Source organism: Pinus tabuliformis, chromosome 6 (genome assembly GCF_031772625.1).
Source record: "Pinus tabuliformis cultivar Carrire ecotype Pingquan chromosome 6, CPIR1, whole genome shotgun sequence".
Taxonomy (NCBI): Eukaryota; Viridiplantae; Streptophyta; class Pinopsida; order Pinales; family Pinaceae; genus Pinus; species Pinus tabuliformis.
In genome coordinates this window covers 1,322,072,390-1,322,144,478 of record NC_142292.1, presented here as the reverse complement: position 1 = coordinate 1,322,144,478, position 72,089 = coordinate 1,322,072,390, and the positions used below count along the sequence as shown (strand labels likewise).

Genomic DNA, 72,089 nt, shown 5'->3' with positions numbered 1-72,089 from the left:
GTGCATTATGTTACAAAGTGTTGTTAGGTTCATTCAGTTTATTTTAGGTTGATATTTTTAAAGTTTGCCTTTCAAGGTTCACCACGAGATGTATGATACAAATTCCTAAATGCAGTCTAAGATGATAAGCAAGCTTTATTATCTTTCAACTTTGAAAATCCTAGCTACTAAGGGAAAAGAATAACATTATCTTTTCTCAAAGAGCAATCAGCACACTCTAATGCACTTTCCCTAAATCCAACATGCAAACTTATCAAATGCAAAATGCACAATGCAAGTGTTTGTTTTCCACTTTCTTAGTATAAATGCCTACAAAGAAAGCTTTTTGCACAAATTTGAATTTGCTTTTAAAATGATCAATACAAACAAGTCGAAATCAACAAGGGTAGAAGAGATTACAATTACTTTGCGATTTTCGAAATAAAGACTTCTTTTGGCACTTAAAAGACACAGATTCAAAACCAACAAGAAAAAGTAAATCTATAATCAATCTGCAATCAGCCAATGAACTCTCTTCTAGGATCACAATCATATCTGAATCAAAGGCTACAGGATGATTACTTTACTCATGCAAAGGAAGACTGTAAATGACGCCACAAACACATAAAAACATTCACAATCTTTTTGTACAAAAATGAGGCGGAATCAAGCAAAGAAAAGCTTATCAGACTGGTACCTATGCTGGTCAAAGGCTGCAAAAACAGGGATCAAAACAGGGCAACAAAGGACAAAGAACCCCAGCTGCACAAGGCCACACTGGTTCAGTGCAGGTCTAACACTGTCAGTTTGAAATTCAGCACAGGTAACCCCTTCGGGACCTGCGTTGAAATGCAAACTGCCTTCACAGTGTCTGCGCTGAAAGGGAAAACTCTCGTTTCCCTTGGTTTCTGGGTCACAAAATGCTCAAAAATCATCTGTTTCAGGCCAAATCAGAAACACAAGCAAAGTATAAACAGAGGGATGCTTTGATAGGGTACTAAAGACTATCACAAGGATCATCAAATCATTTGTGGATCTAGTTTAGATCATAGACAAGTCCAACCACTGGATCAAAGCAGCAACTTTTTACTTTGCAGTTCAAAGTTGCTGTCAAGTCTATGAAGTAAACAAATGACAGAAACACAAATGAAATGAATAAACAAGTTCCTCCCTAGTGGAGTCGCCAATTTGTTGTGGGGAAAAATGCCTATTTAGGATGATCCTATCCACCTAAGGTGTGATAGCGCCTTAGCAACAAACGAATACAGCTATTATGATTTCTTCCTTTATGAAATATGAAAGAGGGGAGATTGGCAGACTTACCGTTGTCTTCCAGTTGTCCCTCGATCTAGATCCTCTTCCCCTTTGTGTGTCTACAGATACTCGCCTCCTCACTTGCTCAAGAGAACAGCTACTTGAATCCCACGAGGTCACAAGAGAACAGCTACCTGTGACAAGAGAACAGCTACTTGCGACAAGAGAAGAACACAATACAAAGGCACATATACATATTCATAAATGATTCAGGATTAGAAGTAAATCAAATACACTAATGCAATCATACAAAGTACACCAGCATATAGGAAAGAATCAAGATAGCTTTATTGAAAGTAACAGGGTTCAGGAAGAGATACAACCCATGGGGCTCCAATCCAGCATCTCCTTCCCAGCAGAATGGAATTCCCTCTTCAGCTCCCTTCAAAGCATAAAAACCCAATGTATCTAGCCACAAACCAACAACAATTCTTTACATTCACAAAATTCCAGCCCCCCTGACCTCTTGTAGGAGAGATCTATATATAGGGATATTGGAGAGAGGATGAGTCAGCTTGAGACTGGTATGAAACTGACTAGTGTCCTCTCCCTCTCATAGTTCTTGAGTCCACTTGGAGGTTCTTGCTTCCACTTGGAGATTTGGAACCTCTTACTCATCACCAGTCGAATTCCCTGATCCAAGTGTCACTTTGGAAGCTTCCTAGGCATTGACACCTTGAGAAATGACTCTGCCACTTGTCCAAACTCGCTCAACACAGGTAGCCTTTGTTGCAGTTGACATTCAATGCAGGTAGACAGTGGAGCAGTTGACATTCAGCGCAGATGCTCAGTGGAGCAGTTGACATGATCCAGAATTGGCTTGTTTTTGAGTGTTTTCAGGTGGAGAACTTCAGTGAATTGCTGTGGTTAGTTGGCCTTGTTCCTCTAGGGGTAGGAACAACATGTTTAGGGACTTTGGATCCCTTAGATTATGGACATTTCATGCTCAATGCTGTAAGGCACAAAAATGTCTATAACACCAATAGGTCCTCTCTTCAATAGCTCCCAGCTCCCTGCTCCCTTACCGGCCCAGCTTCACCGAATTCCTGCAAGATCACAAGAGAGAGAAACTACACGAAGATATAGATATACATTCATAAAAAGCTCAGGATCAGATTAAGCTAAACATGCAAATATAACAAAACATCATTGATACACAACATGTAGGAGAAACTCAAATAGTTTATTGATAGAATAAGAAAGTCCAAGAGGAGATACAGCCAAGTGAGTCCCGATCCAGCATCTACCTCCCAGCAAAGGAATCCCTTCCTCTCCTCCAACAAAGCATAAGTCACCCAATGTACTAATCTCAATCTCAAACCAACAACAATTCTCTGCAAAGTACAAAATTCGAGCCTCTGGATCTCTGGGATGAGGGATCCATATATAGATGTAAGCAAAGAGGATGAGTCAGCTTAGGTTTTGACTTGTGGCTTCTCTCTGTTAGTTCTTGCTTCCACTTGGAGACTGAGAGCCTCTTACTCATCACTTGGTCAAATTCAGTGAGGCAAGTGTCATTGGAGAAGATTCTGGAAGCTTCCATGGTTTTTCCACCTCGTTGAATGACTCTGCCACTTGTCATTTCCCGCTCAACGCACCTGGGTAGTTCATTCAAGTGCGTTGCAATGCACCTAGCCAGTGTATTTGGGTGCTTTGCAACGCATGCAGCTAGTGGAGCTTCTGAATTGATCCTGATTTGACTAGTTTTGAGCAGTTTCTGGTGGAGAACTTCTGGGAGAAGCTGTCATTGGTTGACCTTGTTCCTTTAGGAGCTGTAACAACATCTTTAGGGACTTTGGATCCCTTAGATTATGGACATTTCATGCTCAAAGCTGTAAGGCACAAAAATGTCTATAACAGTTGCCCCCTAAAGTATGAGGCCGTTTATCAGGTGAAATGATTTATTAGGAGGATCCGAAGTTCATTCAATGCTGGGAGGAGACCTATAATAAGATACAATACAATACATTATTCTTCATACTGTTTTCATGGTCTAGCTAAGGCGGGCATTCCCATGCTCAGCTTTATAAATTCATTTTTATGTACATAGGACAGACAATCGTCTGATGGTAGACTGATGATCCTACTGAAATCATCATCCTTTTGGTAGGATGATTATCTGTTCTGCAATGTTGTACATGTCAATGCCTTTATTTTTCCTGAATATATATCGCAACCCAGATGGATGAAACTAGATCCGGGGTCTTCAATCTCGTCCAATCTTCACTCTAAGTACAAGTCGATCCATGTGAGAAATGTTTTGAAGTCGAACATGGAAAGACATCGCTTGATTACCAGTCAATGATGTAAACTGTTAACAAGCGCGAGAGGAATCACCGATAATGATAATGACCCTCAAGGTACTGCAGTAAAATTCACATGGTGTGAATACAGTACTTGGCGTCGAACACCATGCAAAATCTTTCGGTCGAAGGTCATTGATGTATACCTGTCGCCGGAAGTGAGAAACTTTCCATTGAGGCATGCAAGCTTCAAAGTACTGAAGGGGGTGTTCCTAGATCAACTTCTTGGATAATGAGCTGATGTCGACAAGAAGCGATCCGTCAAAGGAGGGCCTTGATGTATCCCACATCAGTGACACGGAACGGAGCAAATGATTTTGATGGAGGTGAAAACGATCTGATGATATATGGTTCAGGGTGGCGGTCATGAAAGAATGAAGTATAATGTATGGTAGTGGATGGGACATGGTTGACTTCTCTGGATGACTTCTCTTGAACATATCGGCGACACTTATGTGATGGATCGGTAGCATTTACCCCAAAGGTGGGTGGTATGGCGAGACCATGGTGATGTGACCGGTGAATGAAACAACCCAACCCGACTCAGGCACGGAGTGGAAGTGTCATGTTCAAGAGCGACTTGCTACCAATAAAGGTTCTTTGAGTTTCTTCCCAATTTTTCCCCAGTCATTGCTGACCAGTACCTCTTTATGTTTGTCAAGATTGAGGAGGATAGCATATGCTTGTTCTATAATTTTCCCTTCGGGCAAACCCATCGCTATGTTTTAACGAGCCTAGCGATAGTGAAACTCGTTCTCGTCTAAAGACAAGTTTGTCGCTATTAATCTTTTTAACGAGTCTAACGACAAAGATAACTCGGTCCTTTTAATTTTTAGAGAGTTTGAAAAGGTACGTAAAGTTAACTCTGAAATTCCTTTTTCGTCATCTAATCCCTTTAGTCCGAAAAAGTATAAAACAATACAGAAGGGATGAATTTTCGATAGTTTTAACGAGCCGAACAAAACAAGCGCTCGATCATTTTGTGCAATAATCCCTCAGGTTCAAAAATATTAAAATCTAGAGGAGGGATAGCTCTTCCTGTCGCTTTAACGAGCTGGAAGGCCAAAACTCGGCAATCTTTTCATATTTTACGAGTCAGATGAAAAGAGCTTAAAGAAGACCTGTCTTTTGAGGAACGAGTGATAAAAATGGGTAGCAGCTGATTCCAGGTAAGGGTTGGAATTTTCCAAGCACGGCAGTGTCACAAGGATGGCTAGTGAAATCACTCTTCGCGGCTGTTCCTCAAAATGGGTAAACAATCAAATGGAGGTGAATGATCGGCCAATGGAAAAGTGGAGGTGACGGTGCAAACACGACCAAGGCTTTAATGGCTGATAATGTTACATTCACGATGGCTATTTACCGGAGGATAGTTCATTTTTTAACGAGCTTAAACGCGGGTTGAAACACTTGCTCGATCTTATGTTTATTTTTTAACGAGCATGAACTATGTGCTAAAACTGCTCGATTATATGGTCTTGTCTTGATTTTTACCATAAATAGCTTTGCTTTTCAAAGATAGTACTGTATCTCCAATTGCTACATCAAACTAGTTAGAAATGGACAACATTTGCTTGAAAATGAGATTAAAACGCTAATATTTTACTTTGAACTACGTAAAAAGCAATTAAAAGGTGTTTTTACCTCTCATTTTACCATTTCATTTGAACTTGGTTTGTTGGAGCTTTGGAGGTGCCTCTTCCCCCTTGATTTTCATCAGCTGATTTCGGGAGATTCTGTGGACGATTCTCGGCGCCGTCTGGACCAGGTAGGAGCTAAACTTGAGCTCTTTCATTTCATGGTTTCTTTTCTGCTTTCTGTGCTTCATTCCTGCTTTTCTGAGCCCCTGGGGTTTGATGGGTGCGTTCTGCCATCAACGCACCCTAGGCCTATCGAAACCTGCGCTGATTGTGGGTCATCATGAAGGTGACTTGACATTCAATGCACCCATAACACATGTGTAGGTGCGTTGGGCGCAGAAAGGAAAGATGTAACACAATTTTTAATGAAATTTTTCCCTGTTTCTCATCAAAATTAGGATTTAATCTCCTCTCTTGTTTGTTTTTGCAGAGATATTGTAGCAAAATGACCCTTACATGGCGAGAACGAGAACATGAAGAAGAGGACATGATTTCCCTACATGATCCTGTTACAGTGAACGCACTGCGGAACTATGGTTTGCTGAAGTTCTTCCACATCTCTAGCATGAGACAGCAGATCAACCTATTGCAGTATTTGCTCGATGCTTGGGATCCTATCAATCAAGTTTTCCAGATTAGGGGCAAATCTATCCCTTTGACTGCAGTAGACATTTACTTCTTGACTGGCTTGTCGCGGCGGGGTGCCCCCATTTCTTTGTCAGGTTCAGCCCGAGGGAGTGACTTTGTGAGAGATTATGTCCGCCAGTATTGTAGGGAAGGATCTCAGCCGAGTAAAGATGGAAAGATCATCATCCGAGACGTCACTGACAGGTCCCTCAGGTCTATCCTGTTTACTTTTGGTAGGATGGCTGGGAGTGCGTCTCTTCATGTAGCCAACAGATCCTATATGCAGCATGCCTTGGAATGCCTCCAATCGAAAATATTCAACTGGTGTGATGCAGTACTTCTTGTGATGAAAAGTCAGTTGACCAAGGTAAAGGACGGGAGGTTGAAGAACTTTGGGTTCGGTTCTATTTTGACCGCCTTTGCCTTGGAGAAGATACCACTGATGTAGCCGTAGTACATTGCACTCGACATACCTCCTCCTACTGAACCATGTATGCAGAGATGGGTTGACCATATGTCTAGGCCTGTTGGTCAGTCTCAGATTTCGTTTTCCGATACCTTCTTCAGGTGGTTTGATCGGCAGGAGATGGCTTATGCCGAGTATCCATATGCTGGCATGGACTTCCGGGGTGATCTGGATTTAGTACTGCCGGATGGCGAGCAGTGGGGTGCTATTGGTAAAATCTTTGACCATATCACTGTTTACTGTTTTTATTTATAATGTCCTTGTGCTTTATTCTATCAAGACTTTTATTCAAACTCATGTGTACATGCAGATGTTGGTCCTGTTCATCCAGTAGTCCATTTGAGAGCGCCAGCCGCTGCCCCAGCAGGAGAGGCTGCCGGGAGGGTTATTCTTCGTGACCTTGATGTGGCCGAGACTCTCACAGTTGTGCAGGAGCAGGTTGAGAGCCTTACTCTCGGTATTCTCGATGTGAGGATCGACGAGCTACCTTTGCAGTTACAACGACATACTACTGGTGTGCCTAGACGATGGACTCGTCTCTTACGCATGATCGCACAGGCTGTGACTTGCTATCATGAGCATCATTAGACTAGGGTGCCCCCTAGCATTTTGAGTTTTCGGCTCATGTGACCGATTTTGTCTTGGTTACAGAACATTATATGTAAACCATAAACAGCTATATATATTTTTTGATTTTCGGGTTTTATTCTGGTTGAGCTATACGATCCACATGTAAAACATTGATGATGTGTTTCTTTTTATAAATGTTGCAAATGTCTATCTAACACATAATTTGCTAATGAGTCGGTTAATGTGTTTAAGTTTCTGGAAATATGTTGGTATTGAGTAAAATCAAATTGTCTTTCCAAAATCTTAACCCTTAGGAACATGCGATAAATAGCTGGGTTTCGGACGGAATATATACCATTGAGTTGTAGAATTACGAGTTGTGAGTCTACCCTGATGATTAGTCGGCGTATACCATGGGTGACGGCATCAGAGAGAAGTTCTATCAACGCGCTATACTCAGCGATGTTATTCGTTGATTGACCGATACATACACCTCTGAAACTTACTAACTCGCCGCTTGGATCAAAAATGGCCCAGGCTGCGGAGAACAGGTTCCGCGAACTACGACTCGCTCCGTCGGCATATCCAACACATGTCTCCAAAAGGTTTGACATCTGCAATAAATGTAAAAAGGTGGATTACTCGACCAAAACGAACACTTTAGCGAAAGAAAAATACAACAAAAGCCTATTGGTTACTATTTAAGCATATTAACGCTTGAGGTACAACCCATTACGAGGTTGCGCCAGTGGAATTCCGTCATAATCCATTAACTCGTAGGCTCCTTTTGCTAACACTCGTTTAACAATATAGGGGCCCATCCATAAAGAATTAAATTTACCTGCTCCCAATTTATCAGATTCTTGGTCGTAAAGCAAGACCAAGTCACCTTCTGAGAAGACACGGGGTTTGACATTTTTGTCGAACTGCGCCTTGACTCGTTTCTTATGGGCTTCGTTAGCCAAAGTGGCATCACGACAGGTCTCATCCAATTGGATTAATTCCAAGAAACGGGCCTCTTCTTCTGAAGTTCCGGGGAGGAGATCGATTGCGAGTTTAGGAGACGAGATTTCGCACTGGACTGGTAGGACTGCTTCCAGGCCATATACCAGTTGGAAGGGTGTGAACTCGGTCGCATTCCTTACCGATGTTCGGTAAGCCCACAAAGCTGAGTACAGGATTAGGTGCCACCTTCTTTTGTGAACTCCGATCATCCTTTGCAACATGCGCTTCAGGACCTTGTTGATTGCTTCAACTTGTCCGTTGGCTTGCGGATAATACGGAGTAGAGCTGTCGTGAGACAATCCTAGTTTGGCAGCTAATTTGAGCATCATGTGATTGCGAAAATGTGATCCATCATCTGTGACTATAGCCTGTGGTACGCCGAATCTAGCGATTACATGATTGAAAAAGAAAAGGGCAGCTGTTTCACCAGTGTTATCTAATGTAGGCATCGCCTCGACCCATTTGGTAAAATAGTCAACTCCGACTATGATATACCCATGCCCCCCGGTCGAGGTGGGGTTACATGTCATGAAATCGATGCCCCATTTGGCGAACGACCCAACAACAACTATTGGCTGCAGAGGTGCGGGTGGTCTTCTGGTTTTGCTATCAAAAATTTGACAAGCATGGCAACTTCTGACTGCGGTTATGCAATCTTTGAACATTGTTGGCCAGAAGTATCCTGCTCGTAAGATTTTTGTGCTGTAGCATATCCAGATTGATGCCCCCCACAAGCTCCTAAATGACACTCATTCAGGGCTTTCTCGGCCTCCTCATGGGTGAGGCACCTTCTCAGAACTGTATCGATACCACGACGGTAAAGTGTATCACCGACGATCATGTAGTCTTTTGCTTGGTATCGTATACGTTTCTGTTCAGAGTGAGAGGTGTTAGGCCTAAACTTTTGGGTTTGGAGATAAATTATTATATCTCCATACCACTCATTGCTTGTGGATATCAGAAACAAATTCTCATCCACGATTGATTCTTCGGATGTTTCATCGTTGGACGACGATGGGAAATCGCATAATAATTCTGCAAAAACTAGAGCTTTCTTTGATTTGGATTTTACAAATTCCAGATCAAACTCTTGTAGGATTGCTATCCATTTTGAATATTTGCCCCCCAGCAACTGTCGCGACAATATATAAGTCATGGGGTTGCAATCTGACAGAATGGTAGTTTTCCGAAAGAGGACATAGTGTCGAAATCTTTGTATCGCTTGAACAGCTGCAAGCGCTAGTTTTTCAACATAAGAATATTTACTTTCTGTATCATTTAAGTTTTTACTTAAATAATATATAGGGTGTTCAATTCCATCGACTTCTTGAACTAATACCATTGCGATGGTTGTATTTGCTGCAGCCAGATACAGGTTAAAATCTCTTTGATAATCGGGGGCGTACATTAATGATGCTTTCATTAAGGAATCTTTTAAAGCATCAAAGGAAGCTTGCACAACCTGATCCCAGACGAAGGGTACCTCCTTTTTCAAAAGACGTGTATAACCTTTAGCAAGTTCGGCGTAATTTGGAATGAACCTCCTCAGAAAGTTTGCTTTCCCTTGGAGTTTCTGAATTTGAAGCAAATTTGAAGGTGGAGGCAAATTTATGATTGCCTGTACCTTGCACGGGTCGAGACGAATCCCATCCTTGGAGACTACAAAGCCAAGTAAACGACCAGAACTGACGCAAAATACACATTTGTGTGGATTGAGTCGTATATTGTAGTGTCAACAACGTAGAAATATCGCTCTTAAATGCTGCGGATGATCAGTCTGCTTTCGCAAATGAGGCGGAAGGTCGTCAAGGTATGGTTGAATGATGTTCTTGATGTCATGGAAGGCATAATTCATTGCCCTCTGAAAGGTCGCCCCTGCGTTCTTTAAACCAAAGGGTAATTTTCGATATGTGAATGTGCCCCATGGACAAATGAATGCAGTCTTTGACTAGTCCTGTGGGCGGATATTTATTTGATTATACCCGGAAAATCCATCCATGAATGAAAAGATTTCGCATTCGGCGCATTCATCAATTATCTAGTCGATGAAGGGTGTAGGGTAGTTGTCTTTTGGACAAGGTTGATTTACATCCCTATAATCGACACACACTCTAATTGTCCCTTGTTTCTTCATAACAGGGACAATATTCGATACCTAATCGGTTAGAGGTACCGGGTAGATGAAACCAGCATGGAGAAGTTTTTCAACTTCTGCCTTAATGGCAGTGGCTTTCTTGGGGTGCACCTGCCTGAGCCGTTGTCGTACCGGTTTGACATCTGGATACATCTTAATTTCGTGTTCAACGATACTCGAGTCGATGCCTGGAATTTGACTATATGACCAAGAAAAGACATCTCTGAATTCGCGAAAAAGAGCGTTATATATTTCCAGTTCTGAAGGAGAACAACATTTGCCAACATAAATATTCTCTACAACATCTGTTTTAGTCGAGATATTTATGGCTATAGTCTCTTCAATGTTGGATAAGTTTCGCTCGGAATCCACCGTATTTACAGTATTTGAAAGGAATTCAAAAACTGAAGGATGATAAAGGTCATCTTGAGTATCTTCTTCATAATCCGGAAGAAGGGAACGATGGTGGCAATCATTCCATGGTGCCCCTTCAATCAACATTGATTGAACAATTCCTTCGTCGGTTCCATGCACTCGCGACCAAGGATCTGAAGGGGTACCATATTCTCTAGACCTATCTACCCAAACGCTTGATGAGCGTTGATTCGGGTTTGCCTCCCATGCTAGAAACATTGACTGCTATAATATTTCTATTGGGCTTGGGGGCAAAACCATTGCATGATCCATGTTGATATCGTTTTCTGAAATCTTTGTGGAAGATATCATATTGCAGGTTCCTATCGACACTACTTCCGCCAGATTGATTGGAGGTGGAAGAGCAAAAGTTCCCATTAGTATAGGATCTTTTAGTAGGCCTACTCCGATATTCTGAAGCAAATGGGGGCTTCCATGGATCATGGGAATGCTTCCTGTAACTTGAGAACTATTGGGGAGGAAGTTTTGTTGATCGACGATTGTAATCCCTCCTTGAAAGGGAAATGCAATCTTTCTAAAATAGGTTGACACAACAGCTGCCATGGCATATATCCATGGTCTTCCTAGTAGGATGTTGTAATCAAGATTTCCATCGATGACTTCAACATCTATTTCTACTGTTTTTCCCCCTAGTTCAACCTTCAAGTTATTTAGGATACCATATGGGGTATATGACCTTCCGTCGAATGCTTTTAATGTCATCGAAGATCGCGACAAGGTTGGAGATCCTAAAGTTTTCTAGCAACTCATCGACATAATACATGTAGATGCCCCCTCATCAATAATTATTCGATGAACAGTTTTGTTGAGGGCTTTCACCTGAATAAGGAAAGCTAGTTGGGCTGGTAACTAAGGATCGTATCCTTTGTGGTTGAAGGATACAAGATTGGAATCCTTAGGATCAACCCCACCAATGGCTGATAACAAAGCCTGCCTTTGGGATGGGCAATTTTGTAGTACTTCAAGAGTCGACATAGCGGATGGCGATTGGGCCAAATCTTCCACTATGTTATAATGCTGCGCCGCTCTAGCACGGGGATTAAATGTCGACTTGTGTACTACTCCCTTTGGCGGTTTTATTGTTAATTCAGGAATGATGGGTGGTACAACTTCTGTCGAAGTTGTTGTCGAACTACTTGGTTGATCTTTATCCTTGTCGTTCGACATCTGTGGATTCCCGTAATCTTTGTTCCTTGTCGAAATCAAAGCATCATTTTGTTGCTTCGAAATTGACAACATTAGCACTTGAGACGTGGAAGCATTTCCACTATCAACTAGATTTGTTCCTGGATCTGGAAACGGATCAGTTAACACGGCTGAGGTTTTCGAACTCTTAAAGAATCTTTTAAGCTCAGCTCTGTATGGACTTTCCGCTGTCTGATGATCCTCATCACATATTTGACATGGATATTTCAGTTTCCTATTTCTAGGAGGGTTTGAAGAAGTTTTTTCAGGAGATGACTCACCCTATTTCTTCTTCTTCCCTTTGTTTTGTTTCTTCTTGCTTCCTGGTTGTTTGGTTTCTTTGCCCTTATCTGTCGATACGGCATTTACTTCCGAAGCAAGAATTTCGTCTTTTGCATTTTGATTCGAAATCTTACTGGCTTTCTTGGACGTAGCCTTTGTCGATTTCGCGCCAATCACGCCATCGCCGACGTGAGAGTCATTGTTTGATTTAGGAGGAGGAGGAATTGAGAATTCCGGTCTAGGGGCGTCAGGTATTTTATCGTAGAGCGTGCCAGACTGAGTATAGACCAAGTCTAGATATTACACACGAGCGATAACTTGCTCTTCTGTTACGACTCCCCCCTTTGCCACATCTTCCGTTATGGCAGGAAGTAACGACTTGATAAACCATTCAGCTAATAGCTGATCGGGAACGTACGTTTTTACCATCCTACGACGACGTCGCCACTCATGTATATGATCAGATATGTGAGTGGTCGTTGTCTGCTTGAAGTTGGTTAGGATTTCCGTTCCCATTTCATACCTTATCGGTAATTGAAAATGGGTTAAGAAAGTCGTGGCTAAGGTACTGAAGTTGTCGAACGAAGCTCTAGGCAATTCAATATACCATTTTGCTGCTGGACCCGTTAACGTCCTCTGAAAAAGGCGAAGCCTTATCGAATCATCGTTTAGGGTGTTTGACGAACACCATAGATGAAATGTCATCACGTGATTCGATGGATCTTCACCTGGATTTCCATTAAATTTAGGAATATCTGATGGAAGTTTATGAGGTATCGCTGGCCACTAAGGGGCGTAAGCAATTGGATCGTTTGTTAACCGGTGTAAATCAGGTAACTCTAAAGTTGCCACGAATGGTAACTGTTGATTCAGGTTAGGTGAAGCATACCCAAGATATGATGGAATTGCCTGAGCAGTCGGCCTTTGAATACCAGCATAATGTAGTTGATGCTGTTATGACTGATACAGTTGGTGGGCATGACCATTGTAAAATGGTTGATTTTGACCGTTTTGAATGTACGGTTGTCCACTGTTCGCAAAGATCTGCTGCTCAGAACCTTGGTATACTTGCTGGAATTGTGGTTGTTGGTATTGCACCAGCCACGGTTGTGAAGCCATGTTCTGTTGCGCTATACTAACCGTTGGACCAAGGTGTGGGGTAATTGTACCCATTTGGAACTGTGTCGCCCCACCAGTCGGCGATTGTGGTTGAGTCACAGGGTCAAGGGGCCGTTGCATTACAACCTGAGAAATCTGAGGTTGACATACAACAGGCAGCGTTTGAACTTGTGACACTGTCACAATAGCTGGTGTAGTCGGGATGTTCGACATAGGTACACATTGTTGCATAGAATACACAACTCTTGGTTGTTGGGGAAGTATAGGTACCCAACCACTTTATGTAACTCCAGTATAACCTGAATACTGTTGTGAACTCCCGTATGGGTATCCTCCCGGAGGGGGTAATGAAAGGGCATACTGCCCCCCATACGGTGGCAATCCGGAACTCAAGGGAATTATCTGCCCTTGGGGACTGGATTGCCCAAATTGACCTCCAAATGGATCAATTTGGCGAGTCTCAACATAAGAGTTGCCGGATATTATTCCGAAGGAATAAACAGGAACGGACCATACTGTCGAAATAGCCCCTGGATGGACTCCTTCTAGCAGTTGTGAGCTAGTCGGGACAGATGGTACGCCGGCAAACATTGTCGGAGTGACGGCAGGGAGTTCAGACATTTTGAGTCTATCCAAAAGATTACCTAGCGATTCTACAGGAACTTCCACTGGTGGTAGACTAACTTCTGATGTCGAAGGAAATAGAGTGACCCCGACTCCAAAATGTGTTGGAGTACTTGCTTGCGGATCTTCTACAATTTCCTCTATCACAATCAAATCAGGTGGAAGGGGAAGACCGTCAGGTCCGTAAAATATTTCTGGTGCCAAAGAAGGGGTTGAATCGACAGCGACAGATGTTTGAAGAGCAAGACTCTCCGAACCGGTTGCAGATGGAACTGGTTCAGTAACACAAGTGTTTACTCTCAGACTAGGATCAGAATCACAGTCCCTCTGTGGCTGTTGAACTTCTTCTGTGGAGGCAGGGTTTCCAGAAATGTTTGGAGTAACCGGAACCTCGGATGTTGTTGGAAAACTTGTTCTGACTTTAATAGGAGATTTCGAACCGGTTAAACGAGTTCGCTTCGTCCGTACTGTTTTCGATTCCGGAGACAAAGACGGTTGACTCGTAAGCCTCCGCGAACGACGGGGTTTCAATTGACTTTCTTCCACGATTGCGGATTACTTGATCAACGAAATTACAAAAGGGGAAATATCTTTCCGAATTAAATGAATTTTAGACGCTTTAGACACAACTTGCTTTTTCAATTTTAAAGAGTCGAGAAAAAGCAAAAGATGACTCTAGTCTCCTTTGATTTTTAATGAGCCTGAAGTGACAAGTGCTCAGATGGACCTTTTCCGTTAAGGAGTCTGAAAAGGAACGAAAGGGACTGCTCTGGAGTTCTAGGTAGAGGGTGTGCCAAACCTTTCACAAAACCGCAGAATACTTTTTAGGGTACGGGCGGTCAATCTTCCCGAATGCTGTGTTCATTGCATTGCGATCAGTAGGGCGGCCGACACGGCTTCCTATGGATAAAGGTTTTATTCCTATAGGGGTCTCCCAATATATACTCGACGGTACGTGGGAGCACAATCCGTACTGGCACTTATCGTCTCTCAGGAGGAATCACCCAACCATCAGTGAGGCCGACAGTAACCAGGTTTTACGACGCCGGAACACGTCTCTAGCCTAGACCTCTATGTTGTGCGTTAAGTTACAAAGCGTTGTTAAGTTCATTCAATTTATTTTAGGTTGATCTTTCTTAGAAGTTTGACTTTTTGGATCACCACGAGATGTAGTTACAATTCCTAAATGCAGTCTAAAGATGATAAGCAAGCTTTTATCTCTTTTCAACAATGAAAATCCTAGCTACAAGGGGAAAAGAAAGACACAATCTTTTCTCAAAGAGCATAGAGCACACCGTAAATGCACTTTTCCTAAATCAAACCATACAAACGATCAATATGCAAATGCACAAATGCATGTATTTGTTTTCACTTTCTTAATATTGATGCCTAAAAAGAAAGCTATTGTACAAATTTGAATTCAATTTCAAGTGAAAACATAAACAAGTTTCTTTTTGAAATAAAAAAGACAATTACGAAACTTTATGATTTTGAAGTAAACACTTGTTTCGACACTAGAAATTCATAAATTCAAACCAAAAGACAAAAGTAAAAGCGCAATCAACTGTCAACAGCAACAAACTTTCTCCTAAGATCAAAAGGACACTTACGACAGGTCTAGATCTAAGGGCGACAGTATGTCTAGTTTACTTTTGTAATGGGAAACTGCAAATGATGTAAAAAATACACAAAAACAAATATAGTTTCTTTTATACAACTGAGGCGGAATTAAGGCAGAGAAAAGGGGTTTTCAGATAGGTACACACACTGATAATAGGCTGCAAAAACAGAGATAAAACTGAACACAAGGATGCAAAGAACCACAGCTGCACAGGGCAAAGGCTGATCAACGCACTTGTTGCATAGAGAAACTGAATTGCAGCGCAGGTAGCCCTCTCGGGACCTACGTTGAAATGCAGAGTCTCTTCACAGAGCCTGCGCTGAAGCAGAAACGAGAATTGTCTCCAGGTTCTGGGTCACGGTTTGCAGTTTAATCTATGGATTTTGGCCAGATAAAAGCTATCAATAAGGTACAATTAGAAGGATGATTTAAAGGAGGACTAAGAGCTATCACAAAGGGCAGTTAGAGCATTTGTGGATCAGCTGTTCAGATCATAAACAGGCCCAGTGAATGGACTAGAGTAGCAGATCTCTACTTTGCATTTGTAAATGGCAAATGCAGTTCGATTCAACACTCCTAAGTTTATGAGAAGAACAACAATAGAAACACAAATAAACTAACTAGATACTTCCCCAGCGGAGTCGCCAATTTGTTGTTGGGAAAAGTATCTATTCAGAATGCCCCTATCCCACTCTAAGGTGTGATAGTGCCTTAGCAACAAACAAGGAAAACTACTTGAGTATTCTTCTTTATGAAATGTAAATGAAGAGGAAGGATGTAACTAACCTGTGTCTTTCGCTAGTTTTTTGATCCAATAGGTCCTCTCTTCAATAGCTCCCAGCTCCCTGCTCCCTTACCGGCCCAACTTCACCGAATTCCTGCAAGATCACAAGAGAGAGAAACTACACGAAGATATAGATATACATTCATAAAAAACTCAGGATCAGATTAAGCTAAACATGCAAATATAACAAAACATCATTGATACACAGCATGTAGGAGAAACTCAAATAGTTTATTGATAGAATAAGAAAGTCCAAGAGGAGATACAACCAAGTGAGTCCCGATCCAGCATCTACCTCCCAGCAAAGGAATCCCTTCCTCTCCTCCAACAAAGCATAAATCACCCAAAGTACTAATCTCAATCTCAAACCAACAGCAATTCTCTGCAAAGTACAAAATTCCAGCCTCTGGATCTCTGGGATGAGGGATCCATATATAGATGTAAGCAGAGAGGATGAGTCAGCTTATGTTTTGACTTGTGGCTTCTCTCTGTCAGTTCTTGCTTCCACTTGGAGACTGAGAGCCTCTTACTCATCACTTGGTCGAATTCAGTGAGGCAAGTGTCATTGGAGAAGATTCTGGAAGCTTCCATGGTCTTTCCACCTCGTTGAATGACTCTACCACTTGTCATTTCCCGCTCAACGCACCTGGGTAGTGCATTCAAGTGCGTTGCAACACACCTAGCCAGTGTATTTGGGTGCTTTGCAACGCAGGCAGCTAGTGGAGCTTCTGAATTGATCCTGATTTGACTAGTTTTGAGCAGTTTTTGGTGGAGAACTTCTAGGAGAAGCTGTCATTGGTTGACCTTGTTCCTTTAGGAGCTGTAACAACATCTTTAGGGACTTTGGATCCCTTGGATTATGGAAATTTCATGCTCAAAGCTGTAAGGCACAAAAATGTCTATAACAACATTGGTTCCCCCACTCTACTTGTGTAACGAATGAGGAAGATCTCTGCACACTTCAGTTTAGGTCCAATCATATGAAATTTACCTGTCATATATCTAATACCTAGGTATTCAGGAAACGTTGGCATTCTATTGGCTGGTATGGGTCTTAGTTATTCACACAAGATAAGATAGCAACAAGCTTTAGGAACTAAATCAACTTTAGGTTAAGATAGTGAGCGAGCAGGTTTCCCCCTCAAACCAAGGATCTGTAAGATTGTCCAACCTTCAATTGTTAATTAATAATAATAATAATAATAATAATAATAATAATAATATGTTAAATTATAGGTCCATCTAGTCATGGTCCTCTCATGTTGGCATTACAATCACAATCATTATCACAATAAGCAAGGGTAATACAACACTATTACAATATGGAAAATTAAAGTCATGTATCCATGGGGTAAGGATTCCCTAGAGGTAATTTTTCATTATTGAAGCCTCACAATAAGACCATTATCCCTAAAATAATTATATAGGTCCAAATCTTATATTCCATCCACAAAGAATGACATGGTGGAGGAGACTCTTCCATAGTGTGTCAAACCTCCAAATAATGGAATTTTCCCACACTCAAGATATAGATTGCTTCTAAAGAGCCTATCTCATGTTTAAATGTCCCATTATAACCAAAATTCCTAATTTTACCATATCTAGGATAAAAGTTACTTCTAAAAATCCTATCTCATTGTTCGATTCCCATTATAACCAACATTCCTTAAATATCTAGTTCAGAACTCACACCCTTGAAGTTTATCTTCAAAATGTATCCTAAGGAGGCGAACCCCCTTTGGTTGAAAAGGAATATAAAACACACTTATAAATCCAAAGATAGATTATCTTATGATTTTGGAAATTCATAATTTGTATTTAAAAAAAAAATCATTTTTATTATTAAATTTTATGATTCAAATATGCTTCAAAAAAAAACAACCTTCGTTATGTTAAAAGAGCATCCAAATAAACAATAGTTGGACAAAGAAAGAAACCACAAAATAACACACTCAAATATGAGTTGTTGCTCTGTCAATTCCTTTTTTCAATTTCTTAAAAGTACATGATTATAAAGAATCATAACCACTAAGAATAGACATGCTAATATTAGCTTACACGCATGACACACACATGTCTAACAACTAAATTTAGCTTTCTAAAAATAACTTGAACTAATAATTAACTAGACTCAATGACTTCAATTAACATAGATTATTTTTTAACACTCCCTCTTAATCTTTACCACTAATGTCTTGTCTAAGTCTTAGCTAAGCATACAATATTTGAGATCAATTCAAAAAACTTGTTTTACTTCTGCATGATGGTGCAAGTTGTCATTGTCTCTGTGTTGTACAAGTTTTTTCTTACATTTTCTCCAAACTCTATATTTTGCATATATTTTCGTGTATTATAGCTTTATCTTTACTTTAGGTGTCTCCTTCAATATGCCCTTGTCTCTTTTTTCTGATTTCTTTTTTGCATATGTTTGTACCTCAGTTACTGTTAGTGAACCTTATTGTCAATTCCGTAAGATCAAAAACATTCCATGTTTCCTTTCACCTTGTCTTTCACTATTGCAATAATTTCAACATCTTTGATCGATTCTTTTATCTTTCCTATTTCATATTATGATGGGGTTATGGTAGTTTTTCCACAACAACTTTCATATTTATTATACATAGGCATTGCAAGCCACTTTTCAAGAAAAACTAACTCAACTTCAAAATTAATTCTAACATTCACTAATAAGTTATTCTCACATGTTTTTGTTGTTTCAAAGGTGGTTTCAATTTTATCCTTGACACACGTATCTATATACTAAGCTTCACTCTCGCTACCATGTTATTGCATTGCATCTTGTACAAAATAATCATTTTCTTCTACAATTTTTAACCTAGATTTATTGTATTACCTAGGACAAGTGTAATTTACATGTCTTGTTTTTGTCCTTCTACTCTAGGAGGCTCTTCCATAATTTCTCCAATTATTTTTGTGATATCAAAATCTTCCACAATTTCTTCAACAAACATATCTATAACAACTATATACTTGTTGGATTGTATATTACTTTTGTTACAACATGCACTTCATTAACAACTACAATGTTGTTTTGGCTCATTTTGATGTTGTTCAATGTAGCTCCGCTTTTCACTAATGTCATCTCTAGAATGTTCCAAGTTTCTTGAGATGTAGTTGCTTCTGTAATCTTGGAAATAATGATATCATCCAAACATTCTTGAATGAGAGACAATTTTTTTGCAACATCCTTCTTGTTAGCTATAATTTGATCCCTTTGATCTTGTGTCATAACATAAAATACTACTTGACTCAAGTGTTTTTCAAAACCATGCAATACAATATCCCATAACTCATCCATTAGTAATTTGTTTATCATTTAACTGGCACAAAACTCGTAACCTTTACCAATGAAAATAAAAGGAAGATAAATACTTCTAAAATCCATGAATCTAAATCACCAAATATATATTTTCTTATAAAAAAGAATCCTTTTTTTTATCTCTCCTCTTTTTTTAACTTGAAAATTTGTTATAGTTTTTCTTCTTATATATTTTCGCTTTTCATCTCTTTAGCTCACGTTTCCAAAATATCTCTAAAATGAATAAATTCCTTCATTTGTAACCAAGAGAATATTTATTTTAATAGATGACTTTGACTCTAGAAAAAAACACTTTCTCTCTAAAGAAAATCTTCCAAAAGATTACTTCAAAAGTCAACATTACTTCTGTGAATATGAAAAATATGCCTAGAATAGTTTAGAAAAATAAAAACCTATCGAATCTTTACTTAAACAATGTTTCTTGAGAAATGATCTCCGACTACCACGAGGAAAATTTCTATAACGTAGTTTAAAAAACCCACAAATTAGCATGGAAAATAATGGAAATTCTGGCAACATTTTGACAAAACTCAGCATAGATTTTTTAAATTCTAGGTTACAACTATCAAAATTCATGATTTTTGGTGCCCCACAGATTCTCGATGGCACTAAATCCATTTCCACCATCAAAAATAAGATTCAAACACTCTAGCATTCAGAGTTTTTGAAAAAAAATATATCAGATTTTGACAAGAAAATTGTCATCCGAGCAAACTTTTGACGTCAATAGACAACACCAATTTCTATGGCTAGCGGCTCACCTTATTTACTTTGTGGCTTGATTCCTTAATATTTCTGGTTCCAAATTTTTACTCTGTGACAACCTCCTCTCCTAGCTGATTCATGGCCTCTCCTTGGTTCACAATCATCTACATTGCCTAATTTGTGACCTCTCCTCTGACGTGCTCACTTCACACCCACTTCTTCGAGAATTTCGCCATGGTGGTTTACGATAGATGTGTCTATTCCTTAAGATTTTGATGACTTCTTCAGAACAGATGGGTCTACAAACCCTCAAAAAACTCTTGTTTGTAATTACGGAATAATGGAAATAAAATTAGGTTGGCAAGCTACTCACAACACCGAAGATTGTGGTGACAAATAATGGAGAAAAATTGTGGAGCAGAGATTACTCTTCTCAATGTTCGAAATAGCTAAATAGATTACATTGAAAACATCAACAATAAATAATTGGAGTAGAAATTGACTAAATTGAAGTAAAATTGAACTGTCTATGGCACCTAGCTGATAAGACAATCAAATGTGATGACACGTAGGAGACAGTGAGATTAATATCTCAATATCCCTTCCTAATCTCAATTGTTTCAAGTAGAGACACTTACAATGCCTAATTTCTCACTTTGAAATTCAAATACATTTTTTCCCACTGATTTTTCAAAAATATCCACAAGCTGATCTTTAGAACCACAAAAAGAAAGTATTATATCCCCATCATTGACAAGCTCATAGATGAAATGGAAACTTGTGTCAATGTTCTTGCTCTTTTTGTGGAAAACATAATTTTTTGATAAATAAAGTGTTGAATTGTTGTTACAGTAAATAGGAGTTGGCTCCTTTTGAACATTTTGATAGATCTTTCAATAATCTTCTCAACCAAACTTCTTGACAAGATGTTGAATTTGTTGCTACATATTCTGCCTCTACAAAAGATATTGAAATGATTGAATGTTTCTTGGATTCCCATGAAATCATATTGGTTCCAAGAAGAAAAGCACACACTGAGGTGCTTTTGCAATCATCTAAACTCCTTGCACAATCACTGTTTGTTTAACGTGAAAGTGAACAATTTTTAGAATGTGTATATAATAAGTCATAGTCTATGGTCCCCGCAATATACCTTAAGATCCCTTTTGCAATCTTCCAATGAGAAATATTATGTGACTACATAAACATGGAGACAAAAAATGTTTCAAACATGATATCAGGTCCAGTTGCAGTGAGATACAACGGACTACCAACTAGACTTTTATACAATGTGGGAACTACTGATGGTACTACATATTCTTTTCTCAACTTGGTGCCTTGAGAAATCAGTGTATGAGTAGGTTTGCAATTGGTCATTCTGAAATTTTGGATGATGTCAGTGGCATATTTTTGTTGACCAACAAAAATTCCTTTAGGAGATTGCTAAATTTCAATTACGAAGAACTATTTCATGACCCTTAGATCCGTCATATCAAACTTTGTTTGCATTTCTACTTTAATGTATTTTAATGAGATAGGCATTGATTTGACTACACCAATCTCTTAGATATTATTTCAAACCATACAAAGCTTTCTCCAATATGCATACCTTATGCTCTTGTCCTGGAACTTCAAAACTAGGAGGCTGCTCTACATAAAATTATTCCTGCAATATACCATTTAGGAAGGCAGATTTTACATCAAGTTGATAGGCATTCCATTTGTGTTGAGTTGTTGTGGATAAAATGGTTATGACAGTGTCTAACCTTGCTAGTGGAGCAAAGTTTTCACCATAGTCGACACCAAAATGTTGTGAGAATCCTTTGCCATCCAGCCTTGCGTTATGTTTCTCAATTTCTCCTTTTTCATTCAGCTTGGTCTTATATACCAATTTCAAACCAATTCCGGTTTTGTCTCTTGGGAGATCAACTAATTCTCAAGTTAGTTTGTTCTCTATGGTGGCAGTTTCTTGGTTCATTACACCAACCCAATTATTTTCTTTAACTACTTCTTGAAAATGGGTTGGTTGAGATGAAAGAAATGCAAACATATTTTTTTGGTCAAACTCATGCTTCGACTCATACCTTTCACTGATGCTTCTTTGTTTCTATTTTTTCTAAAGATGTCAAACCACTGGTGGATTTAGTACTTGAAGATGACGGTTTTTAGAATGGTATGGCTTTTCTTAAACATGGAATATTCGTAGTTGTGGTGGATAAAAACACTTATTTGAAGATTCATTAACATGATCACACCAAGATTTATTTCGAAAAAAATTAAAATCTTTGCTTAAAACAAACTTCTTGGTAACTGGATTATAAATTATGTATGCATTTGATTGCTCACTATAGCCTATGAAAATACTTATTTCACTCCTATCATCAATATTCTTTATTAGCTGGTTAGGAGCATGTGAAAATGCTACTCATCCAGAAATTCTAAAGTGAGATACATTTACCTTTTTACCATCCCATGCTTCCTGAGGTACTGTATCTTGGAGACCGGTTGTTGGATATCTGTTGAAAACATATACTGTTGTGAAAACTGCTTCAATCCAATAGTTATGTGACAACTTCTTCTCACGAAGCATACATTCGACCATGTTCATGATCGACTGATCTTTCCTTTCTGCTACTCCATTATGTTGTGGAGTATATCTTGTTGTGTTATCCATCATGATTCATTGTTGTTGACAACAATATTTGAATTCATTGGACCTATATTCCCCTCCTCCATTAGATATAAGTACTTTCAAAGGCTTTCCACTTTACTTTTTTTCTTCTACTTTGAACTCTTTAAATTTTGAGAAAATATTTGATTTATTTTTGAGAAAATACATCCATATCTTCCTGCTATAATCATCAATGAATGTAAGAAAATAAGGACTACCGCCAATGGACTTTGCCTGCATTGGGCCACATATAACTGTATGGACTAGCTCTAAAGGCTCTTTTTCTCTATAGGAAGATGTGGTAAAGCTATCTCTTTTATGTTTGAATAGAACACAAATTTCACAATTACAATGCCTTTCATTTATAGTAGGGAGACCAATGACGATTGAATGTTTCTGAAGCAGACTTAGAACCTTGAATGCGATGTGTCCATATCTAGAATGCCATAATTGATACTCATCTATTCTTGGTACATTATGGACTGAAGACTGTGAGGGATTTCAACTTCTAAAAATCAATGGAAACATCTTATTCTTGGTTTTTTCAACCTTTGATATCAGTCTTCTATTGGTAGGTTTGTCATAGATATAACATGTGTTTATTTGAATTATTACATCATAACCATGTTCCATCAATTGTCCTACACTAATAAGATTATGCTTCAGATGTGGAACATAATAAACATCAGGTATGTATTTGTATTGATTATGTTTAGTAAGAATAGGGACAATACCTTTCCCTTCATCTTTAATACAAGAAGGATCTCCAAGAGTAATTTATGATGTTATGGAAGAATCAAGATAATAAAGTATATTTTTGTTAGTTGTCATATGATTGCTGCAACCACTATCCAACAACCAAATTTCCTTATTATGAGTGTCTTCGGAAAGAGGGAAGGAAAGAAAAATTGTTTCACAGGATTATCATTCATTGTTAGAGAGATGGACATTACCTCTCTGTTGATCTGACTGTTTCTTTCAGCATTAATGTTCATAATGCCCAAATTTCTTGCAATAATAGCATTGAACATTAAATTTCCTCCATGTTATGTTTCTCTGAGTTTGGTTTTGTGGAGGTCTCCACTACTCTGTTGCATGATGATGTTATGATCTTCCTCTACCATGGACTCTACTTGTTTCCACCTCTATATCCTTTACCTCTGCCAAAAGAGAGTTGAGCTTTGAAATTTTGTTCCATGGAATCTTATGCCATGTTGAGTCTTGTTTTGTGTGCCAAAAGTGATATAGTAAATTGTTCTATTGAGAAAGTTGTAAAATATTTGAATTTAAGAATGGTTGTTACAATCATGTCATATTTTTTGGGTAGGCTTTGAAGGAATTTCTCAACAATATTTTGATTTGTAATGGTTTCACCGATGAGTTTGATTTTATTGACTATTCCCATGACTCTTTTCATAAACTGGTCCACATTCTCTATGTTTATCATCATTAGGGTTTCGAACTGAGCTCAAAAATTCTGTAGTTTAACTCATCATTGCCTTGATACATAGTTTTTAAAATATCCCAAGCTTCTTTTGCAGTTCATGTGTCATTTATCTTGTCGAAGATAGAGTTATTGACTGAGTTTTATATACAACATTTGGCTTTGTGCTCTTTCTTTCTCAGTTCTCTGGTTGCATTCCTCTAATTATTGTTCATCGATGCCAAATGTTCTTGGGTTGCCTCTACATAACCGTTCGGTAGGGTATCCCAACATTCTTGTGCTTGCAAAAAAGTATTCATTCTTAAAGACCAAAGCTCATAATTTTTGCTAAACAGAGTCGGAGTCTGTGGAAAGACATTGGAAGAAGCCATTTTTTAATGTAGATTTGCACTATATTTTTTTTTAAATGAATCAAACACCACCTCTTTCAAAAAAAAAATCTCAATGGAATGAGCTCTCCTTTAAAAGATATTTAAAAAGAAATTTAAACAAAAACCGTCTTTTTAAATCTTTTTGTTTAAAATACATTAAAAAAATTCCTTTTTAAAAAATAACTATTTTCATGAACAAAACCTTTCAACGAAGGCACACAATAGAATTCGAATTTCGTGAATTAAAAAGAAATTGAGTTCTATCATGTAGTGAACCTTTTAAAATTTGACGAGGTTTCCAAAACGAATTATGCACCTTTGAAATTTTGACATATGTTTTATGAGCCCTTAATAAAACATATTATGCTCCAAAAAAAATTGTGATTTGCATAAAAATGATGGATTTTTATCCGCAATTTTGCGCACTTATTCAATGCACTCGGTGCGGATATTTTAATTTTTCTACAATTTTGTTTGCACAGTTTCTTCTTGGCTTAGGTGTGAAACTGATGTAGTTCTCTCTCTTGAAAGATGCACAATTGACACATAAGATATCATGATAAAGAATGCAGAGAAATCATGGAGTAGATGTTATTCTTCTCAATATTTAAAATAGCGAAATAGATTACATTGAAAACCTCAACAATAAATAATTGGAGAAATCAATTAAACTGATGTAAAATTGAATTGTCCTAGTAGAAAAGAGAATAAAATGTGATGACACCTAACATACAATGAGATTAATATCTCAACATGTTGGAGAATCTAATTTCAACCACGTGTTATGTGTCAAAACCATCCCTCCAAGTATCCTAGTTCAGTTTCACTTAGTCCAGTTTAATCAAGTTTCACTCATCATTTATTACTGATGCTCCCAATGTAATCTTCTTTAACTGATTCGTAATACTAAGCAAAGCAATCCTTTCCTCCACAATTTTCATATTTTGTCATGATATCAAAGCACGAAGTCACATAAAACTCTAAAAAAAATAGTTCTTCAATTTTTTTTTGCTCCCAAATAAGAAACAAGGGTCATGAGAGGCCGAGGAGAGAAGTATGAATATCGCACCTATGAGGAAGAGGAAGTGCAACAATTGCGCACCTGTCAAAAAAGGCCCAATGCAACACTTTCGCACTTGACGAATAAGGAAAGTGCGCAAAAAAAGACAAACTTATAAAATTGTCAAATTTTTAAAATTAATGCACATCGTCATTTGAATGAGTGCGCAAAATTGCGCAGAGAACCTGTTGAGATCTGTGCAAATGACAAGTTAAAAAAAAAGGGAGAACCTTTTTAAGGTATAAAAGGGCATTGAATATGCCCAAGGAAAGGGAACAAAGGTCAAAGCACGACGCAGAAAGGTCAAAATACACACAATCGAGTTTCTTTTTGTAAAGGAAGAAGCCTCCATGTTAGTTTTTATTTCTATGTGGCTTCGTTTCATGAAATATTGAAGTGTCTTCATTTCATGTTATTTTTAAATGCATTGTTTCATGATAGGATTAAGTGGGGTTTGAAACATTTTAAAATATTCCCTTTGGTTTATATTTTATTTGGTGTATTAAAAAAAAAGGGAATTTGAAAAGAGCGTTGCTCCATTTGCAAAACTTTCATTTATGATTTTTTTAAAGGGGAGGTTGTTAAAAAAAATGCACGCATGTACATTCAATCTTTTAAGCAGGGTCTATTTGGGGGCATTGTTTAATAAGTTATGGGATATCTTTAATATTTATTAAAGAAAGGGGTTGTGAAAGCTTTTGTCTGAAAGTATTGCCTTTGTAGAGAATTTGGAGACCTATTTTTTAAGCTAAGTAGTAGAGAAGTTACCATAAAGACATTTTTATTGCTGGAAACCACTAAGTCTACATGTCAATTAGATAAAATGTGAACAGAACTGAAAAGAAAGAGATGTAGCTCTCAGGTGTAGCCTGCACCTGGAGACTACACTCACAAAACAGAGAGATCACTCTAGTACACTCTATTACTCATCAATGAAAGATTACATCATTAAATACAATACTAGGAATTAGGAAGTTGCACCCAAACCCCTAAACTTTAGGAACTAATCCTAAACTAGGGAGAACGTTACAACAATGTAACCTATTTTCTTCATTAATACAAAATAATATTAATTAATTTTAACCCCCCCCTAATGGAGAAAGGGTTCTCCTGGACTCCTAGCATCTTTCTAAACAATTCAAATTTCACTCGTGCAAGAGGCTTTGTGAAAATATCAGCCACATTGTCACAAGTTTTATAATATTCAACAACAATTTCTTTTGACTGTATTTTCTCTCTAACAAAATGAAACTGAGTGTCTATATGTTTGGTGTTTTTGTGAAACACTGGATTGTATACTAATTTAATGGTGCTCTAGTTGTCGCTTTTGATGGAAGTGGGATTCTTCTATTTTTTTCTTGCATCTTTGAGAAGCCTTCTCAACCAGATCGCTTCACACGTAGCTGCACACAATGCTTGATACTCAGCTTCACATGAAGACAAGGCTACAATACTCTGCTTCTTGCTGCTCCAAGCTATGACCCCGGAACCTATGTTGAATGCATAACCTGTGATGGACCTCCGATCATCCAGGTTACCTGCCCAGTCTGAGTCTGAAAAACTTGCTAGAGTAACATCAGATACATCAGTGTATAAAATACCATAATTAACAGTACCACAAAGATACCTCAACACGCTCTTTGCTGCTGTCCAGTGACTTTCAAGCGGTTTCGACATGAATTCTCTCAACACACTAACAGAGTATGCCAAGTCAGGTCTGGTTGTTGTAAGATATATCAAGCTGCCAACCAACTGTCTATACATTGTAGCATCAACCTCCTTAGTGCCATCATCACTGCTCAATTTCAGATTCTGCTGCAAAGGTGTCGCTGCTGATCTACATTGATCCATACCAAACTTTTCCAACAGATTTCTGGCATACTTCCCTTGGGTAAGAAAAGTTTGCCCAGTATCTCTGCATACTTCTAATCGCAGACAATAGTGAAGGCTTTGGAGATCTTTCATCTCAAAAACTTGTGCCATAAGCCTTTTGATTCGTCTGATTAAATCATCTGCATTTCTTGCTATAATCATGTCATCCACATACAAAGAAATCAAAATAATCTGCCCCCGATTATTATACTTGGTATACAAATTTGGGTCATTTACACTTCTATGGAAACCATGCTCTACAAAGAAAGAATCAACCTTTTCGTACCAAGACCTGGGTGCTTGCTTTAAACCATATAAAGCCTTTTTAAATCTGCAAACAAGATGTTCCTGCCCCTGCTTTACAAACCCTTCTGGCTGTACTAAGTAAATTTCCTCTTTTAAATCACCATTTAAAAATGCAGATTTAACATCAAGCTGGTGTAATTCCCAATTACATTTAGTAGCTAAAGCAATAAGCATTCTGATTGTATTTAACTTTGCTATAGGTGCAAAAGTATCATCAAAATCTATACCTTCCTGCTGTGAGTATCCTTTTGCAACCAGCCTAGCTTTTAACTTTTCTATACTTCCGTCTGCATTCATTTTTGGTTTAAATAGCCATTTACATCTTATGGGTGTTTTATTCTTAGGGAGCTCAACTAAGTCCCAAGTATCATTTCTAAGAATTGATTCCATCTCTTCATTCATTGTAGCTCTCCATTCCTTAAATTGACTAGCTTCTGTGTAATTAGAGGGTTCTACAATGTTCAAAACCTTTGACATCAAAGCATAGTTTCTCAATTTTAATGGTAATTGAGTCTTCCTACCTGACCTCCTTGGTAGGGGACTTACCTCAAATTTGTTTTCTTCTGCTATGACTGGACTTGCATTATCACCTTCTTTTTGTTCTTATTTTTGCTCTTCTTTTTGCTCCTGCTCTTTTTCATCCTCGCTGCTTTCCTCCAACAACAATGGAATGTGCCAATCATCACCAACGTCATCTTTCCCTTCCTGTACCTGTTCATGAAACACTACATCCCTGCTTGCAAATGTCTTATGAGACTCAGGATTGAATAATTTATATGCTTTAAATTCTGTGCCATAACTAACAAAGATGCATTTAACTACTTTAGGGTCTAATTTCTTCCTATCAGCGTTGGGTATATGGGCAAATGCTTTTGACCCAAATACTCTTAGATGGTTTACTGCGGGTTTAAATCCATATAGAGCTTCAAAAGGGGTTTTGAAGCCAAGATACCTGGTAGGTTTTCTGTTCTTCAAATATACAACAGTATTAATAGCCTTTGCCCAAAAGCTATTAGACAGACCCTTACCTTGTAACATGCTCCTTGCACACTCCACCAAGGTTCTGTTTTTGAGCTCTGCAACTCCATTCTGCTGTGGTGTGTGTGGCACTGTATACTGCTAAACAATCCCGTGTGATTTGCAGAATTTCATGAATTCCTTTAGCTTGTATTCTCCCCCTTGGTCAGATCGGAGAATTTTTATACTCTTACCAAACTGCTTTTCCACAAAGGTTTTAAATTCTATAAAGCACTCGAAAGTCTGACTTTCTTGTTCAAAAAATAAACCCATGAATATATAGTGCAGTCATCAGTAAATAACAGAAAATAATATGCTCCTCCTAGCGACCTTGTCTGCATAGGTCCGCATACATGAGTGTGCACTAGTTCTAAAACATCTGTTTCCTTCCTCCTATCATGCACAGGAAACTGTTCTCTATGCATTTTTCCTAAGGCACAACCATCACAATTTAACTGAATATTACGAAAGATAGGGAGTCCCTCGACCATACCTTTCTTCTGCAATAACATGAGGTCCTGCAAATTCAAATGACCGAACCTCTGATGCCAGAGTTGTTCGGCTGTCGATGCTCCTGCAACCATGGCTTGCTTTGGTATGCTTTTTGCATCCAGTCTGTATAGGCTTCCAACTCTCATGCCTGTTGCAACTATTTCATTCCTGCAATCCTTTATCACACAATGAGTCTTGAAGAACTCGACTTGCATATCTTGATCAACCATCATGGATACAGATATCAGATTTTTCTTAATTCCAGGTACATATAAAACATTTGTAAGGTGGCTAATTTTTCCATTTGGTAACTTAACTGAAATCACCCCATGACCTTTAATCTCGTATCCACTATCATCTCCTAGATATATTTTTGATCCATTTATACTTTCTTCAAGACTATCAAAAAATTCCTTTTTACTTGTCATGTGAGAGGATGCTCTGGAATCGACATACCAAATGTCATCTTCATTAGATGCTGAAAGGGCACAGTCGACTGTGAACAGTCGAAATTCATGACTGAAGTCTTCTTCTTCAACAAAGTATCCTTTGTTCTTTGCATTTGCCTGCCTCCTCTTTGCATCATCAGCCTGTTTCTTATAACATTCACTCTGTATATGACCCTTCTTTCCACAATAATAACATTTCTTTTCATAATGATTTGCAAGCATACATTTATGAGAATGTGAAGTCTTATGTGATGTTCCTCCTTTCTGCTTTGATTGCTGCTGTGACTGCTTTCCTTTGGATGATCGTCGTTTCGCCATCAACGCAAGATCATCACTCTGGGGGTTCAAGTTCTGCCGCCGCTCCTCCTCTTGCTGCAAGATCCCAGTGAGATCATCAAATGTGGGCGCTTTCTCCCTTGCCGACACTCCAGTGATGAACGTTTGAAAATCATCACGCATCCCGTTCATTGTGATTGCAACAAGATCTTCATCAGACACCGCCACTCCGATGGCCCCCAATCCGTCTTTCACATCTTTAATTCGTGCAACAAATGCAGTAGCAGTCTCCCTTTCGTCCATCCTCATTGAAAATAGCTTGCTTTTAAGTGCCAAGACTCGACTTGTATTCTAGGTCTCATACAGACTTTTTATTTTCATCCAGATGTCCGTGGACGTTTTACAGTCTCTGATGTGCGCAATAACATTGTCCTTCACAGACATCTTCAACAAGACCTTGGCCTTGTTCTCTCATTTTTCCCAATCTTGCTCCTGTGGCCCTCCGTTCGGCTTCTGCTCATCGCCTGTAACTATGTACCAAGCATTCACACCCTCGAGCAAGGTCTGGATCTTAAACTTCCAATTTGTGAAGTTAGATCCATTAAGTTTACCAGACTCGTTAAGGTAAGATTCCATCGTATTACTCATTCTGAATCTACCCAACAACAAAAAAAACAATACCTGTCAGATCGATCTGTCACCTCTGCCACCGATCTATAGTGTCTGGCAATCCCGCTCCAACAAGCAAATTCGGCGTTTCCAATACAGTCAAAGAATTGATCTGATCAAAATTGATCCGATCTGCCTCTCCCAGATAGATCTGCAACTTCGCCGATCTGCACCCCTTGCAAACCGCCAAACGAAGTTGAGGCTTCCCGCAGATCCCCTTGAAGGAAGATTGGCGCGTCCTTAATCAGCATGCGAAAAATCCCCTTTCTGTTGGTGCTTTTCCGAGCGAAAAATCCGCGCCAATTAAAAATCGGTTAGAGTATTTTTTCTGGCGCGATTAATCCGTAAAATTCCGCGCCAATTGGATGTTCTGGCACTCTGGCGCGATTAATCCCAAAAAATCTGCGCTAATTCCCTCTCCTGGCGCTTCTGTCAGCGCAAAAAATGTTCCAATATCCTCTCCACTCAGAAAAAAAAAAATCTGAGTCCGAGCCAGGTGTTTTGCAGTCCACCTGCTCAATTGAGCACACAGCTCTTGTGTACACTCGGCCACAAAGGAACTTCAACCCACACAGGCAATTCTGCCACACAGACAATTCTACCACATAGGTAAGCTAGCTACAAAGGCACTTCAGCCACAAAGGTGACAAAAGATCAGGCTCACCCAATCTGAGCTCTGATACCAAGATAAAATGTGAACAGAACTGAAAAGAAAGAGATGTAGCTCTCAGGTGTGGCCTGCACCTGGAGACTACACTCACAAAACAGAGAGATCACTCTCGTACACTATTACTCATCAATGAAAGATTACATCATTAAATACAATACTAGGAATTAGGAAGTTGCACCCAAACCCCGAAACTTTAGGAACTAATCCTAAACTAGGGAGAACGTTACAACAATGTAACCTATTTTCTCGATTGATACAAAATAATATTAATTAATTTTAACTCAATTTTCTTGTTGAGCCGCATTCTGTCAGCTCTAACTAAATGGGAAAATTCAAGAGGCTATGAAGGCCAAAGAAAATATTTTTAATTCTAATATTGATTTTCAATGTGCAGGTACAAAGAACAATATGAAGAAGAATTAAATTTCCTTGAAGCATGGATTGCAACACCATGTCTAGATGAGGTTCTCAGAGAAGTTGTAGAAACGAAACTTGAAGACAACTTGGATGATGAGCACATGAATGAAATTTTCAGGTATTGGAGTTTTGAAGAGACAAAATTTTATTCACATCTTATGTTGCAGAAGATCGATGATGAAAAATGCACTACAGAAGATAATATGTGTCAGTAGCCTACATGCAACCGAATTTAAATAAGTATAGGACATGCCTAGATAGCCTAGAATGATGAAAGACCTGCACCAACAAATGGAGAAACTAAGGTTTGAAGGATACAACAAGAAGGAAATGATGAAACAATTTAGAGGCTACATGATCTATAAGAATAGAAGGATAAAAGTAAATCTCGTTGAAGTAGTTTTTTTTAAATTGTAAGCCTAGCTGGACATAGATCATGAGACATCTTAATTGAATTTATATGTGGTTGTAATTATGGGGGGGTGTTGGATAATCTAATTCCAACCACTTGTTAGTTGTCAAAACTATCCCTCCAAGTGTTTTAGTTAAGTTTCATTTAGCCCATTTTAGTCAAGTTTCACTCCAGTGATTTATTACTAATGTTTCCAATGTAATCTTATTTCACGAATTCATAATACTGAAAAGAGAAATACACCACTCGAGAGTTTTCATATTTGGTCATGGTATCAGAGCACCGGTTGGCATAAGACTACAGAAAGAGTAGCATTTAAAATTTTTTATTCTCACAAAGACGAAGCAAAGGTTGTGAGAAGCCGAGGAGAAAACTATGAATTTTGAACCTATGAAAAAGAGGAAATGCATAAATTGTGCACATGTAAAAAAGGACTAGTGCGTCACTTTCGCACCTCAGAAATAAGGAAAGTGTGCAAGCAATGACAAACTTATAAAATTTTTGAATTTTTAAAATTAACGCACCCATCAATTGAATGAGTGTGCAAAATTGTGCAGAGAACTTGTTGAGATCTGTGCAAACGACAGAAGTTTAAAAAGACAAGCATGAATTGTTTTAAGGTGTGAAAAGTCGTTAATGTACAAACAATCAAGAGTGTTACACATCCACAAGGAGAGGGAACAAAGGTCAAAACATGAAGTCGAAATGCCAAAATACACACAACCAAGTTTGTTTTTCAGAGGAGGAAGCCTCGACATTAGGTTTTGTTTTTAAGCGGCTTCGTTTCATGAAATTTTTAAGTAGCTTCATTTCATGTTATTTTTAAGTGGCTCGTTTCCTCATAGGATTAAGTGGGGTTTGAAACATTTTAAAATATTCCCTTTGGTTTATATTTTATTTGGTGTATTAAAAAAGGGAATTTCAAAGTAGTGTTCATTTGCAAAAGTTTCATTTAAGATTTTTTTAAAGGGGAGTTTGTTAAAGGAAAATGCGCGGATCTAAATTTAATATTTTAAGGAGGGTCTATTAGGCACGGTTGTTTAAACAAGTTATGGGATATTGTGGTATTTTTTTGAAGAATTGGTTTTTGAAGCTTTTGTGTGAAACTATTTCTCTCGTAGAGAATTTGTAGACTCGTTTTTGAAGCTAAGAAATAAAGAATCCACCATAGAGGCATTTTTATTGTAGACAACCACTAAGTTTTTAGGTCGATTTTTTTGTTGAGCCACGTTCTGTCAGCTCTTTAAAAATGAGAAAAACCAAGAGGCTAAGACAGTCAAAGCGATAGCAAGAGATGTTTGAAATCTGTTTATATTTGGGAGTGAAGAGGAAAAAGACTGCCTTTCAATTGAAATGCACAAAATAATCTATGGATGACAACCTTCTTCTATTGATTTTAGATGCCAAGAAAACCAAGGAGGCTTGGGATACCCTTGAGACATATTTTGGTGTAAGGGGGAGCATTGAAGGTCAAGATGAAAGTGGATCTATGGCAGCAGATCTACATTAAGATGAAAATTTTATTGAATCCCACTATGCACAACTACAAGTGGATGAAGATTTGGTAAGTCTAACAACAAAAATTGCTCATGAAATTTTAGTGAATCCTGCAACAAAGCTTTCTTATGAAAATTTGGTGAATCCAACAATAGAACTTGCTAACGAAAATTTGGTTATTCCAGCAAGAAAATTTTTTGATGACAATGTGATGATTTCATCAACAGAGGTTGCTGATGACAACTTGGAGAATCTAGAAATTAATATTATTGATGTAAACTTTGATGAAGATTTTTTTCCTAATGTTGAATGGTTGCTGATGATGCAACAGAAAAATCATATCAATGTGATGTTATTCGGTGAAAGAAGCCCACTTGAATCTATAAAATAAGTGGAAGACAACCTATCTGCAGTAGAACACGTTAGTACAGAAGTGGTAGAGGCAAAGGCAAAGACAAAGACACAAACATAAATAGAGGCAGGACCAAGGAGGGAAGGCCACAAAGAAAAGAGAGAGAGAGAGAAAGAGGCAGAGACAAAGAAGGAAGAACAACAGGAGAAAGATCTTATTGCACAATTGAAGGAGCAAAATCAATGTGGTTCTGTAAATATTTTTAGTTCTAACATTGATTTTTAGTGTGCAGGTACAAAGAATGATTATGAAGAAGAATTGAATTTCCTTGAAGCATGGCTTGCAACACCATGTCTAGATGAGGTATGCATAGAAGTTGCAACAATGAACCTTGAAGATAGCTTGGATGATGAGGACATCAATGAAATTTTCAGGTATTGGTGTTTTGAAGAGATAAAATTTTATTCTCATCTTATGTTGCATTCAATTGATGATGAAGCATACACTACAAAAGATAATATGTGGCAACAACCCACATACAAAGTGCTTTTTGAAGAAGTCCAGGACATGTTTAAAGAACCTAGAATGATGGAATACGTGCACTAGAAAATGCAGAAACTAAGGTTGGAAGCATACAACAAGAAGAAATTGTTGAAGACATTAAGAGGCTACAAGATCTAGAAGAAGACAAGAAGAAAAGTAAATCTAGTCGAAGTAAGTTTTTTTAAATTGTTAGTCTAGCTGAGACATAGACCAACAAACATCCTAATTGAATTTTTATATGGTTGTAACTAAGAGTGAGTGTTGGAGAATCTAATTCCATCCACCTGTTAGGTGTCAAAATCGTCTCTCCAAGTGTCCTAGGTCAGTTTCACTTAGTCCATTTTAGTCGAGTTTCACTCCAGTCAATTATTATTGATGTTTCCAATGTAATCTTATTTAACTAATTCATAATAGTTAGAAATGAGATCCTCTACTACACATTTTTCATATTTTGTCATGGTATCAGAGCAACAGGTTGCATAAGGTTCTAGCCAGAGAAGGGTTTCAAAAAAAATTGGCTCACAAAGAAGAAGCAAGGGTCAAGAGAGGTTGAGGAGAAAAGTGTGAATTCTGCACCTGTGAAGAAGAGGAGGTGCAACAATTGTGTACCTGTAAAAAAAGGCCCGGTGCGTGACTTTCGCACCCGAGTAACAAGGAAAGTATGAAAGAAATGATAAGCTTATAAAATTATCGAATTTTTAAAATTGATGCACCCCACAATTGAATGAGTGTGCAAATTTGTGTAAACAACCTGTTGAGATCTGCGCAAACGAAAGAAGTTTTAAAAAAACAAGGGAGCAATTTTTTAAGGTATGAAAGGTCGTTAAGGTGGAAGAAGTCAAGAGCATTGAACATCCACAAGGAAAGGGAACAAAGGTCAAAACACGGAGCCGAAAGTTCAAAATACATGCAGCCGAGTTTGTGTTTTTAAAGGAGGAAGCGTCCGCGTTAGTTTTCATTTTTAAGTGGCTATGTTTCATGGAATTTTTAAGTGGCTTCATTTCATGTTATTTTTATGTGACTCGTTTGATGCTAGGATGAAGTGGGGTTTGAAGCCGTTTAAATTATTTCCTTTGGTCTATATTTTATTTGATCTATTAAAAAAAAGGGAATTTCAAAGTAGTGTTTCTCTGTTTGCAAAACTTTCATTTAAGAGGTTTTTTTAGAGTGTTTGTTAAAATAATGTGTGCATCTAAATTAAATCTTTTAAGGAGGGTCTATTAGGGGGCGTTTTTTAAATAAGTTGAAAGTGTTTCTCTGTTTGCAAAACTTTCATCGAAGAGTTTTCTTTAAGAGAGTTTGTTAAAAGAATGTGTGCATCTAAATTAAATCTTTTAAGGAGGGTCTATTAGGCGGCGTTTTTTAAATAAGTTATCCAATATTGTAATATTTTTTAAAGAAGGGATTTTTGAAGCTAAACAATATTGGAGCCACCATAGAAGCATTTTTATTGTAGACATCCACTAAGTTTGCAGGTTAATTTGTTTTTTGATCCGCATTTTGTCATCTCTCAACAAATGGGAAAATCCAAGAGGCTAAGAAGGTTGAAGTGATAGCATGAGCTGTTTGAAATCTGTTTATATTTGGAAGTGAAGAGGCAAAAGAATGCCTTTGCATTGAAATGCATCAAAGAATTTGTGGATGATAACATTCTTCCCCTGATTTCAAATGTCAATACAACCAAGGAGGATTGGGATACCCTTGAAAGGTGTTTTTGTGTAACGGGGAGCATTGAAGTTGAAGACGAAGGTGGATCTATAACAACAGATCTACATCGAGATGAAATTTTTATTGAATCCTACTATGTAGAGCTGCAAGTGGATGAAGATTTGGTAAATCCAGAAACAGAACTTGCTAATGAAATTTTGGTGAATCCAGCAAGAGAGCTTGCTGATGAAAATTTGGTGAATCCAACAATAAAACTTTCTAATGAAAATTTGGTTATTCCAGCATCAGAATTTGTTGATGTCAACTTGGTGATTCCAGCAACAGAGGTTATTTATGACAACTTGATGAATCCAACAATTAATATTGTTGATGTAAAATTTGATGAAGATTTTTTTCCTAATGTTCAATGGTTACACATGATGCAACAGAAACATCATATTGACATGATGTTATTCGATGAAAGAAGCTCAATTGAATCTAAAAAGCAAGTGGTAGACAACTTGTCTATCGCAGAACGTGTTAGTACATAAGTGGAAGAGAGAAAAATAAAGGACATAGAAAGAAATAGAGGCAGAAGCAATGAAGGAAGCCCACCAAGAGAAAAAAAAGAGAGATACAGAGGCAAAGGCAGAGAAGGAAGAGCAATAGAAGAAAGCACTCATTGCACAATAGAAGGAACAAAACCAATGTGGTTTTGTAAATATTTTTTATTCTAACATTTATTTTCAGTGTGCAGGTACATAGAATGCTTATGAAGAAGAATTGAATTTCCCTTAAGCATGGCTTGCAACACCATGTCTAGATGAGGTCTGTATAGAAGTTGCAACAATGAACCTTGAAGACAGCTTGGATGATGAACACATCGATGAAATTTTCAGGTATTGGAGTTTTGAAGAGAAAAAGATTATTGTCATCTTATGGTGTAGCTGATCGATGATGAAAAATGCACTACAGAAGATAATATGTGGTAGTAGCCTAGATACAAACCAAATTTTGAAAAAGTCTAGGCCATGCTTAAACAACCTGTAATGATGGAAGACTTGCACTAGCAAATGCAAAAACTAAGGTTTGAAGGATACAACGAGAAGAAAATGTTGAAACAATTTAGAGGCTACATGATCTAGAAGAAGACAAGAAGAAAAGTAAATCTAGTTAAAGTATTTTATTTTTAAATTGTAAGCCTAGCTGAGACATAGACCAACGTAAATCTTAATTGAATTTTTATGTGGTTGTAACTAAAGGGGAGTTTTGGAGAATCTAATTCCAACCAGCTGTTAGGTGTCAAAACCGTCCCTCCAAGTGTCCTAGTTCAGTTTCACTTAGTCCAGTTTAGTCGAGTTTCACGCCAGTCATTTATTAGTGATATTACTAATGTAATCTTATTTAACTCATTCGTAATACTGAGAAGAGAAATCCTCTGCTCCACGTTTTTCATATTTTGTCACAAAATGTTGTTGAGTCTCGCGACACGATTGCCAAACTATAAGTTGTCCAACTCTACAAACTAACACTCAACAAAATATGAGAAATATTTTTGAATTTATTTTTTCAATGGTTGCAAAATTCATGATTATAAGGCTTCAAAATGGCTAAATATAAACATGTCAATCTTAAAGGTATATGATCATAAAAGTTGAAAATGGTTAAAAATAAAACATGTTAATCTTAGCCCACACAAGCATGAAACAATAATAACTAATAGATTTTATGACACCAATTAACCGTAGATATTATTGAGTCGAGATGCTCATTGAGCTGAGGGGCTCGTTGATCTAAGAGGCTAGTTGATCCGAGAGGCTAGTTGATCAGAGAGGCTAATTGAGCCGAGAGGCTCATTCTACAATCGAGTATGAGGGAAATGTGTAAGTATGTCATGTCGACAAAAAATAATAAAAATATTTTTTTGCTGATCTTTACCAAAAAAAATAAAAATAAATAAATAACCATATAAATAAATAATTAAAAATCACCCAGATGATCCTTCTACAATCCAGTATGATTCACGTGTAAGTATGTCATTTTCCTCAAAAAATAATAAAAATAATTTTGGCTAATGTCTAACAAAACAAAAAAGAAAAAAATAAATAACCATATAAATAAATAAATAAGAATACAAGAGAGGCTCATTATACAATCGAGGCTCATTGAGCCGATAGGATCATTCTAGAATCGAGTATGAGGGAAATGTGTAAGTATGTAACGTCGTAAAAAAATGATAAAATTACTCATTCTGCAATCTAGATGCTGATTCTACAATCGAGTATGAGTGAAATGTGTAAGTACGTAATGTCATAAAAAATAATAAAAATTACTCATTCTACAATCGAGTATGAGGGAAACGTCTTAGTATGTCACATCCTCAAAAACTAATAATAATAATTTTCGCTAATGTCAACTAAAACAAAGAACAAAATTAATTAACCATATAAATAAAAAATTAAGAATCACCTAGAGGCTCATTCTACAATCCTATGAGGGACATGTAAGTATGCCACTGTCCTAAAAAAATAATAAAAATACTTTTTTTCTAATGTCAAACAAAACAAAAACACAAAAATTAAATAACCATATAAATAAATAATTAAAAATAGAAGAGAGAATCATTCTACAATCTAGGGAGATCACCAGGCTCATTCTACAATCCAGTATGAGGGACATGTAAGTATGCCATTGTCCTAAAAAAAAAATTAATAAAAATAATTCTCTCTAATGTCAACCAAAACAAAAAACAAAAATTAAATAATTAAAAATAGAAGAGATGTTCATTCTACACCTAGAGGCTCATTAGACAATCCAATATGAGGGACATGTAAGTATGTCATTGTCCTCAAAAAAATAATAATTTTTTTTGGCTAATGTCAACCAAAACAAAAAAACAAAGATTAAATAACCATATCAATAAATAATTAAAAATAGAAGACAGACTCATTCTACCACCCAATATGAGGGACATGTGTAAGTATGTGATGTCCTCAAAAAATAATAAAGATACTTTTAACTAATGTCAACCAAAACAAAAAAAAACAAAAATTAAATAACCATATAAATAAATAATTAAAAATAGAAGAGAGGCTCATTCTACAATCTAGTATGAGAGACTTGTGTAACTTTGTTATGTCCTCAAAAAATAATAAAAATAATTTTGGCTAATGTCAACCAAAAAAAATAAATTAAATTGAATAACCATATAAATAAATAATTAAAAATTGTCAAGAGGCCCATTCTACAATCCAGTATAATGGACATGTGTAAGTATGTCACATCCTCAAAAAATAATAATAATAATTTTTCACTAATGTCAACCAAAACAAAAAAAAGAAAAAATTAAATAACCATATAAATAAATAATTAAAAATCTAGTATTTCATTTTCATTCTACTTGTTTCTTTGATATTTCACTTTCACTCTTCAAGTAGTAAATAAAATATTTCCATGTCTATCTTAAATAATATAATTTTATTTAACTTTATAGAGATAAAGTAATTAAAAAAAAATTATATTTCTCTTATAAATATTTCAATATAGAACTTAAACAAATTGTTTGAATATCCATATTAACTAACATATTTAAGTATGAAATCTTTTTGTCAATCTTATTTGTGTATTAATATTCACCTTAATAAAATATTTCAATATTCGAAAAAAATAATTTAAATATAAGATAATGTAGTTACCTCTTAATAAGAAGAAAATGTGTAACTCATTCTATTTTTAACATAAAATATTAATAATGATAAAATATTCAAAAATACAATATAAATAATGAAAAATTACTATTATAAATCTATTTTAAAAACATATTTACCATAACATATTTACCATTAGAAGATATTAAATCTCTTGAGTAGTAAATCTTTTTTCAAATTTGAAATTTAATCCTCTGACCTCTTGATAAATACGCAATTAAAATAGATATATAGTAATTGTATATATATTCCATCGTTCAACCACACTTTGGAAAAAGAAACCCTCTCTGAAAGTGAGAAACATCTGAATAAAGTTTAGATTTCATGCATCAACCATATAATTTTTACGGTTACAAAAACTAAAGTCGTGATAACCCTTATCATCAGAAAAATACTACCTTACGTTTTCAATTGATTTTTATGTGGAGAAGGTGCAACGATCACATGGAGCTGGAAGGACGTGTTTGAACACTGATTCAGGATAATATTGGACCATCTTCCTTCCAGGATATTATTGGACCGTCGTCTTTGAAGATGATACAAATATTTTTTAATGAATGTATGGACCCAAAATTCGCTATCCTTCTGACATTTTTTTACGTGAACGACCGATTGGAATCTATCTACACATGTTTCTTCACTGTCATGCTGTCCAAGGAATCTGGCGGGAGCTCTCGACTCTTTACAGTTTCCCTCTCATCCACTTCTCTTCCATCCAGGAGGCTTTCAAATGGTGGGCAGACCAATGCTCGGACAGACAGGCACTCTTCTGCCTTACTTGCTGGAATATCTGGTTATGGAGGAACCGGTGCATTTTTCAGGCCTCCTGCCTGCCTCTGCTCTCCATCATTCCTCTCATCTCGGGATCGATTTCCTCTCGGCTATAATGGTTTCCTCATATGTTTATGTCTCGGCTGCTATCTCATGCTGCCTACATTTTGTTCCAGATTTCGATGCTGTTTCATCCGTTTGGTGCTGTCGGTCGCTGCTTCACATGCGCCCTTCCAACGCCATACTATACTCCTCTGTCGCACTGGCCGTTTGGCGCTGTCGGACGCTGCTTCACATGCGCCCTTCCATCGCCATACTATACTCCTCCGACGCACTGGCGGGTGCTGTTTTTGATTTCATCGTGCTGTTTTTGATATCATCTGTTTAACACTCCTACAGGTTTTCCTCATGCCTTGTATTCACACATGCTGCCGATTCTACTTACATATCTATGTATCATTTTTTGATGCTGTTTATATCTGTATGGTGCTGTCTGATACATTCCTCTTGCGTCCTCTTGACGCCATTATCCACATTTCCAGGACTGCGGTCCCAATGTAAACACGATATATCTCTCAATATATAATATGAAGATTTTTTCCTACTGAAAAAAAAAAGGAATCTCGAACCCTCAAAATTGACATCTCGAAGTTTAAGTCTTGTTGTATCTGTACAATTCCCACGTAATAAAATTGCTGTAAATATCCTGTCGATATCCCGGGTTGTAGGGACGATGCATTAATGACCTCCTCACCCGGGTTCGAATTGTGAGTTATACAGGATTGGGTTTGGGTTGCAACAATTGTAATGATATTGAACTATAATGAAAGTCAGCACCTTTTTAAAAAACTTTAAAAAAAATTGCTGTAATTGTAATATCTGTGTAATATCTTTCATTGAAAAAAAATGCTGTAATTGTAATATCTGTTTAATATCTTTCATTGAAAAAAGTAATTGTAATATCTGTGTAATATCTTCATTGAAAAAAATGCTGTAATTGTAATATCTGTGTAATATCTTTCATTGAACATGGAAGATTCAATGAAGATTAATATGCTAAGTAAGAATTTTGTTCCTTCAAAAAAAAATTGCTGTAATTGTAATATCTTTCATTGAACATGGAAGATTCAATGAAGAATAATATGCGAAGTTAGAATTTTCTTTGGAAACAAACAGAATTTGATCAATATGTGGCCTGTAATCAGACTCCATTCATACGGTTATCGTCATAAGTCGGTCTTCCGACATATTTGACTATAACTTCAGATTGTACTCAACTGCGATATTCTATAAATTCTCCCACCATTTCTGAAATGCATCAACTTGGAAGACCAGCCATTCAAGTACATATACTTTGAAGCTCTGCGTTTTGCTTTTGTTTGCGGAGATGGAATGTAGAAAATCTCATGCACTGTTACTCCCATTTCCTGCTCAGGGTCACATAAATCCCTTTATGCAGCTGGCCAAAATTTTCATCTCTAGAAATGTTTTAGTGACCTTCCTTAACACAGATTTCAACCACCAACGCCTCAATCCTAAGTCTTCTGATAAGATCAGATTTGAGAGCTTTACTGATGGCCTTCCACCAGATCACGGCCGCACCCTCAACATTGCCGAACTCTGCGAGTCCCTGGTGAAACATGGCCTTCCCAACGTTGAAAGAATTGTTGAAAATCTGAAGCATTCGGCCATTAACGTTCCTCCCATCTCTTTCATTGTTGCAGATGGTTGTCTCTCTTTTATGCAGCAGATCGCCGACAGATATGGCATTCCGAGAGTCGCCTTCTGGACACCTAGTGCTTGCGGTTTCTCTGCTTATTTCTGTTGGGTATTTTTAATGGAGAAAATACCAAAACCAAATAAAAATTCACCACAGAGGCAATGCTCTGTTTACTCTGTCCAGGATCTTTTGCAGACAACCTCTTAAAAAACAAACTCACTCAGAACACAGCATTACACAGTCACAACACATTTCTATTAATTTAAAACAAGCATTCTGTTACATATTTCTTCCTCTGTGCAAAGAGGGAATTACAAAAAAAAACTCTGCTACTCTCACAGATTTTCCACTGCTGTGGAAATTACATACACAGCTCTCTGTTCTTCAAAAAAAACTAAAACATTACATTGCCATTTCTTTATCGCACTGCTGTGCATTTTTCAAAATAAGAATCGCACTATCTCGTGCCTAACAACCCCACTCACAACATAAAAGAAAAACTACACTACAGCACGTAGCCATGTTTTTAACATATGACAACGTATACAAAAAAAAACATATAAAAAAAAATTTATCGTATGTCATATGGGACAATGCCCATAACCAAAATTAAAAGCATGCCCATAACAATATTAAAAGCATCCACCACTTCTACGTACAGCATTAAAAACATTGAATTCCTCCTACGGCGTTCAACCTTTTACTCCACGCAGAAACTTGATTTGATGCGGGCGGAGGGCAACTTCGGAAATCGACGGCTGAGATCGGGCGCCCTGATTACTTGGCTGATCCAACGAGGTTCGCACACCAACGTCGGGAAAAACAAACGAACTTTACTGTCCGGGGAAAGTGGTTTTTGGGCGTTCGTACATGGGACGCGTGGCGGAGAGTGAGGGTGTTCGGAGCCTCTGCTACGGAAACCGCCTTCAGCGAATGGTGGTGCGGGGAGACCAGGTGGTTTTCCAAAAGACCACCGCGCGCTGTAAAATTACAAATTTAACACTCCCCTTTAATTTTAACAGCTGGGCATTCGGTCATACCCAGACACTTCCTCAAAAATTCAAAGCTTTTCTGATCCAGCGGCTTTGTCAAGATGTCCGCAACCTATTCTTGGGTCCTGCAATGTTCTAGGACAATTTCTCCATTGTTCACTAACTCTCTGATGTAGTGAAACCTTGTGTCGATGTGTTTCGTTCTCTTATGAAACACTGAATTCTTTGACAAAGCAATAGCAGAGCTATTGTCACAAAAGACCATTGTTGCTTTTGCCTGCTCTTGGCCTAAGCTTCTCAACATCCTTCTCATCCATACTGCCTGACATGCTGCTGCTGTCGCTGCCACATATTCAGCCTCTGCTGTAGACAATGCTACAATGGACTGCTTCTTAGAAGCCCATGAAATGGCTCCTGAACCCATATTGAAAACATAACCGGAAGTGCTCTTCCGATCATCTACACTTCCAGCCCAATCGCTATCTGTGTACCCAACCAAATCTGAATGTTCTGAGGCATGATATAGAATTCCAAACATTTTGGTACCTTTGACATACCTCAAAATTCTTTTTGCTGCCTGCCAATGTGCCTCCTTTGGCCTCTCCATAAATCTGGAAATTAAGCTAACAGCATACATTAAATCAGGCCTAGTTGCTGTTAAATACATAAGGCTGCCCACAATGCTTTTATACAAGCTAGGATCAAAATCCTTGCTGCTGTCCTCTCTGCTGAGCTTTAATCCCATCACTGTGGGAGTGATTGCTGCCTTGCACTCTTGCATGTTAAATCTGCCCAAAACTTGATTTACATATCTTGCTTGAGATATAAAAATTCCTTTTTCATTTTGATCTACTTCTATGCCTAAGAAGTATCTCAACAAACCCATGTCAGTCATTTCAAATTCATTCTTCATGACTGATTTAAAATTCTCAATAAGATAAATATCATTTCCAGTGAAAATAACATCATCTACATACAAAACAACAATTAAAATTTTACCATCATTTTCCTTGATGTAGATTGTGGGTTCTCCTTCACATTTGTCAAATTCATTCTCCAATAGATATGAATCTATCATGCTGTACCATGCTCTTGGCGCTTGCTTCAGCCCATAAAGAGCTTTCTTCAATTTGCACACTTTGTGCTCTTCTCCTTTCTTCTCATATCCGAGAGGCTGTTCCACATAAACCTCTTCCTTTAACACTCCATTTAGGAATGCTGATTTCACATCCATTTGGTAGACTTTCCATTTGTTTTGTGCTGCTATGGACAGCACTGCTCTCACGGTTTCCATTCTTGCAACCGGGGCGAAAGTCTCCTCATAATCTCTCCCATACTGCTGCTTGTAGCCTTTGACAACCAGCCTTGCTTTATGCCTTTCAATCTTGCCTTCAGCATTGCTCTTGGTCTTGTAGACCCATTTCACACCAATGACTTCTTTGCCTTTTGGTAATTCAACCAAATCCCATGTTTTGTTTCTTTCTATGGCATTCATTTCCTCATCCATAGCTTCTATCCATTTCCTATCTTTAATAGCTTCTTCAAAATGGATAGGATCATCAACATGACAAAACAAGGCAAATAAGGAATTCATTCCTTCTTCATAAATTTCACTTAGATTTCTAAACTTCTTACCTCTTTCACTTGGTGTGCAAGTGCTTGAAGATGCACTTGAGTTTCCTCCTTGTGGTGTGCTTGGAGAAGCACTCTCATTGATCCTCAATGGTGTACCTTGTTGTTCTTGTGTTGGTGCTGCTGTTTGGGGATTCATTTCAGCCACCTCCTCTTCATTTTCATCATGAGACAAACAGTTTTTAACATTGACTGTTTTCTCTATGCTTCCATCCCAAGCTTCCTCTTCAATGAATTGAACATCCCTGCTGACAAAGAACTTCTTGGTAGATGGAATGTACAGCCTGTAGGCTTTGGATTCATCACTGTATCCAATGAAGATGCATTTCTCCCCTTTGCTATCCAACTTCCTCCTTAGTTTATCTGGAATGTATGCATAGGCCACACACCCAAAAACTCTCATGTGGGTGACTCCTTGCTTTCTCCCACTCCATGCCTCTTCTGGCACTTTGTTCATGACTGCCTTTGTAGGACACCTGTTCAAAATATACACTGCACAATGTACAGCTTCAGCCCAATACTCATTTGGCAAATGCTTTGCCTTCAACATGCTCCTTGCCATCTCCATGATGGTTCTGTTCTTCCTTTCAGCAACTCCATTTTGCTGTGGGGTGTACCTGGCTGTAAACTATTTATGAATTCCATTTTCTCTACAAAACTTTAGGAATTCATTGGAGATATACTCACCTCCTCTATCAGTTCTCAATACTTTTATGTGCAGCCCGCTTTGGTTCTCCACAAGTGCTTTGAAGTTTTGGAATTTTTCAAAGACTTCACTTTTGTTCTTGAGGAAATATATCCAAGTCTTTCTTGTAAAATTATCAATGAATGTCAAGAAATATAGGCTGCCAGCTAATGATGGAGCTTGCATTGGTCCACACAAATCTGAGTGGATAATCTCTAAGGGTGCCTTTGCCCTTATACTTTTCCCTGATGGAAAACTCTCTCTATGTTGTTTGCCCAATATACAACCTTCACAAAGGCTATCCGGCTTCTCTATTAATGGTAATCCTCTTACCATTCCTTTTCTGCTCAATAAGTTTAGACCTCCAAAATTTAGATGCCCGAATCTCAAGTGCCATAACCAGTTCTCATCCTTTGGCACGCTTTGGAAGGCCTCTTGGGTGACTGCTGCCATTTCCCTTTTGTTTTTCATGTCTGCCCGGATCCGGAGAGGGAACATCCTGTTCCTTGTCATCTTCACTTCAGCAATGCATCTTTTGCTGGGTGGTATGTCCATGATGGTGCACACATCATTTACAAAGTAAACATTGTAACCCTTTTGGATAAGCTGTCCAACACTCAATAGGTTACATCTCATTCCGGGGACATAGTATACATCTGCTATGGTTTTCCTTTCTCCTTGTTTTGTAAATATTTTTACCTCCCCTTTTCCCATAACAGACACTTTACAATCAGTTCCTAGTGTGACCTCTGATTTCAAATTCTGATTTAAGGCTGAAAAGAGGGCTACATTCCCTGTCATATGGTTGCTGCAACCTGAGTCTAAAAACCATATGTCTTCACTATGTGTTTCAGCCATGTTACAAGCTAACAGGACATTTTCTTGACTGCTGTTTTCTCTTGTAACATTTGCATTTTGTCTGCTGTTCATATCATGCTGTTTCTTTCTACAATCACTAGCATAATGTCCATACTTTTTGCAATAATAGCATTGAACATTAGATTTATCATACCTTTGTCCTTGAGCCTGATACTGTTCTCTTTGTTGGTTGCTGCCTTGACCTTGGTTCTGATTTGGATTGCTGCCTCTTCCTTGTGCATTTGATGGGCTGTTCCTTCCACCTCTGTTCTGGCTTCTGCCTCTTCCTCTTCGGTTTCCTCTTCCTTGACCCCTTCCTCTTCCAAAGGACATCTGGGTCTTGAAGGCTTGCTCAAGGGATGAGTTTTCATTCCTACTCAACCTCTGCTCATGAGTTATCAGTGATGCATGTAGCTCATCAACTGAATATTTTGAGAGATCCTTTGTCTCTTCAATGGTGGTGACTATGGCATCGAACCTTGAGGGTAAGACCCTCAATATTTTCTCCACTATTCTTCTATCTTCAATTGTTTCTCCATGAGTTCTCATTTGTGTGATTACACCAATCACATAAGTGAAGAATGAGTCAATGTTATCTGACTCCTTCATGTTCAAGTTTTCAAAATCCTTTCTCAGCATTTGCAATTTTGCTGTCTTCACTCTCTCCATGCCTTGATAGGCTGTCTTGAGAGTTTGCCATGCTTCATGTGATGTTGTAGCTACTGCTATCCTTGGGAATATACTCTGGTCCACTGCTTGATACAACAAGACAATGGCCTTTGCATCCTTCTTCCTATTGAGCTTCAGCTGATCCTTCTCTCCCTGAGTTAATGCATTGAACTCAGTTTCATCTGCTGGTTCCTCAAACCCATATTCTACTAGTTCCCATATATCTTGAGAGATGAACAAAGCTCTCATAGTTATAGACCAGTAGTCATAGTTCTTCCCATTAAAGTGTGGGAGCTGGGTGTTGAACATACCCATGCTTGTGCTTGCCATTCCTTGCATCTTGAACTATGGTTTTAAATCCTTGACTCTGATTTTTAAAAAAAAAAAAAAACTGACTGTCTTCAGCAATAACAAGAGAAATGCTTTTGGGGAATACCTGAATCCTTCGCTGTCTGAGTCTTCTGTCTGCCTGAGAAGTTTTGCTGCAGCAACAACCTTCTCCCTTCAGCTTCTTTAACTTCTTTAAAGAGCCTAAGCCTTGCTCTGATACCACTGTTGGGTATTTTTAATGGAGAAAATACCAAAACCAAATAAAAATTCACCACAGAGGCAATGCTCTGTTTACTCTGTCCAGGATCTTTTGCAGACAACCTCTTAAAAAACAAACTCACTCAGAACACAGCATTACACAGTCACAACACATTTCTATTAATTTAAAACAAGCATTCTGTTACATATTTCTTCCTCTGTGCAAAGAGGGAATTACAAAAAAAAACTCTGCTACTCTCACAGATTTTCCACTGCTGTGGAAATTACATACACAGCTCTCTGTTCTTCAAAAAAAACTAAAACATTACATTGCCATTTCTTTATCGCACTGCTGTGCATTTTTCAAAATAAGAATCGCACTATCTCGTGCCTAACAACCCCACTCACAACATAAAAGAAAAACTACACTACAGCACGTAGCCATGTTTTTAACATATGACAACGTATACAAAAAAAAAACATATAAAAAAAAATTTATCGTATGTCATATGGGACAATGCCCATAACCAAAATTAAAAGCATGCCCATAACAATATTAAAAGCATCCACCACTTCTACGTACAGCATTAAAAACATTGAATTCCTCCTACGGCGTTCAACCTTTTACTCCACGCAGAAACTTGATTTGACGCGGGCGGAGGGCAACTTCGGAAATCGACGGCTGAGATCGGGCGCCCTGATTACTTGGCTGATCCAACGAGGTTTGCACACCAACCTCGGGAAAAACAAACGAACTTTACTGTCCGGGGAAAGTGGTTTTTGGGCGTTCGTACATGGGACGCGTGGCGGAGAGTGAGGGTGTTCGGAGCCTCTGCTACGGAAACCGCCTTCAGCGAATGGTGGTGCGGGGAGACCAGGTGGTTTTCCAAAAGACCACCGCGCGCTGTAAAATTACAAATTTAACAATTTCCATATGCCTCTGCTCATGGATGAAGGTTACATTCCCGTCAAAGGTATGCAAGCGTCCTTAGGTCTTGTGTAGAATTTTGTAGCAGAAAATGATTAAAAAAGATAATGAACTTTAAAATTCCATTACTACGAGGAACATTACAAACCCACCCAATGGATGTTCCATTAGTATTCCAAGCCATGGGACCCTCAAATCGTTTCTCACTTCGAATCAGGTGGCCCAATAATTGTTGCAGTCGCGCCATTTTCAGTTGTTCAAAATGTCATTCTAATGATTTTCCTATTATTTTAAGATTGCAGTTTTAATTGGCAGATTTTCAAAAGGTTATTTTGATGATGTAATGGATTTAAAAATGTCATATTAGTTTTAGATTGTAACTTATAAATATTATTGAGATTGTAAATTTAGCTTGTTCAAAATTTTCAAGCAGTATTCAAATTTGATTCCTGTCCAAAACCCTACGCCACCGTGAAGCTCAATGAATACTCAGTAAGAGCAGGTAAAAGATAATGACAGATGTGAGATTCTCGTGGGAAGGATTGTTTGATAGTAAGCATTTCTGAGAATTTTCCATAGTATTCATATTTCAGAGAGGTGGAGGTTTTGAATTCTTAAATGAATTAATCTTAGAATAAATTATCCAATACGTTTTGAATGGTCAAGTGAATTCACCTTAGAACAAATTGCCCAATCATATCGTGAATCCTACATTAGCTTGCTGTTTCCTCTTCTTTTGTCCGCAATTATTAAGTAGCTATATTTTGTCACTTGCGCTGAATGAACAGGTGATTTTGTTGTGTAACTCAAAATGGAAAATAATCTCTGGAATAAAGGAAAATGTGTATCGAGTGTCCGTCGTGTTCAACTTTTCATCCATTACATTGCGGAAGGCGGACAAAGAATCCCTTGCGTATTCAAGTTTGTATCCCTAATGGGCTGCTAAAGGATAATTGATAATCTGTCTAGCTTTTGGTCTTTGGTGTTTTTTTTCAACGCCAAAAAAACTTGATACCTTTTTGTACAGAAGGTCAGCGGGCTTATTTTGTTCTATGTAGATAGGATCAAATTGGATGTGCTGGAAGAAATGAAGCTTAACAGGATTTTTATCTGGCCCAATCTATCATACCGTTGGCACAACCATATACCTACAATCTCTCAAACCCCAGCCACTTTGCAGCAGCTAACACACCCCACAAAGCTATAACCTTTTCTCTATGGTTAGTGCCTTTTCCTCCTCCTACCAAAAATGATAACAGAAACTTGGACTGATCTTAATAAAAAGTCCACATCCAATTTTCTCTTTTCACATGCTCCATAGAAAAACCCCACAAAGAATAGCATCCATATATATTTTAATCTAACCTGACTATTTTTCTCCTTCCTCTTTACCATCCATATATATTTAAATCTAACCTGACTATTTTTCTCCTTCCTCTTTACCGGTCCAATCTTAAAATATGGCACTGCTTTTATAACATCCTCACCCACTGAAACTGAATTACAAGATTTGATCCACAGGCATCTTTATGTCAACAATTCTCGAACTATTTTGGAATCCTACTGAAATGGGGAGGTCACCCATTTCAGGATCCTGGAGATCCGCAATCGACTTAACCTCAACCGATTTGATCCTGAAGCGTGCTCAGATTACTTTTTCCCAAGATTTACCCATTCGCCATAGTAAAATAATAATAATAATAACCTGCATTATCCTGTAGCCCAAAAGAATAGCTGTTATAGTTTTTCCTTGTACTAATCCTCTACTTTTTTCTTGTACTAATCCTCGGTAATTAATCGTTTGAACAGAGGAGAATGACAGCCATGGTCAATCCAGGGGCCAAATCATCTCCTGTATTCCTGGAATGACAGAAGTCCGATTGAAAGATCTGCCCTCCTTCCTGACAGTAACAGACCCCTCAGATTTCCTGTTTCAATACCTTAAAAACGAGGCACAGAACACGCTGCAGGCTTCACTGGTTTTGCTCAACACTTTCGACGATTTAGAGGGGCCGGTGTTGAAGGACCTCAACAATAAATTGTCAGGTAAAGTACTGTCCATTGGACCTCTTTTACTGTCGGCAGGGGAAACAGCAGCGAACACCAACATATGGAAAGAGGAAACTTGGTGCATTGATTGGCTGGACAGACAGAGAGTATCGTCAGTGCTGTATGTATGCTTTGGTAGTATTACAGTTCTCTCAGATGTGGAATTGATAGAGTTCGCGTGGGGTTTGGAGGCGAGCAACCAACGCTTCTTGTGGGCTATGCGACCCGACCTCGTCCAGGGGCACTCTGCTGTGCTGCCTCGGAATTTCATGGAGAGATGCAAGGACCGAGGCTGCTTTGTTAGTTGGGCACCGCAAACTAAAGTCCTTTCTCACCCGTCTGTGGGAGGGTTTCTGACACACAGTGGATGGAACTCGACGATTGAGAGCATAACCGCTGGCGTTCCCATGATTTGTTGGCCTTTCTTTGCGGAACAACAGACAAACAGAAGATTTGTTGATCGTGTCTGGAAGGTGGGACTCGAGATGAACGAGGAGGTTTCCAGAGAAAATGTGGAGGCATTGGTGAGGAAACTGATGAATCTGGACGATGAGGAAGTGAAAATTATGAGGAAAAATATATGGGAGTTAAGGGAGAGCGCAATCATAGCAGGTCAGGTTCGCGGATCGTCCTACAAAAACATGGAGATGTTTTTTCACCGGATGCTGCAGGAAGCATCATCCTCATCATGATGGTCATAGATACATTTCACTTTTTTATTTCTGATACATTTCACTTTTTTATTTCTGTTTCTTCGTTGGAAAAATTGTAATCTTTCATTATGATTGAAAAAATTACATGTTGTAGATGTTTTTTAGCATATGCTGTATTGTCATTTTCCCTGTAAACATTTTCAAAAATTTTCAGTTTTTCAAAAACTTTAAGTTTTTGTTGCAGTCATCACCACTCAAGGTGTGCAGTCACTATCTGCTATAATAATAAAAATAAAAGCTATAAATATGTTTGTCATCTACCATAGTTCCACATGCACCACGCAGGGTGATGTCTTTGCTGAATTCTCCATTTCTGTTATGTTTGAAATTACTATATTTGCAGTTTTGATTTCATTTACGATGTAGTTATTATATGTCCGTAGTCAAGGATTTATTTGTATTGTTAGTCAGCTTTATATTTTATATGTTTATATATAAATGATGTAATATTAATTTTAAAGTTTTTAATAAAAATCTATTTCGATAAGAAAACGTACCTCGTAGGATTAAGAAATGTCGAGGACGATAACATTTTTCTCATGGATTTAACCATAGCAAAAATAGTAATAATGATAGATATTCAGTTTCAATTAGCTATGTAAAATCTACTTGTAACATTCAAGAAATATACTGGTAGATTGTGGTAGGCATGTTACGAAGTTGGGCATGGAGGGTTGTTGTAGAAAGTTGTAATTTTAGATATTGTTTGTTTGATGGAATAGATAGATTAATGTATTATATATGTTGTTTTTGTATAAGTTGGGATGCCTTCTATGTATGAGTTGAACACGTGGATAAAAAAAAAAAAGGGTGAATTGCTCTATAGTTAATGGAGTTTCTTTTAAATGAGTTGGGACACAACTACATACACTTAGTATATTTGGGGATAGTTGTATTGATGGATTATGTAGATCAATATAACCTAGGTAGACTTGGGACAACTTAAGTAGGTTTTTGATATTTAGGTGGACTTGTCACAATAAACTGTATTTTTATAAGACATTTTTTTGAAGATAAAAATTTTTTTTGTCTTAAAAACTCACTTTTTTATTTTAGTTATTTTACATTAATTTAAGACAAAAATAGTTTGATATAAAGATATTTTAAGGAAAAAATTTATATTTAACACAAAAACCGTCTGAGACAAAACTTTATATTTAAGACAAAATATAGTTTGAGACAAACATATTTTAAGACAAAATTTATATTTAAGACAAAAATATTTTAAGAAAAAAATAGTCTGAGACAAAAATATTTTAAGGAAAAACTTTATATTTAAGAACAGTTTAAGACAAATATTTTAAGACAAAACTTTATATTTAAGACAATGGCCACTTAAGACAATGACAATAAGGAAAAACTTTATATTTAAGAAGAGTTTAAGACAAATATTTTAAGACAAAAACACTTTAAGCTAAAAATATTTTAAGCCAAAAACACTTTAAGACAAAAATATTTTAAAACAAAACTTTATATTTAAGACAATGACAATAAAGACGAAACCCATTTAAAATGGTTAACATTTAAGACAAAACGATCTAATTTAAGACAATATTACCTAACACGTGCAAAATTGATTATCACCATGTGCACTAAGTCTGTCAGCTTGCATGCTACTACTGTCTCGTGGCTATAGGAGGTTTCTATTTCACTTACCATTCACACTATGTTATATAAAGACAATGATTTGTTGGGCTCTTCCTTTTGTGGGGTAACCAACTCTGAATAACACCACAACTTTTCCTCGCAAGATTTCTCGGACATCAATTCCTCTTTTGTCCCTTCCATGAGAGACAACTTGATAATTATATTTTAAATTTTTTAAAATTGATAATTATATTTAAATTTTTTTAAAATAGATATTCAAATCCCATGAACTTTAACCATACCAATTTCTTTCTTTTATATTTGAAAATTTTATTAATAATTGAATAAATTAATAAATTAAAGATAATTTAATTTCAAAACAATTACAATATACATGCCATATTCTAAAAATATAATAAATAAATAGATTAAAATTATTATTTTTCATTGGCCTAATTCATAAGGATTTTAACTTTTAATCTCATACTTTTACATAATACATATCAACAAGGTGATTCTCAATTGAGTTACACTCTGTGCGCTAATTTTATTTTATTTTTAAATATGGGAAAATCTTTAAATTACTTCAACTAAAACTAATACAAATTTGCAAGAAAGTGGATAAGATAAAAAAATTAAATATTTTCTATATATATATATTCCAAAAATATACATAAATAAAAAAAAAAAATCATCCATATGCATTTTAAAACTTCATATATTGTAAATAATATATATATATATATATATATATATATATATATATATATATATATATAAAATGCAGTTTAGTATTTTTTGATATTAATTGATTGTTAGGTATTAAGATTTTGGTAAAGATTTTTATCTATTAATTAGAAAACCATGAATTAATTATTAAGAAACCAACTAATATTAGTAATTGTTATCATTTCAAACTAGGGATAACAACTATGTGATTCCTCTTCCTCATTTAGTAGAGATATATATAAATAAAATATGAAGGAGGTTGAAAGAGTACCTCTAGCATAAACTTAAATTTAACCTAAAAAGTCATTTTCATGCCCCTATAGTCACCCACATTGGAGGCTGACTTAGCGTACCTAGATGACCCATCACTATAGGTTTGTGGTGCATCATGACTCATTTCACTCATCGGTTTTCTCAATATGAAACTACATGATTGTATACTACACCTCACTTTTTTATATTTCACGATTATTAAAATTCATAAGTTGAACACTTATTGAAGTATGTAGATAATCATTCCATACAATTATGCCTTAACATAACCAATATGCAAATGATAGGAATGAAAGTAGTGTTATAGAATCAACAACCCAACTGGCCTAAATATTCAAATGTGTTACAACCAAGTGAAATATAGTCTCATATAGCAATTCAAAAATTATAAGAGCACACAATTCATACAAACCTATCCCAAAATTTCCTATTTGATTTACTATCATCGATTGATAGAAATGGTAAGTACTCTCATATGCATGTAATGTATGAAGACTTAACTTAAGTGAAGAAAAGCAAGTTAAGTCTTATATTAGAAGTCAAGTGAGTGAGGGCTAAAAAGCTAATGCCTTGTCCAGAAATGTTAAGGAAAAGTAAAATGTTGCTTAATGTTAAAGTGAAGTTAGAAAAGTTTAGTTAAAGTGTCAAGTCACAGTTTGCATGAGGAAAAGAAAGTTAGAGTTTGCATGATTCCATATTTAGAAAGTTTAGTGCTTATATACTCATGGTTGACCCGGTGGATGTATATGAGAGAATAATTAATGAATATAACTTCTTTATTTAAGCATAATATTGTGTACTTACTTGTCTTGTGTTTGCATGTTTATCTTTGCCTCTAAATAACCAGTGGCATCAGATTAAGGTTTCAAAGAACCAAAGGAGTTAAGAAGGTCATGAGCTACTTCCACTAAGAGCCTTGGCTATTGTTAGTAGCCTAGAAATTGAAGTTTGCATCCATTGGTCCATAAGTATAAACTAGAGCTTGTTGAGAGTTTGTAAACCCAACTACTAAAATATTAGGGTGAATATCCTACAGAGCCGCCACCATATCAAGACCAAAGACCCACCACCACTGACCAAAGAAGTAGTCTCCACTATAAGTTGTAGCCATGAGCCTCCATAAGAATCTACGTAGAAGAGCTTAGAAAAGTTGCTAGTAGTTGTTGGGAGCCACCGTTAAAGTTAAGGCTAAAATTTTTAGTTTTAAAGATAATCAAGTGTGTGTGACCATCATTTCTAGAAGGCTGACACAATAAGGAAAGAATACAAAATACAAAACAAATACGATAGTCATGGGTCACAAAGAAAGACTGGAGAAAAATGAGAAAACAAATTGGAAGGAAGAGCCAAAGCTTTTCAAATAGATCATAGAGGTTCTCACAATAGTCAGGGCATTTAAAATACAAGTAGATGAAGTATAACAATACGAGGATTAATGGATCAAGATAGATCTGCTAACACCTCCAAAATTTACCAGTAAAAAATTTAATTTTTGGGAACTGTCAAAATGAAAACTTTCCTTCAATGTAAAGAGTTGATCGAGTATAAGTGTAATAACCCATATGATGAAGTATGTGATGCCTTAGTATTGTATCTTATAAAACATGCATTGGCTGATAAGTCCTTGTGCAAGAGAACAAAATCTACAACTTCCTAGGAAGCATGGAAGACCCTCGAAGTAGAATTTGGTATAAAGGAAGGTGAGATAAAGAAGAGAATTATGTTACAATATGTTCCATGTGGAGAAATCACTTTTAACCATGGTGTTGGATGTTCCATTTCTTTTGATTATAATTCATCTGATATTACATTAAATATTCAACATGATTTCGTTAATTGTTACATCCATGGTCTCTTGTGTAGCTAATATGGAACTCTCTCTCCAAATTGTAGCTTGGTGGAGTCCTCATTTTTATGTAGATTTATACTTTGTTCTCTACAAGAAAAAATAGGTATAAGCCAAATGATACTATAAAGTCCTTTTCCTTTTTTCCAATCATCTAAATGTATCTTAGCAATGCCCCATTCCATCAAAGCTAACCAACAAAAAGCAATGAAAATTCTCTTGAAATATATTCTTTGAAGTATTAAGCCACTATGAATCCATTTACTTCATTGTCCCCTTTCTTGCAACCAGATAATACATAAGTTAATTATGAAGAATGAAGATAAGATTTAACCATCGTTATACTCTTTCTTGCAACTGGACAAGACATCAATTAATGAAGAAGAATTAAGATAAGATTTAACCAATGAGCTATGGTTAAGAGCCATTTATCCTAGAATATAATATTTAAAGGCACTTCTAATTTTTCATTTGGACTATCATTGTTTTATTCAACTATGCCGAGTATCCTACACTCTCTAATTTTAGGTTTTGGGATATTTTTATGATACAATTTCATAGTATCATAAGAGGTCCACAAACTAGGAGAAAACGCTACTATGTAATTAATTGTCCATAATTTCAATGCATTGAAGACGATGGCCAAGGCCATTAGATTAAATCTATAATAAAATCTACCATTGTGGAGCATCTCAAAGATGAGAAGATCATAGATTCAAGTTTTTATCATGTTTATTAGAATGTTATTGCAATTGACCAAAATTGACAATCCTGTAAACTTTTTCCATTCTATTAGAGAACCAAAATAAGTAAGAAACATAGGGAAATGATTGTGATCTGTAGCAAGATCTGGTTGCAAAGCTTGAGACAATATGAGTCCACATAAACAGTACTACAAATCTTTTGAATTTGAAGTGAGCATTCAAAACAATGTTTTTGTGTCAAATTTCAAGCGAGTTGTCATCCATGTTGGATCCAATTATTTCTCAATGATAAGACTGAGGTGATGTTTTTCATGCATACATAATATATCCTTGGTCATATTAGAACTTCTCAAAAATTCCATGTGATTTTCCTCATTAGCTGGAATCAACTTCATAAGCTTTGGAAATGGGACACATGTAAAATCTGGAATTTGTATGTGTTACATTGTTCATTAGCAATCATGAAACTTGGATAGTTGAAGTAATATGATAAGGAGTATGATTAAGTAAAAGATATCTAAGTTACACAACACAAATACTGATAATTTCTGGTGGAAGCAATGCAAGTTTCAACAAGCTAAGAAGCAACGTAGGTTTCAACAAGCTAGGAATTCTCTTACGAGGAATCAAAACCTACATGAGAAGCAATTCTAAGGTAGAGTGGTAAAGGATTCCTTTAAAATGGGACAATTACATTTAAAAAGAAATATATGTCTCAATTCCATACAATTACCTTAATTGGAATGAGCCTTAGAGTGGTCAAGGCTTCTTCTCAAATGGGAAAATTACATTTCAAAAACAATTTATGGATCAAGTCCATCCAATTCCCTTAACTGGAATGAGCCTGTTCATTTTGTTGGGTTGTCATATTAACCCATGTGAAGTAAGATGGAATGAAATTTCATTCAAAAAATAATCTTAGGAACATAATTGGGTGTTTCAAACAAGAAGAAATCCTTATCTCGTCCTTGTCATCCTTTTATAAACACCTCTCTTGGAATCTAGTGAATTTTACAGGAAAAAGATGAAGGAGAGTGATGTTAACTTTCACTTTCAATAATGGTGAGGTCAATAAATGAGTATATTCCTATAATACTAAGTGAAGAGGTTTGGGGATCAATAAGTGATAATTCTGGCATTTGTCATTTTTCGAGAATAGTAGTCAAATATGGTATCACTAAAGCTTGAAACTTATACAATGCTAATGAGTCCAACTGGCTTGGGAAAGAGAACTTCTACAAAGTAGAAGATTGTTCCATTTCCGTAGCCACATTCCAATGAAAATATCTATACTTATAAGGATGTAAAACATCATACCCTCCTAAGAGAATGATAACAAATCTACATTTTATGGGTGTCAAAACAACATGTTGAAACATTTAATAGGATGTTGCATGCAAATCTATATTATGCAAGACACACATACCTCTCTTCTCTCTCATAACGTGAAATAGACAAGTGTCCAACTAGTACTAAGTCAATGCTCCAAAAGTTGTCCACAAATTTTCTTTCAACTGCTAACAGTGAACTCGATCAAAGTCTTGACTTAGAATTGTACTAGGGCAAATTTAGTCTTTCTTTACTATCCGAAAAATCTTGGCCTTCACCACATAATACACTCTAATTTCATCTTTGAATGGGATCAGATATTATCACAAAGAAGGATTGAACTTCACCCTCAGAATGAGCTTAGGATTAATCACAAAACAAACTTGGACTTAATCATAAACTCAAACTTCATAAATTCCATAGAGATGGTGTTCCACTGGAGGATCGTTCAAGTCTTGACCTAGTCACCTTAGGGTTTCAAGGCAAGCTATAAAATGAGAAGATCTATCATTTTCTATGGGTGGAGAGAGTCGATAGATTACCTCTAGCTATTTTTCTTGGTCAAACACCTCAGCCTCTATGATGGCACCATCTACATGGATACCGATGATCTAGTCTACATCCTCTAATGTAGGTGTCATCTTTCCCAGCGGGAACAAAAATTTGTGTCTACTAATATTCCAATATGACATTACCTATACTAACTACATATGAGTTTCATAGATAGTTTGTACTTGGATGGCCGTCTCCTAGCCTATATTTTGTCTTGTCCATCGTAGTGTGGTCCTAATTAATTTTCTCCCTATCCTCCATATACTCTCTATATCTAGCCACTAACCAAGATGACATTACCTCTATACCTGGTTTCTCCAAGGTCAGTGGAAAAAGAGCTATTGTCTCTGTTACGTCTCTTGTGCTCTCAATTGTATCTTTTATGGGCTTGTCCTCCTATCTACTAGCCTCATCATCACTTCTCAAACTATAAATTGTAGGTATATCTATGTCCATTATCATGTCCCATAACCAATACAAAGAGTCTAAGATAAATAGAATTTCCAACTCACCCTTAGTAAAATCTTCTACTCGACATGACTTTTGTTTTCCAAACTAGTCACCCTACCTTCTTTACCTTCACCTCGACTGTAGGAATCAAAATTCAATCTGTAGATACAGTTACCTTTGCTAGTGGTACATCCATATCTATCTCTGGAAAATATGGTTCTTTAACTATCTTTGCGTTGAAATATGTAACTAGGTTTGGTTTTTCAAATGACAAATGTAATCATGTTTTTATGTATTTGATGTAAAAATAAAAATAATTTTGTTATTGTTTTCTTGAGGTGCGACTTTCGTACTCAAGAGGAATTTATTTTATAGGTCAAGCTCCCATTGAGAGCTTCTAGAGTTTATGAGTCATTGTCATGTATAAATGACCCATTTGGGGATGTTACATATTGTAAGAAAATTATTTGAGTCTAAATATTGTCATTGAAACCCCTCCAAGACCAAATATACAAGCTACAAGTCAAGTCGTCCTATATGCATTATCAAGTTGGTCTGCTAGTAAAGTCGGCCTATTTTGGAGCTTAGTAACACCTATATAAAGGAGGACTCGACCTCTCTCAGAGGGACTCACTCAATCATCACAGAATTTCGATCTAGAGATAAGGAGGAGCCTAATACCTAGAAAAAGAGGATGAAGGAAGAGAGAAGATTTTTCTCATCAGTTTTACAGCAAAATTTCTTCACACGTGTGAATATTAGGGCATCTCTCTACAGTAAGAAGACCAAAAAAATTACAATCACTCTAAGAGGACCGAATTTGGGTGACAAAGAGTTCATATTGTAGGAAAAATTGTTGAAGAGGAAGTATCTTAACAATAAAAGAAGAAAAGAGCAAAATTTCTCCATATTCTCACTCACATGTGTGGCCTAGGGTTTTCGCAGTAAGATTGAGTTGCAGTCAAGAAGTTGAAGGGGCAGCTACTATCATTAGAAAGTGAGTTTGACTAAAGTTGAATTTTTCAAAGGGAAGCACATAAAGGAGAAGGCTTTGACTTAGTCATGGAGGGGATATTGGTCAAGGATCTAGATCTTGGAATTCATCAATTGAAGGCTCTATAGGAAGAATAATTATTATCTGTTTTCCTCTCAAGTTAGAGAGGTTTTGGCCCTGGATGACGGGTTACATAATATGTCTTATTGTTTCATTGTTCTATATGTTTTGGTAACTATTTGATGATAGAAAAACATCATCAATAATAAGTACACGAATAAGCTAAAAAGGTGAAAAAAAACACATCACATGCAATTATCAAGAAGAGAAATAACCCCAAGCTACCCTTAGATTTCTCAACATGGTATCAGAGCTAAGGTGATAAGTTAAGGAAGGGAAGTTGAATAAGGGACACTCAAGAACCAAAATTCTAGAAGAATGTCAAGGGCTTAAAAGCATCAAGAAGATCCTCTCATCTCCAAGGCATTTCGAAGACAAGGATTTCATCATCATCTTGAAGGAAGTGTCAAAAACCTACGTCGATCAAAGAAGAAGCCCACACTAGAAGCATTCTTGGGAACCTCGTTCAAATCATCATCTCAAGGAAGAATATCCCAAAATTCCCTTATCTTTACTAAAATATAAGATCAAAACATCTTGAAGTCTACTCATCCAAAAGAAGCAAGAAAGGAGTTGTTAACATCGTCAAGAAGTCAAGGTGATCTCCCTCTAAGACAGGATGCATCATGTTAGGATATGGAATCATAAAAATCATACGATATAAATAAGGAGCTTGGAACATCATACGAAGCTTGGTAAAGAGATGAACTAGAAGTCTATGGTAGTCACCTATAGTGGAAACTAGCTCTTGGTAACCTCATTGGAAGCATAAGTAGTACTTATGGATACAAGAAATTCATCTAGTACATAGGTCGTCATACATCATTCAAAAGAAGAATTTGTAGGATAAGGATAATCAAGATCCTCTATTGGAATACTCATTGGAAGAGGCAAATGTCTCACCAGGAATTCCACCTTGTGAGGGATTCATGGGATGATTGTATGATGACAAGAGAGCAAGCCAGGTCAAGATGATTGTAGAACTTTCAATATAGGAAGCTACAAAAGGAAGTCTAGATGATCAAAAGGAAGAAATGATGTATGTATGCATGTGTTTGATAAAATTGAGTCATGTCATATGATTGCAGGGATAATTGCTCTACCTTATAAGCATAATCAACAGAAATGAATATCCTCATTTGGAAGGATGCATTAAGGTATGGTTCACATATTGATTAGATGAAATCAACATAATATGTCCTCATATGGAATATGAGGAGGTTGATAATAAAGGAGGAACTAATGATGAAAGTTCCTGAGGGTTAATATGGGAAGAAAGGAAGAAGAGATCGTGAAAAATGCAACTATCGCCACATGGAAAAGGAAATCAACATTCGATGGCTAGAAGAATTGGCCATGACATCTCCATGGAAAATATATGAAGAGTCTAATGAAGCCTGGAAAATAAGGATACCCTTGACATTTAATATATTTTTGGAGACATGTCAATATGTGTGCATGATGTTGATGCAAACAAGTAGATGTCATCATGAAAATACCATCACAAAGGTAATGTTAATTTGATTTTCATTTTTGACAAATATCTAGATAGGCTAATATAGGGCCACCAAAGGAATAAGTGTGGATGTTACCTACAACTAGTACTCATGTGATGGATGAAATATCCTGAAGGAAACATGATGTGAAGAAGGTAGCAAGGTATGAAGGAAATCCATATATGAACTAGTGGATCACTTTTCGATGAAAGAAAGGATGGCATGACTGACATGATTCATGAATAAAAGTGATGGATGGTCTATGCCCTACGAATAACTACCAACGATGAAGGCTCCATATCAAGGAATATGAAATTCATGAGATCGAATGAGGGATCCCTATAAGTAGCTGATTGTTCCATGATATCCACCTAAGATTTGTTGTAGGAAAGTGCCTAGTTAAGAGGGATCTTGGACAAGTGCCTGGTTAGGAGGGAGCTTGGGAGCATTCCTTTATAGGAATGGGTACATTCCTTCATTGGATTGGGTATATCCTCCATGGTTGAGAGGGAGAGATAGACACATCATTCTTGTCTTCACTTAGGAAGAAATATTTAAGGAGGACTAGGTTAGCATTTGACATTTAATACTCATTGAGGATGTGGTAGGGAATCCAAGATAAGAGTAGTCGTAAATGACTGATATTATTTTAGGACTATGAATCCAAGATAAGAATAGTCTCGGTGTAACATACTGTAAGAGAACCTGAGTGGGGTATGTTTTGAGAGAGACAATGATGATGGTGTCTATTAATCATTGGTCTTACTTGTATTGTACTCTAATCTTGTGGAAATATAGAGTTGTTAGTCAAGGCCTTGCTATGCGACAATGCTAGAGGATATGATGCTAAATAGATGGGTTACCAATCAGACTCTTCTTATGAGAATTCTTCAGATTAAGAATGTCCAAGTACCTCATATGGATTATGAATACCTCCCTATTTAGGAGGTAGTGTTGAAATATGTAACTAGGCTCGGTCTTCATAATGACATATGTAAGAAATTTTTTATGTATTTGATGTAAAAAGAAAAAGTTATTATTTTCTTGAGGCATGAGTTTCATGCCCAAGAGGAATTTATTTTATAGGTCAACTTCCCATTAAGCGATTTTAGGGTTTATGAGTCATTGTCATGTATAAATGACCCATTTGGGCATGCTACATATTGTAATAAAATTATTTGAGTCTAAATATTATCAAGGAAACCCCTCCAAGGCCAAATATACAAGTGACAAGTCAAGTCGGCCTATATGGATTATCAAGTCATCCTCCCAGTAAATTCAACTTGTTTTGGAGCCAAACAAAACCTATATAAAGGAGGACTCAACGTCTCCCAAGAGGACTCACTCAAGCATCACAAAAGTTTGATCTGGACACAAGGAGGAGCTTAATACCCAACAAAGGAGGAAGAAGGAAGAGAGAAGATTTTTCTGATCAGTTTTAGGGAAAACAATTCCTTCACATGTGTGAATATTAGGGCATCTCTCTACAACAAGAAGACCAAAAAATTACACACTCTAAGAGGAATGAATTTGCGTGAAAAAGAGTTCATATCGTAGGCCGAATTATTGAATCGTAATAATCCTACCATGTGAAGAATAAAATAGGACAATTTCTCCATATTCTCACTCACACATGTGGCCTAAGGTTTTTGTAGTAAGGTCGAGTTGTAGTCAAGAAGTTGTAGGGCCAAGAAAGAGGTTGAAGGAGAAACTACTTCCATTAGAAAGCGAGTTTGACTAAAGTTGACTTTGTGAAAGGGAAGCACATCAAGGAGAAGGCTTGGACTTTGTCTTGGAGGGGATATTGCTCAAGGGTCTAGGTCTTGGAATTCATCAATTGATGATTCTATAAGAAGAAGAATTATTGTGGGTTTTCCACTAAATTTAGAGAGGTGTTGCAATTAAAGGCCTGAATATGGAGTTGCAACTAGAGGCCCCTCACTACACAATTATTGGTATCAATGGCATATTAACAATTGTTATAATTACTTTTGAAAAAGGTGTTTCTTGTTGAGTTGAGGCTTCGCTGAGTGAGCCACTCAATATTCTCATCGAGTTGGAGCCCTTCACAAATAGCATTATTGGTTTGTTATTGTTTACATTGGTTGGGACAAAAGTCATCACTATAATGTGATACACTTGTGCTATGATTAAAGCTTAAGACTAATCTATACCAATTGGTTTGACATCATTAAAAAATAGTTTTGTTTTTCCTTTGTTCAATGTAAATTGTTTACTTTAATAATATTTATAAAGAAGATAGTTATTAAAGTTTTATAATGAATTGAGAGAGAGAAATACTTTGAGTAACAATCTTTCTTTTAGGAATGTATTGATATTAATGTTATTTTCATATTATATATATATTGAAAATGACTACTAAAATTTTATCAAAATATTTTATATTTATTTTCTCCTTTAGTAAAAAAATGAAACTAATGCTCACATTTACAAAATTATGTAAAATTTTTAAGAGAAATGTGTTTGAGTTATAATTCATTAAATGAATCTTGATGGGGTGTCAACTTCTCAGAAACTGCGCATAGTGAGGGAAACAAACACAATGACTTGAGGGTTAAGAGAAAACCTTGCAGACCAAAGTAAATGTTAGAGATATTTCAGAAGAAAGAGGAGCGAGAGGTCGATTAGTCGAGTCTCTAACCAAAGCGTTGTTGTATTGTTTTCACTCTTGAATTATAGGGATAGGGCCAACCTCGCCACCCTTTGCAGGTCATGGACGTTTTATGCTCTCGGTCATTCGTCTAGACTTGGCTTGACACTGGGGCAAATGATCTGGACTCTACAATTGTGTCATGCCTTTGGACTTCAATTGATATTAGGACGCATGATCTGGACTCTACAACTGTGTCTTCCTCATCTCACGGATGCACGGCTTTAGGAATGACATGGCTTCACAAAATTGAACAGAGGGTTCCTCAGAGTTGAAAACCTTAGCCTCCCACTTCCCCCATGTAATTCTTATTTAAATTTTGGGAGGGGGATAAAGATGGGGTTTGGGTCTTTGGGCCTAAAGCTGAATAGGAATTCATATATAACATGGATAAGTTCACCGGAGTTATGGCAGGTGCTGGATGGAGTATGTTAATGCTTAAATCCACTGATGAGATGTACTACATTTACAAAAGGGTCGATTTCAAGATTCAACTACAGTGGGATGGTTTAAACCCTACACCTACCCCTATGTTCAGTTCCCAAAATCTATGGCTACCGGATTTGAATCTTACCAGTGCTCTAATTGAGATCTTGGAATATGTTTTGTTCATGATAGATGAACTTATTTATCACATTGATTCGGACGATTTGTCATTTGTACATGTGTGTTGTCTATTTATCTTCAATACATCCAATGAAAATGATCCAAAACTAGATTTTCTTAATGGAATGCTTTTGTTCCTCTCTAATTCTGCTATTTTATTGTACTTTCTCATGTTGAAGGGTGAATGCACTTGTAAATTTAACATAATTTCTTGTAGGACATTTTTTTCTTCAAGTATGTTTATTCACATTGGAGTTTCTAATCCCTTAATATTTTTTTGAATTTCACCCTTGAATCCCTGAAGCATTAATACGGTTGTGAATTTAACAAAAGTCATCTCATGTTATTTATTTTCTTCCAATATGTTTATTCAATTTGGGCTTTTAAATATCTTCACATGGATTTGAATTTTACCCTCGAATCCCTTAATTATGAATTCCCTTGTGAATGTAACATCATTTATTGCATGGAAGATATTTTCCTCCACATCTTTATTAATTCTATTTGTATTTTTAATCCTCTAATATGGATTTGAATTTCACCCTTTAATCCCCAAATCATAAACATGCTTGCGAAAGTAACAACATTTACTTCATGGCATTGGTTTTTTCCCAGTATGTTCATTTTGATCTTTTTAATCCATCACAATGTTTACTTCATGCCATTGGTTCGAGTGTGGGCTAAATTGTATCGAGTTTGGTTGTGGGATAAATGCTCTCAAGCTCCTAGTGACCTCCTTGAGAAAATTAGAACAATTTTTAGGTGTCCCAAGGTTGTATGAAATGCCAGATTGTGAGGTACATCCATTTTTAGGGCAGTGATGTGCCCAGAGCAACATAAGCCTTTTCTTTTTTATTGTTTTTATGAATTTCATTTTCTTATATGTCCTGCTAGTAGGGTTATGTGTTAACAGACTAAGCTAACTTAGACTGAGTCGACAACTGGTTCTTAAGCCAACTGGAGTTGGTATGGTTATAGTCATCCAATCCCAAGTACACTGCTTGAGCCATGTATCATTGCAAGCATTTTGAAAGATTGCAATGCGGATTAGGAGTTGTCTTGAGTTTTGAATTATTTACCCAGCATATTTGATTAAGTGCTAGATTCATATTTGCATCACTAATAGTAAAGTGAGAGGTATGTGAGTATAGAATCTTTTGAAATTGTTAGACAATTTTTTCGTAAAAGGAGTTCATCATAATTTTTTACCATGGCTTATCTATGGTTAAATTACAGTTGTAGAAAAAGTGAAGTTTTATAGGGAATTGCCCTTGCTGATTTGCTTCTTGACTCTTATGGGAGTTGTTTTGATTTATTTGTAGCTTGATAATGCTTAACTGGAACAAATTCAGGAAGAATTGTTTTGCACATGTTATGATTGCAATTTTATTGTTAAGGTGGTCGAATTTGTTTTAGTTGTTATCTAAACTTTGGATGTTGTGTTTATCTCACTTGTTGAGTATGTTAAATTTTATGTAATATTGTATGATTAGCTGTTAGGTTAATTTGGTTTGATTAGGTGAATATTAAACTCAAGTTCTTTCTTATCTAAGCTTGAGAAAACGTCTTTATTTCTTGCAATTTTGGTTATTATAAGGGTATACAAGTGGTAATGTTGTATTGAAGCTGTTCCAATTGGCATTGTAACTATATCACTTGAAGTCATGTAAATGTGTGTAAAATGGTTGGTATGCTTATAAATTTCCTATTAAAATCAAGAGAAGCCTTCAAAGGTCTTATTTTAGGCACACATTTTTATCTTCTTCTTTGTTGGCTACTGCCAGTCTGCTACAATGGAAAGGGAGGAAGACAGTGAAACACACCTTTATATAGCTTCATATCATTCATTAAATCATTGATCCTCCCTCTCTAACATCATCCATGAGTGGCTTGCTTTCGACCTAGGCTTGAGAGAAGTGGGGAAGTATAGACCAGCTTTGAATGAATATCTATTAAAATCTTAGCATGCTACTTTGATCAGAGCCTCTATGGAATGATTGTTCCTCTCTTTCCATGTTATGTATGTTATGAGCTTCTCGTTGATAATGTCAACTTCAACTTTGAAGTTTGGCTGCCACAAAATTTTACAGAGGTGACTGATATGGGAGATGTTATTTAAGGTACAACGATTGTTCTTGTTATATTCTTATTTATTCAAATTCTATAGGGATAGAAGTAGATGTGCTTATTGCATCTCCACATCCTGCCTATTAATTAGAATGAATTTATATTAATAACTAAGACAATTAAATCCATACATAACTTACCTTGGAAATATGAAGTTCTTGACTAAGTAGTCGTAGATAGATTTTTTATGGTATCGTATATTGGTAATCATGAAATGTTGCATCTTGTTAGAGTTCATTCCAAGACAAATGGGATATATGATATGTTGGTATTATGTGATACTGTAAGTTTGTAACTTGTATATTCTTTAAAAAATCCCACAATTTCATTAATCACGGGCTTATAACTATTTATAGGATATGATTTAACTTTTTTTCTAAGACTTCTTTCATGTTATAAAATCATTGCATTTAAAAAGAAAAAAAATTTATGTTAACTAACTAAAATCAATTTGGAGAGCTAAAATTTCAATGCCCTTTCATATGTGCACTTGCTTGTAAATTTTTATTTGTTTTCCTGTATGGAATCTAAGATCAGCAGAGAGGTTGAGAACATTTCATGCGAAATGAATCTTTGGTTCAGAGATGCCAAGTCCATGTTTTCCATGTTGATTCTGATTCCTTGATTGATTCACAAAATATTCATTCTGCTTACTAGTATATGTACTTCCTGTCATGCAGCTGAAATGTATGTTAAGAAGAAACAACCTGGAACAATTACGTGTATATTCAAGAAATCTAGCCTTATATGAAGATCTTGATGGTTAAAGAGAGGATGATATTTATTAATCTGTCAGTCCAGTTCATAGTTTGTAAGAGGCTCAATGCATAGAAATTTTGTTTTTGACCAATTTAATTGTCATGTAAAATAGCTAATATCTTCAATAGCATGTACTGAGGTTTTACTTCCTATTTTACTCTACTACAGATGTTATTTGAGCCTGAATTTTCTACCTTCTTCTTATCTAGTCCTTTCATTTGTTGGAGATGATGGTGTTGTGTAGAGGTTGGTTGTTTTGAGTCCTGGTAATGAGAACTCAAGTGTCGTTATCGAAGGGATTTCATGAGACACTTCAGGAACATTTTTTCGGTTAAGGTTACCGAGTTGCAAGCTCTCAAATTTCTGGCAATCAGGGAAGTCTAACTTGGATGGAGATGAGTTTCTCTCAAAGGTAGACTACTAGTTGTAGTATACCAATATAATTAAACAATATTAGTAATTGAAATAAACTGCCATATAGGTAATTGAAATATTCTTAGAGTGTGATATTGATGATTTCGACGATATGTAGGTATTTGTTGTAGCGTGTTTTTGTTGGGCCTTGGGTCTTAACCCTTGCTAAATTATTTATGATTCTTTATCCATATTCTAAATAATTTAAAAGTTATATATATATATATATATATATATATATATATATATATATATATATATATATATATATATTCACATGTTTCCTAATTTTTTGGGGGTCATGTTTCTAGCACCTTCTTGTTCTGGATGAATGCATTCTTGTTTCCCTATACCATGCAACTTAGATAACAACACTTGTCCCAAAGTAAACGAGTGTCATGCGTAATTCCATCGTCCACCAATGCTTCACTCACATATAATGGTAAGGATTTGCTACTCCCAGGTATGGACATACTATCATTGTTATACTATGGGGAAGGAGATTTAGCTATTGAGCAAACAGGTAAAAATGTATAACACCAGCTCTTCATGACAAGTTGTTCTCCACTAAGACTAGTATCTCCCTCAACATCTCAATCTTCCCCTTTGACAAGGGCTTAGTCAAAATGTATAAAACTTGAAAATTCAAGGGAACATACTCAAGAACCACCGCTCCCTTCTTCAACTTATCTTCTACGAAATGGTACCAAATGTCAATATGCTCGGAGTGATCGTGAAGTACTATATTTGTAGAGAGTTGAGAAACTCTGATTATCACAATACTTAAAACCATCTGCTCCATCACATGAATGGCACTGTTGCTTGCTTCTAATTGATCTATGATATCATACATGGGACTCCAAGTTGAAACAAAACCTTGCAGTGTTGTTCCTAGCACTAACATCACCTTTCTATTTTGAGTCTAGAAAGTTATGAAACATCAATTTTCCATCCTCAACATACCTTAACCGATAATGAAATGTGCCTTTCAGATAGTGAAGGAAATTCTCTGCAGTGGTTGAGTGAATTTGCCTTGAACTGGCTCAATGTATTTATACTAAGAAAAAAACAATTATGAGGTTGGTTATTCACCAAATACTGGAGGTAACCTCTCTTTATGAGAATCTTCAGCCAATGAATCTGGCATTGTACTTTTATCTTCTCTTGTTAGCCAGATGCTTCATCTTATACAACCACCTGGGTTCAACCATTGTTTCCAAAGAAACCTCATGAGTATTTTTTTCTTAGGAGAACACCTCATGGAAAACTATTCAAGTACTTTTCCACGATCCATGGATGGTAAATTCGGTAAAGAAATGGCCCTAATTAGGGTACTTAACTACTAGGGGATCAAGATAGTTGAATCTGTAACCTCCCTAACTTTGGGTGAGAGGTATCACATTTGGCTCATGACAACTTTTTATACATGGCTTACATATCAGTGAGCTAATTTAAAAAAAAAAAAGTTATTTCTTGAATTAAAAGGACATATATTAGACCTTTCAAAACCAGGCTCTGAAATCTGTCGACTATCACAGAAACCATGAGCTATATAAACAGTAGAAAACAGACTTTTTGTGGCTTTAAAAAGAAAAAATACATCATTGTAGAAGTTAGAGAATCTGTCTGTAGAGAATTTTATAGCTAAGGTTCATGAATGAAATCATTTGTATGCCCATGTTGAGAAACTGAAATGGTCCAAACACCTTGTTCTAGTCCCAATGCCTCTTTGAAAGACCATCAGCTACCTTGTTCTTGTCCTTGTATATGTGAGACAAAGAAGAGTGTGCGAAGGTTGTCATTTAGTGTTGTATATAATCCTGGAGTGGATATAAAGTGAAATTTCTAAGTCTTGATTCCATATATATGTTACTTTTTCCTTTTTTTCAAGGAAAAATTGACGAGGAAACCCACAGGATGCTTCGCAACAGTTATGGATGACATCCATAGTAAACCTGTTGAAACAATACAACAACATACCTAGGGGGAGTCGAATTAGGGACTTGCTTGCATAGCCAAATAATCAATAACATTGGCAGCTAAGTCACTTGACACGGGGATTCAGGATTCGATGGATATAGGGATTCTAGTGTCAGATATGGAAATGTTGACCCCTCGGAACAAGACACGTTCGGACAGGTTATCTATATATATATATATATTAAAAATTAGATATTTCTTACACAAATTATCATTCATGATAAAAATCATTGATTCAAACATAGATATTCATTTAGATGTAAGTTTTTCAAAGTAACATTATGAATACAAATACAATTGTGACATAAATGATAAATGATAAATTAAAAATAAAAAATCAATTCATCAATGATCTAATATGAGAAAGACAAGATAGTAAGATAAATATACTGTAGTTGTCTCATTAAATCATCAAAATCAAAATGTGTTACTGTTTACATAGGTAGTACAATGGAAATTGCAAATAGAAATAGAAAATATAAGTATACAACCCTCAAGGCAGTAGGTAGCTCATGGATCATGAGTCATCAATTCTCATAGTCATCATCAAAATCAACCTCATTGTCCTCATCACCATGGTCACCACTGCTCTCCTCTGCTGCATCCTCCTCTTCTGTATCCAAAGTCATCTGTGCATCTGCTGGTGTGGAGGATGACCCATCTATAATCTCACCATCATCAAATGTTATAGGCTCCAACACTGGATCATTGAGATCCCAGTTGGAAAATTCCAACTCAACACTGTTGTCTAGACCCGTATCATCAGGAAATACATCCCACATCTTTGTCTTTCCCTTCAATCAGTCATCCCTCTGCCTGTAAATAACATGAAGGCTTGCGTCAACATACACCATTGTCTTTGTCCTGGACTTCTCAAGCCTCCTCTTCTTGACACTATACAAATTCCCATATGTGCTCCAATTCCTCTCACAATAAACAAGAGGATGAAGTCACCTGAGAGAGGAGCCTCATGGATAGCTGTTGTAGAGGATGTCTTGTTTCCACATGATTTTCCCACGAAGAATAGGGCTTCTTATCCCCCCTATCTCTGATCAGATCATATTATGCAAATTGACCAGTGTTAGTGGAAAAATTTGCAAAGGGATCCTTTGCCTCATCAAGGGATGATAGATCCTAAAAAACCCACCCAAATGCACCTTTCCTCCCCTGTGAGACTTCACCATCCATGTGAGGAGGGAATCTGTGGGAAGTTCCACCGTTCAGCCACTCATGGTTGTAGTATTTTGGGTTCAATGAGTGAGCAAAAAAATGTAAAGGTTTGCAATTCTTGTCCCATCTACTGATAAGAATATCCTGTATAGTTGTTAAGAAGGCATCTGATGATGTCTCATACTCAGGGCACTCACGAGGGAAAATTTTAAGGATGGAAAATAATGTTTAAGCTTAAAAACATTGGCGAATCTCACTAGACCCTAATATGAAAACTATAAAATGTTTATTGATATATTTGGAAAATTATTCAAATTTATAATTATTTTATATATAGTCTCTATATAATTTTGGCAATTTTTGAGGTAAAATAATTTTATGTTGTAAAATTTGGGCGAATCATTTTTAGAAAAAATGGAAATTGGTGAATCTTTGTTTTGGAAAAATCATGGAAAATTATCCCACCTATGAATATTAGCCCCTAAAATTTTCCATGGCACTCACTCTATAAAATAATGCTCCTCATAGACTCAATCATGGAATCCCATCCCTCATAAACCTCTCCAAGTATGGGTTGGTATGTATCTGCAAATCGAAGCAAAGAAATGATAAGGTCCATGATCTGAATAAGTAGATCTACCCTCTCCCACCAAGCATCATCTAACACTATGTCCTTCACTCTTTTAGAGGCTACTTGATCTGTATTTCTCCAAAAAGACCAAAACTTTGAAA

General features: G+C 36.7%; 1 protein-coding gene across 1 annotated transcript; it reads left to right on the top strand.

The window, feature by feature from the left end:
• Positions 1 to 41,966: 41,966 nt before the first annotated feature.
• LOC149263483 (UDP-glycosyltransferase 85A2-like) lies at positions 41,967 to 51,651 on the top strand. The gene is made up of 3 exons (XM_089387914.1): positions 41,967 to 42,599; positions 48,793 to 48,834; positions 50,598 to 51,651. Exons 1-3 carry the CDS (start codon positions 42,164 to 42,166, stop codon positions 51,527 to 51,529), a joined length of 1,410 nt encoding a protein of 469 aa, XP_089244040.1. The 5' UTR covers positions 41,967 to 42,163; the 3' UTR covers positions 51,530 to 51,651.
• Positions 51,652 to 72,089: the final 20,438 nt, after the last annotated feature.

Coding starts and splice junctions, on each gene's coding strand:
- LOC149263483 (XM_089387914.1), top strand. CDS start 42,164: ATGGAATGTAGAAAATCTCATGCACTGTTACTCCCATTTCCTGCTCAG. Junction 42,600..48,792: donor CGGTTTCTCTGCTTATTTCT/GTTGGGTATTTT, acceptor TTAACAATTTCC/ATATGCCTCTGCTCATGGAT. Junction 48,835..50,597: donor AGGTTACATTCCCGTCAAAG/GTATGCAAGCGT, acceptor TCGTTTGAACAG/AGGAGAATGACAGCCATGGT.